Below are 72,089 nucleotides of genomic sequence, written 5' to 3' on the forward strand. Positions count from 1 at the left end.
GGGGTAGCGTCGCCTCTCCAACATCGTGGGTTTTCTCCGCGTCCTCCACTTCCCCCACCCCACTCACCCCCTCTCCCTCACACCACACACACCTCAGCTGTCCAAATGTTTATTTGCAGTTTAGACCAAATTTATGCTTCTTTTAATACCCAAGTAAGTAGCACAGTCAACATTGCTTATTGAGCAGTTATACTATTCAGAATAAGAGTTATTTACTACCTTTCTTTTGCTAGTGAAGAGCAGTGCCTCTGTTTTGTTTTGGTTGAAGTATTTATTTATCTAAGCTTACGTGATCTTCTGATATGTGAATGATAACTTGTGTTTCAAGATGTCTATAAGAGTTTAACCTTACGCCGTCCGTGCACGCGATAGAACAGCAGTCAATGTTACTGTTAACGAATGCACCAATACCTGTGTTTTCTAGTCTATTTAGAAGAGGGTTGATGTAACATTTATAAAGGTCTTTGCTCACAATGTCATCTTGTTTGACGTTCTGGAATACAGGGAAAGGTGTAGATAGATTATCAAGCCATTTAATAACAGTATTAGAGTCTGAATAGATATTTTGTATGGGTGATCAATGTTTGTCATCAACTCCATAACCGCCTCAGTAGGTGTTCATGACTGACGACACCAAATGCTACTTTGGCATCAATAAAACAATATTGCAGTCTTTGCTCATATCTTTGCACTCCCTGGTAACCTCCTCATCAATCAAGACTGCGTGAACACGGTGATGTAAGCTTTTGAATCTCTTTGAGATGGGTTCTGAGTCGAATCTAGAGTTGTAAATACGTTGCTTGAGAATATATTGTATGATCTTTTCGAAAACTGGACTACCTTTGGTTTTGTATATTCGAGATTACAGTCCAGTTTTGCAGGTATTTTGTACTTCTCCTGTATCAAAAACGTTGTTTATAAAATACATTCGAGTAAGTGTTTTTTTTTATATTCAGGACCTGCGTAGTATACATGTACATGTTTGATTTTTCTTTATTGATGCTGTTTAATGCTTCTTCTAACTCGTCTATAGACACTGATTTTACTGGTTTTGGTCCAACAAGTTTTTCCAATGCATTTAACTTCAAATTTTACTGCTGAATGATGAGCCGAATTGTAACGATCATCCATACTTTCTTTTGCTAGATTTTCAAAATGTTTCTTGAAACCTTCCACAATGTTTGTATCTGAGTAAATTTCGGTGTCTACATTTAAGTTGTCTATGAGATTCAGGGGGCGATTTCTTTGCCTATTAACCAGCGAGTAAAATAGTCTCTTATCACCGGAGTGAGCTTGTAGTATTTTCATTTTTTCGTTTAAATCCATTCTAGCATGTTCTTTATGTATTGAGCGTCTAAATAACTTTTTACACTGTTTCCATTGCTGACAGGCAGGATGATTAGAATCATATGGTTTTCCCTGACTGGACCAATGTCTGACTGCAGTGCGAATATTTTTCAGATTCAGAGAGACTTCTGCATGATAGATGCGCTATTTACTGCCTATGTTTTCAGTGTAATTATTTATTGTGAGTTACTTAAGATGCCTTGATACACTATCCGCATACACCTGCTTGCCAGTCTTGTCCCAATTGTTTTTCTCTAAGTATATTTTCTTTTCAATTTTATGTTTCCACTTTCCATCGGTACAGTTAATGTCATTCTTATTGGATGATGGTATGAAGTGTTCTAAGCACACTTTGTCCTTATAGACTAAGTTTTTAGTAATTACAAGAAAAACGTCAATTTCTGTACATTCTTATCTGGCTGGATATATGCAGGTCCTGCCACCTTTTGCATACCGACAGTTAAAACTTCTGACAAACTTCTCCATTGAAGCTGTACGTTTAGTATACTTTACTTTTGTTGAATTTGATGTTGTAGTTGTATCAGACAAATATTCGTTCAGGTCACCTGCTATTATAATGTTGTGAGTTGGATGGTAAGTGATAATACACAGATAACAAGCCTATATTTTCTAATAAATCTTCTGTGGAATCGCTTTTGCCTTTGGAAGGTAAATAGGTAGAAACATTGCATTCTTCATTAGCGTCTGGGAAGTGTTTAACGCAAGCATTGATTTCTTCTTTCCAAATAATGGCGACTTCCCCAAATTCTCTTAATAATTGAGTGGGTTGTAGTGGTTGGTTATGATCTGCACCTTTTGCTGCGTACAGAATATTGTCTGAAAGTTCACCAGTTTTTTTTCTAAGTTAATTTCGAACAGCCATAATGTTTACTAACCATGAGCACCACCCCGTGCAATATATAGCATATGTCTATGACCAGGCTTTACAAATGGTACCCTGTCCTTTTCTGGGGTATACATGTATACCATGCTCTAATGATGAAAGTTTTCAACCTTTTTCTATTGTGAATAATCAGGCTTTTGTCTCTTTCATTTTAAAGAGTTTTATGTTGGAATTTGGAATGCTAGAGGCGCTCTAACCCGTTCTCGGAATTGACAAATTTCAAATGGTATCCTGCCCTTTTCTGGGGTATACATGTTTTCCATGCTCTAATGATGAAAGTTTTCAACCTTTTTACTAGTCTGTTGTGAATAATCAGGCTTTTGTCTCTTTCATTATCATGTATTTTAAAGGGTTTTATGTTGGAATTTGGAATGCTAGAGGCGCTCTAACCCGTTCTCGGAATTGACAAATTTCAATATTTTCTAGAGGCCGGGGGGAGAGACCCCCCCCCCCCAATTCCCGCCCCCCACCCTGTCTTTTGGTACCCTAGCCCTCGCGACGTTCCGGCGCCCCTATCTATGATATTACTTATTGTAAACAAACGTTAATTTGGTTTCACAATAAGTTTAATAAGTTTTTGCACCACATTCGGAAGCGGACGTAAATCCCCATAAAGGAACAATGTTTAAAAATATCATTATTTGCTTGATAAAGATACCTGTATGTGTATCAAAACGTAGCATGTTAATAAATTCAGAAATAATATATCCATATAAGTGCTTTTTATTTGTCTTATAAAAAAGGATTAACATAATAATATAGTACATAGTACGAGTTTATTTTAATTCAGTGCAAAAACTGGACGAAGCTTGTTATTTTAAATTAATAACACCATTGCTACTTTAAATATCCAATATATGGGGGTGGTTTTTTTTCGAAATTGAGAATTAAAGGATTTAAAAAGCAAAAGGTAAGATTAGTATGTGCGATGACAGATACTTTAATCCGATTATACCCAAACACCTCTAACCTCCTTAGATGAAGAAAAACAGGGTTAAAGAAACATAGAAATTATGCTAGTCATTTATTTTAAGTATAACAGATAAGAAACGGCATCCGAATATTCTATATTGGGTGGCTCACCTTTTGCGGTCCAACAATCTGTCTACAATTCTGGTATATGTATGATGTTTTCTGGGTTCTGATTGTCCCGTGGCATTATATTTTCTGTATTCCCATGCTCCCTAATTAAAATGGACAAATATCAGTTCTTGATCGGACATTTCCAGATTGACAAAGTGCAGAGATAGCGACTATCATGGGTACTAACATGTGACATATCTTTAATTCAAAAATTCGTTTAAAAAATTGCCTGCACAGGTATTTAACTGTGTGAGAAAACCACGAAGCTCTATACCCCGAAAAAAACTATGGAGGTATTATTAGATTCAAAATTCCAAATTTGTTAATGTGTTATCGTCTAATTTTAAACATCTATTCATGTAATTTCTAAATTTGTTCAGAGTAAATTTTAATTCTATTCCATCTTATGACTGAGCATCTGATCGGCAAACGACCCGCTCTTCGTCTAGTTGAATAGTTGGACGGAGAGTTAAAATTGGAAACAACACCGAACGTGATATAGTTTTCAAAATACTATTCAAATAAGCTATACAACATTTGTTCATTTGGAGAATTTATTTGATTTTTTTTTTACAGTGTAGCCAATTGATATTTATGTTAAATAAATTCTGTTTAAATCAATTAATATGTATACACTGTTGATCTATATATTCTATTACTGCTTTTTAAAAAATACCACTTTATAATGATACACATTATCTTGAAATTGTTCAAAGATATAACATTTAGAAACCCCAAATATGGGGATGAAACGGCCTCCAAAGGACACTGGGATAATCGGTTCATGTGGATCGCGATTAAGTTTCTATTTCTGATGCCTCCATTATACCTTCCTGACTCAAAGGAAAGTGTTGGTGTTGCCTCCATTATACCTTCCTGACTCAAAGGAAAGTGTTGGTGTTAGAAAAGTTTAGTGGTAGAACTGGTTGAACTCATTCCAAATATAATATTAACACGGATATCATTGCTACGGTGGATGCGTAAAGACGATTTGCTCAAACCAGAAGTGACGCGAACAAAAGGAAAACATTGATAATCCTTATATAGCCTATAATTGACTAAAGTTGAGAGCGATACACGGTCGATTTTCCACTCACTGATAATTCCTTTGAAGACGAAAAGCTGTAAAATTAGACTGTAAAGGATATCTGTTCGAAACTAATAATTCATAAAATTAATTGACTGTCATGGGATTAGATAAAGTCCGTGCATTACCTTGCTTTTATTAATTCTCTACTTACAAATTTTAAGCTATAATTATAGTTTATTCCGACAGCCCTATAGATAAACTAAACTCATATCATTTTTTTACAATGTCTTCTGTCTCCGCCACGCTGATCACAAATCTTGAGAAAAATAGAAAAAGTCCGTGCATTCCCTTGGTTTTATTCATTATCAACTTACATATTTTAAGCGATAATTACAGTTTATTCCGATAGGCCTATAACATACTATTATTACTTTTTTCTTGAAAACTACCATTGTCTTCGCCACATGGTTTACAAATTGCAACATGTCGAACTAGTCCAAAGAGAAAACAGTTTAGGCCTACTGCTTGTTCAGTAATGATTGGCCTATTTACTGATGAAAATTGTGCTACTATAGAAACATATCAATATATTTGTTTAAAACCCGAGACAAGTATGTTCATAACGGTATATTATTATAAAATCATGTGAATTATAATTTTACAGGCTACAGCACATAGATTACAAATAGCAATTTTGCATTCCACCCTTATGAACGCGATATTTATGCATTTGCCATCAACAACAAAAATAATCGCTAACTTATAGCCTTTCCAGATTGTATTCCAGGCCTGATTTGCAAATTTTAAGCTTCTTTGCAACATTCATTTTCGTGAGTGTGGTATTTCAGAGAAATTTTAGTATGCCAGATGACATGTTTGACAAAGTAATTTGAAAACTATATCACGTTCAATGTTATTTTCAATTTTACCATCTCGTCCAACCATTCAACTAGACGAAGAGCGAGTCGTTTATATCACCATAATGTACCCGATCAGGTGCCCAATCTCGAAATTAAGCACGCAGTGGCGACAACAAACGACGTCAAAATTCTAAATTTCTTCCATGTTCATGCTAAACATGTAAAGCGTCAATGACCAAAACTGTCCTGATCTTCACCGATACACCGAGGAAAGGTGCTAATAAGTCACTTACATCACATTTCTAACGAGTATTGTGAATCGAAATGTGAAAAATTGTATTTATTATCGAGTCGTGTCAAGCGAAATGTGGCAAATACTTTCTGCTCTTTCATTTATCCCTTTCTGTGCCTCGCGTTACATTTCATGGTAGAATGATTTCGCAGTGGAGAAACGACCCTGACTGAGTAGTATTTACAGGTGCGTCTTGCTGCGTTACCCTGAACGTAAAACAGTCACGTGTTTTTCTTTAGACTGCACTCCGTATTAAAAGACGAAGTTGTTTTGACGAAGTCGGTGAACATAGAGTCAACCACATCGTCAAAACAACTTGTCCCTGGCGTAGAGGACTGCAATAATATTAAACGTAATGTAAAGGACACTGCACAACGTGGGTCAATCCTGGTGAAATGTGCATCTGTGGACGGTTCGTCCGTTGAAATTTATTTGTAATAAAATTTATGCATTCTAGGCGTTTGTTTTCATCCTGTTTGTATAAAAGTGTGCGTTTGTCGGAAATGAACAGTACTCTTTATGGAAAGCGTACTGCGTACTGTTCATTTCTGATACACGGATACTTTTATGCCCATATTGGGAATAAACAGGACAGTTTTATTAAAGGTTGCCACTGGCAACGAGGTAGAAGTGGGATGTAAGTTAATTTACATGTACAGGAATATAGAATTTCTATTATAACAAATCAATGATAAATGTACATTTATTAATAAGGTTTCAAACATGTTATATAATAAACCGAGACCTCCCGGATATTGGTAACTGATGACTAATTCAAAACAGGAACCAAGAAATGATTATGATTATGTTACACATATTATTTTATACATACCTTTGATTTAAATCACACAATGGTTTACAAATATATATCTTTCTCAGTGGTCATATATGTAATGATCATAATTATAGAAACAGTTTTATATAAGCATTTTTGCTTGTTACTGCATCCTTTTCACATATTTTTTTAAAATGATCAATTGTAAATACTAATCTGCTCTTGAATAAATCAAAAGGTACTGCTGCTGTAAGATACCCCAACAAGTTGAGATATGCTCCTAAACAAAACCGGATGCGCAAAATAAAGTATTGAAATAGGTTGATCTGGTATGTTAGGACAAGATTAATTATATGTAACTTGACAACCTTACACTACGAAATCATTAGATCAAAGACAGTACTGGCAACACTATATATTTTTGTGCCATCACACGATTTTATTTTAAGTTTACATAATAATGCCATGATGCCTTGTATTTTGCATTACTGACAAATGGCAATTCTTCTTGGAAGGTAGTTCTATTTCACTGGCTTCAATCAACATGTCACGTCAATAAGTGACGTGTTTTAAATCCTATACATTAAGAAAAATCCGCTGCAGCACAACATCTGATCAACGTATCGTGAAATAACTACAGTATTTCCGTTTCCATAAGCTCTCTCATACATCCACTAACAGCAACGTTTTATGTCCTAGCTATAAAACGGGGTTTAAAACAATTCCTCCATAGCAATGTACTTAATTTCATGTAATTCTAATCTCGCAATTGACATGTACAGTAAATACAGAAGAAAATTGGATAAAATCTTGTTGATATTTTGTTAGCTCTTTTATCAAACTATTCCCGTGCTTAGCGAATCCACTACAGGTTGTATGTCAATGTCATGGGTGATATGATCTTTTTTTTAATGTGCGGATTTTCAATATGGTGTATTGTCTCGTTTTCTTGTACTGACCATATCGTTTCCTCAAATGTCCTTGACGCCGGTTTCAGCTATCCCTCCCCAATAGAAATTATAGTACAATCTGTAGGAAAATGCCCCAGGAGGATGCTTATATATGTACAATCTCGAATTATTAATATGTGGACATTGAAAATATATGAATTAATCTGTTTTATGAAAATTATACATACATTTAGTTTCAAATGTTTAATATTCAATATTTCTCTCTTTAAAATGTATCGAATTATTTATACCACACAGACAAAGCACTATACATCCCCGGGATAGCCCGTATGTATGGATGTATTCTAAATTATAACCAGAACAAAAGAGTTCATCATCGTCAATTAATAAATACCGCCAAATATCACTATGGAATTACATTGGTAGAATCTTCGAGAGAGAGAGAGATATGGGGTTTAACGTCCACTCGACACAAACTAGGTCATTTCGGGACTAACATATTGTTTAATTTTATTTCAATAATCCGCTTGCGCGTAGGGGTCTTTAGCAGTGGGAGGAAACCGGAGGACCCTAAGAGAACACCCACGAGGTTGGACAGGCGACCCTACTCCTTGTCACGTACAACCGGGGAATCGAAACCCCGCCAGTTGACTCTATGACAGGCCGTATGATACAGCACGCACGTGCTAACCATTCAGCCATCCAACCCCCATCTTCGATAGATGTCTTTAAAAATACACCTATAACTTATTCTTGATTATAACAGTAATACCACTCCAATCTGGATTTATGAATTACAATTCCACAGTTTATCAACTTCTAGATCTATATGATCAAATCTGTAAAACCCTTGATGAAGGCAAAGAAGTGCGATTAGTAAGTATATTACGAATAAGTCCCCTGGCAAGGTCTTCATGCCATCTTCACACTATTGGTATACGTGGGAATTTGTTTAAGGTGCTAGGAAGTTATTTATCAAAGAGACGACGACTTATGTGATCGGCTGAGTATCTTCGCCATGTAGGAGTACCATAATAATATGGGTTAGTTCATGATCCTTTACTCTTCCGTCGCCAATATAAGCATTACTGATTTGTCTTTTTACAAAATTTCATCATAACCCCAAAGCCATGAGTAAATACTTTGCATATGGTATGTCTAGTATTAAGGACGTGCAATTTGCTGGTGCCTGACTGTAACTCGCAAGCTATTAGTCAACAGTCCTTACGTAAGCAGGGGTTCCTGAAACAGTACAGGAACACAGTTAACTGCTATGAAGTATTTAATATCCAGAATAGATGTGATATCGTATTCTCGACAACTGGGGTATATATGCTAGTTTTGGTTACCATGTATATAAACTAATTAATCGAATAGTATAAGGTATGCTTATTTATGAAAAGGATTAACCCAGTCAACACTTCATTGCTAACTGATATCCTAGGGATTAAGTAGTTATAGTTTAGCTAATTGCCAATCCTTTGGAGTCTGCTCTGATCATGAAATGTAAATCAGCCATTGACCACTATAACAGTATTATTATAGGCCTTTAGGCTTCCAATTCCAAGAAATTGGCTATTTTAAACCATTGTACACAATGCACAAGAAGATATTTTTTTTATAGACAAAAGTGCTCTTCTTTCCATAGCATTAGATATAAAGTTAATTATAAATTGTCTGTTAATTATTTGAAAATAGTATAATTTATACGTTAATCATATGCTAATAAACAGTAACTAAACAAAGGGTTTTGTTTACTGGAGTTTTGGGTGTTTGGGACGTCATCTAATTGTGTAAATTGCCTTACAATAAAATAAACGGGTGGACCGTAACTGTATTTCCAATGAAAATAAATTGAATGAGATTTTTGTGAATGATAATATGATAAAATTACGTGACGCGGGCCACCTGCAATAATATTATCATTATTCCATAATAGATTTACATATGTATATTATGTCGCAATAGATCTAACAACGTAACCCTAATCAATATTTGTTAATGTCGTGATTATAAGTTAGGAGAGTGTGACGGCTGTTCTAAGTTAAAATTGATTTTAGTTAAAATGTCCCTAAAATAGTTTTGTGAAACGACACTATTTTAAGTTAATATAAAAATTTTAACTTAAAATATTATTTTAGTGGATTTCATCTAAAATGCTTAAAATCGTTTAGTTTAAGACGATTTTAAGGAGATTTAAGTTTTTGTGAAACAGGGCCCTGACCTATAACCATATTAACCCCTATCTAACGACATTTACCAACTCCGCGATACCTACCTCTTTGGATGCCTTTCATATTCCGTTTTAGGTAATACATGCATATTATGTAAATATTCATCGAATAAATAGTGTTAGAAAAAAGAATGTGAAACGTATGTAGAGCAATAACTGCGATTTATACTAGATCTGATTGTTCCTTATATCCCAGTGAATTTCTAACTCTCCCCTAATTCGATTTCACAGAAACTTTGAAAGAAAACTCTACGATGACTAGGATTTGGATTACCAGATATGAGTGAATTAAAACTAAAAATGTCCAGTTATTAATTAATCCGTTAATTGGGCGTGGGTTTTCATTTTCATATCTAATTCCCGATGCTCCTTTAGAAAAAACCCCCAAATAATAATAATAATAATAACTAGACCTGTTCTCGAAACAGGGTTGATAGTTTTTATACAACCCAATCATACAGTTATAGGTTAATTTCCCGAAATGACCCAGTTTGTGTCGAGTGGACGTTACCCCATCTTTCCCCTCTCTGTCTCTCTCTCACTATTGACAAGAGGAACGCACGAGGAACTCTCTCGGCCAATACCGGTAGCGAAATTCCTGATTAGCGAGGTAGTGCATTACTCACTGAGTTACCGCGGGTATTTTGAAAAATAAAAGTAGGATTAGATTTTCAAACGCGACGAAACCCATTTTGGCCGACCAAAGCTAGAAAAGGCCCTAGTGTTCTAAAGGACACCTACATGCATTATATTTTCAAAGTAGGAGACAAACAAAGCTATTCAAAGAAGACGTCATGTAGACAAAAGATATGTCATATAATTTTGACAAACAATTACTTACTCAACTGACTTCATAAAATTGAGAGAAAAAAATCAATTTTATGACGTTACTTAAAATTTTTTTAGATCAAATATCAAATTCTAAAAGCGGCGATCGATTGCGAATTGTGAATGCTTTTCAAAAAATATGACGATATTGAAAATTGGATAAAAATTGTAGCACGAGTAGGATTGACTTACACTTTATGAGATTACTCTAAAAAGTTGATAGACGACGCGAATTGACAAATATTTTTAAATAAGGCAAAATTAAAGATGTTGAAAAGCTGACTTCATCTTCGGAAATTTTTTTTTTACAATTTTGGCTTAATCCACCCATTTGTAATGTATTCTGAAAGTTTCAAGTCGAAATCTTCAAAAATAAAAAAGTTACACTCAGAATTTTCACTCTTTTCACCATTTAGCTTAAAATTGGACCATACGCATGCGTCGTAGAGGCCACAATGCACCGACATAAAAATTGAGAAATACGAACAGCTACATTGGTGAAAACCGCATTCATATTGGTTGAAAAACAAAAAAAGTTTCTCTTGATGTCTAATATTGGTCTATTTTCATAGATAACGTCACTTCCTGCTATCATTTTTAAAGTTTCAGTTATTCATTCACGATTCCAACTAAATACCTTTCGGGTATTATTGAGTTTAATTCTGTAGAATATGTACTTTTTCGAAAAACGCGAAAAAACCCCCCCAAAAAAAAAAAAAAACCAACATAAATAAATAGATAAATTCATCCATAAGCATGCTCAAAGCGCTTTTAAAAGCAATAAACTATATACATGTCTATTCAATTTAGTCTACATACGATTGTTTGAACAATTGAGTTTTTAATTGGGATTTGAAACTTGTAAGAGTTTTTCTGTCGCGAATTTTTGAAATAAATTGTTCCGCTGTTTAAATTTTGATGATGGAATGCACAAAAAAACTCATAAGAACCAACGGAATTCGATCGATAACGTGATATTTAATCTTCAGTTTACAAAAGTATCACCTATAAGAGCCCGAGACAAATGATATTCATTAAGTCATTTTAATCCAATTAGAACTGAACACAGGTCTACATTTAAAACAAAAATTATTACTTCTAATGTGCATACAATTAAATTACTATGATATTCATTAAGTCATTTTAATCCAATTAGAACTGAACACAGGTCTACATTTAAAACAAAAATTATTACTTCTAATGTGCATACAATTAAATTACTATTCATTTTTATACTAAGTCAATTAAATATATATATTTCTAAAAGTTAAATATGTGTCAGCGCTTTGGAGGGCATGGCTCGTTGGTAATTTTTCTTATTTAATTTGACGTGATTGGACTATAGATTGTATCCAAATTTGAGACAAATCTGTCAATCCTTCGCTCAGATATTTACATTTTAATTGTCAGTTCACAAATCTTTTATTGGTTTCAGTGAGTTTACAGAAGGCTATATGGGCCATTGTTTGGATTTTCGGTAATTATTCGAGTCTTAAAGTTATTTTTATTACAAATCAACATTAATTATATTTATTATCTTACTGAGAGTGATAGTGTGCCTTTAAGAGAAATAACTGAAATAACGTGACACCTAGCCCCCTTCCATGATGCGTACGTAAAGTTATGTTACGTAAAGTTACGGACACATAAGTTCGATAATGTTCGATATAGCTCAATAAAGTTTTGTGATGAGGCCCACGAACGACACAAAATTCTCAACGAAGGTGGAACGGTTCGATGAACTGTTAAATATTTTTCCGCAGCGAATTTCATCGAACTATTCCACCGGCATAGAGTGTTTAGTGGTACGCCATAGAGTAGGTGTCAGCAGAGTTACTGCAACTGTCAAACTTTCACAGATTATTCAGCGAATCATTCGAAGGACCTCTGTCGAAATTCTTAATTATCTATTGATTTTGTTAATTGATCTATTGTTAATTTTCTCGGACCCCGAAAACGTTTAGCGTGTCTTTGAAATAGCTCTGATAGGCATACATTCGTTGAGTGGCAAGCCTATGTTTTGAAATGATACAGAAAAGTATGGTATAAAAGTATCACTTTTGATTTAAATGTTTTATTTCACTATACATTAGAAAAATTGTGGTATCCTGGATTTTGGTGGTCGTCTTAGATTTTGGTCATTAAGACATAAAAGATTATTATACCAACTTTGTCTAATAGCCAGACATAAACCTATTATTGTTTTTTAAACAATCATTATGAGGGAAATTTTGCCCGGGCAGCGGCACTATGGCCTACTCTTATATCGAATTCCGACTAACAGGGGATTTTTTAAGTGCACGCCAATGTATACACGGGGCCTCGGTTTTTCCTCGCATCCGAACGACTAGACAGCTGTCCCTGTCAGGCCCTTCATCCTGAAGTGTCATTCCATGTCAAGTGGACCAAATTCTCGGAAGTTGTAAAGTGACCCCTTCAGAAAATTATGAAAAAAATATGTTATAGTACATACAGACGTATGTAAAACTGCAAAAATGATATGGCTCTTGCATTAATACTGACTGAGATATGACTATTTGAAATTGAATCGGGGTACCCTTTCGCAAGTTTTGAAACTATTATATGACTCGATTTTTGTAATCCAATTTTATTCCTTCTAGTCAGTCTATATTCTTGAAATTGTGGGGTTCGTAAGAGAATTTCATATAGATTAATAATTCACCATCAAATTTTTCAGAACAAGTACTGTCAAATGTATATTTTATAAATATTGACAGACTAGAAGGAATAAAATCAGATCACAAAAATCGAGTCATATTATAGTAGTTTCAAAACTTGCGAAAGAGTACCACTTTTCAAAAGGCTATATCTCAGTCAATATTAATGCTAGAGTAATTTACACAAATTTGCATGAACTATAACATATTTTATTCAATGACCCTGAATCGTTCAGTAATGTGTAGAAATCTCCACTCGGCAAATTCCAGTACCCTACATCTATCCCCGGTTGTATGGCGGTAAGTGATAGTACCTACGCCTATACAATTGCGATGCGGCACCGGTTTACTTATTAGGAAAACTTGCGACTTTTAGAAAAAAGCTCTCACAATTGCGTCGTTCGAAGAGTGTGTAGAATTTTCAGTGCAAACTTGTCATTCTCTAAAGAAAATCTGATAAATTTGAGAGAAAAACAGCTTCCGACTTTAAAATCTTTGTATGATAAAACTTTCTTCAAAGGCGTCGTCATTGGCAACGCTGTTGGTAATCCGAGAACTTGAAAGTAGTTTCAATGGCGGACTTCGTCCTACAGCCGCGGCTAGATGCAGGGTACTGGAATCTACTGAGGTTCGTCGAGTGTAGAAAACTCGTATCTTTACGGAAGAGTGTGTTAAGACCAACTCGGTCGTTTTTATGCCGTCATTTTGTCTCGTGACATTTGGAAAATATAAATCTTATCTTCGAAAGTAAGCGTTGGAAGTTTTCACAAAGATTCTAATTATGTCTAATTTAAGGCTTATCATTACACTTCGATTTCTGAATCACGATTCCCCTATCGATTTGTAAACATGATTGGGAGTATTTTAACTATACATCATAATCTTAATAAAAGGCGAATTCCAACAATAGAATATTTCTGTGTTTTCGATGAAATTACCAACTAATAGTCCTTAAACCAACAATTAACCGAATATATAAAAATACCGCCGCCTCTGTTAACAAATTATTTCATCACAAATAGTAATTTCAAGGAAAACCAGTAAATATATATATTTATACAGAACAAGTTGATTGGTATACATTTAACAGGTAGTAGGAATATATACAGTTTAATATGAATCTCAATTTTTTAGTACTATATCCTAATTTCATCCGGTTGTAAAATTAGTTGCTAGTTTTTAGACAGCTATAAGACTTGTAGTCTGCTACTATAGAACTAACAGATGTTGTCTCCGTTGGGCCGAATATTTGACTCAAAATTCTTTATTTATTAGTGGCGTGGTAATTTCTAAGACAGGATTATATAATTTCTTTATTTGTTCATGCATTATGCCTATTCTTGCTATAGAAATTTAAAAATCGTAGCAACGGTTCTGGACATTCGAGGCCCAGCCATGCTTCTCCATTTTTGAATTAAATCTTTAAATGGGGATGGTATTTTAATCCGTTTCAATCTCAGCTATTCGATGGTCTAAAGCGTTGATTATAGATTTGCTATGTTAATGAATGCCTAAGTAATAGTTTATACAACATTTGGCGCCAAACTAAAGACCTGCGATAGGAAGATTTAGCTCGTACATAATCCATCTCATCAACAAGAAACCGCCCCCCCCCCCTAAAACCTACTCTTCATTGACGCTTTACAGGATTAGAATGAACATCGAACAAATTTAGAATTTAGAGGACTTTTTCATCCCATGTGGACTTCCAAACGGGGCGCTATATTTTGAAAAAAAACTATCATATAGGTCTCATAGAAAATCAGGTATAATAGAAAATCAGGTATAATAGACACACTAAGACAAGTTACAAAAAGGTCCTAAAAATTACAATTGCATGATTGAGTTTGTGAATGTTTAAAGAGGTAGTATTTAAGATTTAGAGAAAGAGCTGTCCATTATTAACAAGAAATAGCGTAAATTGTCTCGCTGATTACCGATTTGCAGTTTATATTCTTGATTGTCAAGTACTATTGCCACATTAATAAACGAGGTCTTGGTCTTCAGTCCTTCGATCGGCGGTCTCTCTAAGAGTCGACTATATTCACCTTTTACGCATATATGGCGCTCATTGTCTAATCCACTCAATATCTAGCCATCCGATGCTGTAGAGAGTTTAATTATGGGCTTTTCATGTTAAAGATACATTAGTTAAGATTTAAATAAAGAGTTGGCCATTCTTGATATAACAGTTCAAAAATAGATGATAATAAAAGAATATATTGAAAATTTCAGTCAAATTACTGTATTCGGAACGAGACCTACGAGGTTGGACAGACGACCCTACTCCTTGTCACGTACAACCGGAGAATCGAAACCATGCCTTGTTTTGAACGAAGTTATCGCTGTTAGAAGTTTGGACTAAAAATAGGGATCAACTGTCTCCGCACCGCCTCCGAGGCGATAACACCGCCCACATATTCTCCATTATCAAGTAACAAATATTATCAGTTCTTTAATCGGCAGTCTCCGGGAGTGACGTCAGTGATTAACGGTAAATGTTGGCCTGGTCAGCCATTTAATGATTTAATTATTAAATGGAAGACTGTTTAAATCCAAGCTGTACCCAAGCCATCCGAGGGGCTACAGAGTTTATTTTGGGCTTGTTATGTAAATAAAGGTCTAATTAATAATTTCTTTAACATTTGAAGCCTATTATAGAAAGATTTGCTATAGGTATATTATGACCGACATAAGTCATATGATTTCTATATAGTAAAAACCAATGTTACTTTTCCCATTTTGATAAACATATCTCTGACAACATTAATATATTTTAAATCTATTTTATTTACCTAATTATTTCTCATTTATAATACGTGTTGAATTAAACAGACACTGGCATGAGTGATATATTGTTCTTATAAAAACACACAGTCAAACTCTTTACAACATCAACTGGCCCCTAGGTTATAGAACCTTATTAAACCATCCACTGGCTATTACGTCAGATATAATTTAGACGAAGCATTAAAGTCTAAACAATGGAGGGATTAAGTATTGGTCATTAACCAAGCTCTCTATAAAACGAACTATTGTTTTAGATTTCAACTTAAAAGCAATATTTTATAGTTTAATTGTCAATATGTCATAATTGCCTATTATATATTTTGTAGAATTGTATTTCAAAAACATAGAGTGAGCTATGGTTTAGAACAGATCGGATATCTCTCTTGTAAATATTTGTTGATTTATCTATGTTTAATAAATTACATAGAGGTTACTTGGACTTAGTCTTCATTTTATAAGACCAGAAACAACGTGGTCACATAAAACACACACAATTAATGTTTTAAAGGAATAGAATAGTTATTGTCCCGAAAGTTTAAATGAATTCAATTTGAAGGCTATTTCACTTTTAAAATGAATAATGCATTATCTTAAATATTCAAGATTTAAATTATAACATATAACTACTATAACCTGCACGGTTATAATATTTAGCTCTTAACTAATGCATCTTTAATAAATTTCTAAATAATAATTTATATAACATTTTACATACTAACTTTAATAGCCCTCGAAATGATACACAAATGAAATGAAATGGGGTTTAACGTCCTACTGTTTTAGATCGACCATTACAATCACTGGCGCACCTATGACAGTTGAGTTAAGATATAAAATGGGCGTCGTTATTAAATGTCGAAAGGTTCCGGTCAAAGTGTGTGTGTGTGTGTGTGTGTGAGAGAGAGATAGAGAGAGCGAGAGAGAGAGAGGAAAACGTCTTTTTGTCTTTTGTTGTATGGATGGCAATATCTACCAAAATATTTAATATATGTGTGTACACTAGTATCCTAATTTGTTTGGTGTAACACGTGATAATTACTCTTGGAGTCCTACGGCATTCAATATCCGGACAATCACAGCGTTCGCCACCCGAATTAATCCGGTTCAATCGACTGCATATTGATTCAAAATACTCACAAGTGTTCTTTTTTTTCAAACTGGCATTTTGATACAACTTAATTATTAGGAAATACACTTAATATAAGTTTGGAACAAAACAAATTATACAAGATAATAAAATGTTAAAATTTAAGTATCAATCATTCGTAAACAAAATGATGGACGTGACCTGTAAAATTGGGGTCATTACCATCATTGCTGGGTATTTTGCTGATGTCTTCTTAAACCACCCATAATTTTGATTTAAAAACGAACCCAAAACTATAAATAATATAGGACTGGTGTCTCGTTCTGTGCCACCACAATGCCTCTTTAATAAAGGTAGAGAAGTATAGCGAAAGATTATTTGTGTGTATGGTCATAAACTCAATATATGTCTTTTATATTGACACACTTTACTTTTAAATTCAATTTATTACAGAAGAAAGGGAAATAATAACCAACGATATATAATCTTGCAAACGTATATATAATTAAATACGGTTAAAATGAATTTCATTGAGAATAACCGTAATGCGTGGGATTGTGCAGTTTTTAAATTATCGTGTTTTCATTTTTTTACCATTTCTCCAGAAGCAGATATCATATGTTTTTATTTCAACACGAATTATTTAGATATTAAATCAAAGCCACCATCTTTAGTTCAGGTCATCAGATAATTATATTTCATTTTACCTTGAAAACCACTTTTTATAATTTAAGGTCAAGGATATCAGCTAGGCAGTTGCCCAGTCGTCTAACGCGTGCAATTAATATCGTGATATAATATGGAAATAAAAAGAATAGATAGCCCTGAAATGACCTGGGTAGTATCGGGTTAATACACCCGTATAAACAAGCATCACCTTGTCTATTACCCAGTATCACCCTATCTCTATTAAACAGCATCTCCCTATATATTAACCTGTATAACCATATCTGTGCAATACATTTAGAATTCTGACTGGTTATGGGCAGATAGAGAGCAATGGGGTAAAACATCCAATAGACATAAACTGTCCTTTGGGACTAAGTGATTCAATTCAAGTTGAATAATTCATTCGCACCAGGAATCTTTAGTAGTAGGAGGACCCAGAGAAAACCCATGTTCAAGTTGGGTGTGGAAACAAACCACTTGACTCAATGACAGACCTTATGATCTAAAGCGCACACGTTGGACCACTCAACTTTTATCCTCACCCACGGGTCAGGAAAATTTGATTATTGGTTGAATGTACTTCCCATTTACTGCCGCAAATAATGAATAATTTTGAAGGTTTTAATGGTTGGTTATATTTTCGTAACTTTGCTCATCAAAATTTGACATTAGAATTGCATCCGTAAATGATGGTAATTTAATGTTAGATTTACGTTATAATGGTCGGTTAGATATCCATCATTTTGCTCATCCTTTTATTGACAATTTAACGTCAGGAAATGACGTTAATCTAGCGTAAAGTTTACGTCATTTTTACATTATATTTACACCATTTTCTGACATAAATCTAACGTAAAGTATACGTCATTTTCTGACGTAAATCTAACGAAAATGACGTAAACTTTACGCAAATTTTACGTTAGATTTACGTCAGAAAATGACGTAAACTTTACGTTAGATTTACGTCAGAAAATGACGTAAATATAACGTAAAAATGGCGTAAAGTTTACATTAGATTAACGTCATTTCCTGACGTAAAATTATCGTTAAAAAGATGAGCAAAATGATGGTAAACTGACTGACCATTTTTACGTAAATGTAACGTAAAATTAACATCATATTGGTTGGGTAATCCCTTGTCGTAACAAAACAGTTCCCGATACACCCACACGTGTTTTTGAATATACCAAACGAACACGTCCCGTTACACAACCAGCTTAATAATATTAAGGAGCTAAACTGTTTTTATCTAGTTGAAAAGTAGGACGTTAAGCCTCATTTTAATTCTTTTATTTAGGTCAAAATGAAGTGCTGGCGTATTATTTCTTTTAAAGAAGAGAAAAGCTCCATACGATTAGTTCGAAAGTCGGCTTGTTTACCATTTTCAGGGTGTGAAATGTGAATATGCCCGTCTTCATTTCTCAAACAGCTGTGGATAAAAACTGTTAATATTTAAATGTGTATTTTGTATTTTATAACATTATATTTTTGTCTTTTAAATAAAGTATATGTATACATACTTGTAGTATATTTTGTCATATAATTCTGCTAGATTTTTAACTTTTCTGTGCAATACATTTAGAATTCTGACTGGTTATGGGTAGATAGAGAGCAATGGGGTAAAACATCCAATAGACATAAACTGTCCTTTGGGACTAAGTGATTCAATTCAAGTTGAATAATTCATCCGCACCAGGAATCTTTAGTGGTAGGAGGACCCAGAGAAAACCCATGTTCAAGTTGGGTGTGGAAACAAACCACTTGACTCAATGACAGACCTTATGATCTAAAGCGCACACGTTGGACCACTCAATTTTTATCCTCACCCACGGGTCAGGAAAATTTGATTATTGGTTGAATGTACTTCCCATTTACTGCCGCAAATAATGAATAATTTTGAAGGTTTTAATGGTTGGTTATATTTTCGTAACTTTGCTCATCAAAATTTGACATTAGAATTGCATCCGTAAATGATGTTAATTTAATGTTAGATTTACGTTATAATGGTCGGTTAGATATCCATCATTTTGCTCATCCTTTTATTGACAATTTAACGTCAGGAAATGACGTTAATCTAGCGTAAAGTTTACGTCATTTTTACGTTATATTTACACCATTTTCTGACATAAATCTAACGTAAAGTTTACGTCATTTTCTGACGTAAATCTAACGAAAATGACGTAAACTTTACGCAAATTTTACGTTAGATTTACGTCAGAAAATGACGTAAACTTTACGTTAGATTTACGTCAGAAAATGACGTAAATATAACGTAAAAATGGCGTAAAGTTTACATTAGATTAACGTCATTTCCTGACGTAAAATTATCGTTAAAAAGATGAGCAAAATGATGGTAAACTGACTGACCATTTTTACGTAAATGTAACGTAAAATTAACATCATATTGGTTGGGTAATCCCTTGTCGTAACAAAACAGTTCCCGATACACCCACACGTGTTTTTGAATATACCAAACGAACACGTCCCGTTACACAACCAGCTTAATAATATTAAGGAGCTAAACTGTTTTTATCTAGTTGAAAAGTAGGACGTTAAGCCTCATTTTAATTCTTTTATTTAGGTCAAAATGAAGTGCTGGCGTATTATTTCTTTTAAAGAAGAGAAAAGCTCCATACGATTAGTTCGAAAGTCGGCTTGTTTACCATTTTCAGTTTCGTTAACACAAAATAAATCATACCTAAATTGGCCTATTAGACAATCTCGGTCATATCTTCGTTTAACGTTAATATGCAAGCCACTGAACTCTCGAGACCATCGAGTGACTTGGCGGGATTAGATATTGTGCCTGACTGCCGATTGGTGAACTGAAAATCAATGTACTAATTTTTCATTGGCCATTATTAAAACCATTATATAGGAATAACGGACAGCTCTTTATCTAAATCTTACATAATGTATCTTTAACATTGGTTTTATTTATGACCTTAAAATTTAGGTCGATAGACACTGTGCAAAACAAATCATCACATCATATTTTTTGTTTTGCTCGAACGTAAGAGGTCTACTCATTTTAAAACCTAATATTTGCTTAACAATTGAGCTTTTATTATTTATTGGTAAATTGATTCCAGATGTAAGTTTAATGTCCAGTGTGTCCAAAAAACATCAATTCATAAAAGAGGATAATACGATTTACGGAAAATGATACTATGGTTTATTGAGATTCGGGTAGTTGTTTTTAAATATTTGTTGTGTTTGAAATTTGATTAGATGTTGGCCTTGAACACATCACAATATCTTTTATTTTTACCAGAAAAAACCCCAGCGATTTGATTTAAGTTTAAGAATTGATTTGTTTTGGAGATGAAAATTTCTCATCGTGAAAACAAAACATTATATATATTAATTTAACGAACAGTCCACTCTTTTGCAGGGCTTAATGAACAAATAATGTCGAATATCTGACACAATTTTTCCCGTGGATGAAAATGACGAATTTTTGACGTTTTGGCAGTTTGGCATAACTACCCCCCTCCCCCCACAATGTAACGTACACGCGCACATAGTAATAATTCTACCTTCCTTTAATTGTGGAACACCGGTGTGGTAGTAGCACCCTGGCTAGAATGTCCCGAGTTTGAATCCCTGCGTTGGCTGAAATTTTGTTTCTCGATTTCTCGAATCCGGTTAAAAATTGTTTCGGTTGGCGCCTGTGGGGTTAATACAGAAAGTGTACCTTGTCGTTCAGATGGTACGAAAAACCGAGGTCCGCCAGTGCAACTCACAAAGGAAACCCTTGGAGTTAGAACTCGAAGAAGTGTATATATCGGAAACACCGCTTTCCAGGCATCAGTCTCCTCATCGCATTGCACATGTAACCAGCAAAATTACCATAATATGTTAGTCTAAAAGTACTGTGTTGACGAGACGTTAATCTCCATTCTATTGTTATTCTATTTATCTCCAAGCATTGTTGTCGATAGGGCTTTGAAATCCATTCTGAATTCAACACAATTACCTTCTATCTTTAACAAAGAAAGTAGAATGAATGGCAAACACCCAGGAGGTTGATTATTCGAATTTTTAATTTTCTGTCATTTTAATATTCATGTATATGGAAATATAAATAAAACAAGATTATTTTTATTTTTGATTTTTTAAATGATAAAATAGACAAATCCTTATTAGTTTCATGTTATCCAACTTAGTTTTTATTTGATCGCAGATTTTAATCTATATGGCATAAGTACTCTAATAAAACGTAGCACGTGTCTCGCGTGACAAGAATCGGAACGTTAACCGATTGACTCAAAGAGGAAGAACAATGTGGTGTATTATCGGAATAAGAGCGTGCGAGGGAGGGATAAGCTGACGGGCGGAGAATATAGGTATGCGTGTTTATGTATAAAAGCTACATTCATAACTTATAAAGTGGACATAAGGAAACTGTCATCTGGGATCCATAACTTAAAACGACTGATTGTTTTTAGATTAAAGAATCAACAAGAACATCTTTGAAATCAGTAGAGAAATTCAGTTTCACAGAGATTACCGATCAGACTTTGAGAAGCGGAATACTGACGGAAATTTAAGAGATTTATTAATTCATATCATTTTGGTATCAATAGAAAGCTCAACAGCTTGGATTCGGCTTGGATCTCTAGTAAATATATCAGAAGTCACAGGAGCAACCCGGAACCCCATAGAACACCAGATAAAACAACACATAGGTAAGTCAGTTTTAAACATCTAATATGTTGCTTTTCGCTATGGGAATTACAGAAATGCGATGAGGATGCAGATATTAAATTGTGTAAAGTATTTGAGCTCGAAAGGTCGATCCAAGTCCACAAAATAAACAGGGCGACAATTAATGGATCGAAACGTCGATCATTGAGCTTTATAACCTTTGTAAGTCTGTTGGCCATATTGGTTGTCAGTTTATTCAAGTTTGAGATTTCCGACGATAGATTTATTTGGTTTAGATTGGTCGATAATATAACAGTACACGGATATTTGATAGCTATCTAAACTTGCCTAACAAATGATAAGTGATATCAGATGTTCTAGAAGAGAGAACAAACAGCCTATTTTTAGGACCAATATTTTTTTAGCAGCTTTAGACGACGATAGCTATAACTTACTTTAGAATTGATCGATTTTAATTATTTTGGATTACTTACTGTGTATGGATAAAAAGTCTATATTTGTCTATTAGTCTGGAGTGTTGAAGTTTTATAAACCTATTGATCCTAAACTACTGGAGCATTAATTGTACTAAATAATTCTAGAATTTAAATTTTCAAACGCAGCCGTATCATGAATTATTTCTTGAGTTTTTAAATAAGAATATTTATTGATCTGCCACGGTGGCTCCGCGATTAAGGTGCTGGCTCACTAACCAGGAGATTCTGGGGTCGATCCTGAGATTTCTAACGTGGTTTCACCCGTGTCAGTGGTACAGGACTGAACACCTGACAATGTTTAATGACTAGTCGTTCGGATAGGACGACAAACTGAGGTCATTGACAGGTGAAATTCAAAACTAAAATAGGTTGTAGACGCTGTCCAGGCAAAATCCCCCTCATAGCACACTGCGTGGCATTAGCCCTGTCGGTGAAATAAAGCAGGAGGTTAAATCACATTTCATTTTATTTTGCATGAAATCTTACACATTTACACATATTAATCTGATATTTCAGTAGGGGGCGGGCATGCTGTGGTGTATCGGGAAATGTGCGAGAGGCCGGGGGGGGGGGGGGGCGTAGCCATAGCGACAACCTATCAATAATGAATATTTATAATGCAGATTAATCAATAGAGAGGTGTTCTTGTGTGTACTATACGACCGAAAACAAAGAATTTCATGGTTTGACTAAAATAATTATGTCGTACACAATAAAATTACGAAGCTGATTAAAACAGATCTTATTTCGTTTCCTGTCTTTATAGTCCAATTTTTATAGTCTAGTGAGGCCGTCGAAAGTATAAAAAACGAAATGAAATATAGATCTGTATTTTAATCATATTGTAAAAAAAAAACCAATTCGATTTTACCAATAGAACATAAATAACTTATTCTGATTAACCGTAATTTCTGTAAATACGACATTATTTATGGTGATGATATCATAATACACGAAGTCAACGAATCAATTGTCTGTAGCGCCCAGACATTAATTGGCTATGTTAAATGAGCTGATCTAAAGAAATGGCGCTAAACATTAAACAATAGTTTTTGATATAGCCCGGGGAATAATACAATTCCTGAAATAGGTTTCTCAGTTGATCAGGGTAGGAGTAGCCAATCGATATTTAAATAAATATAGTTTTATTATAGATAGATACCTATTAATCATAGAACAATTAATATTATAATAAGCATTATTTTTATTTTTGGGGGGTGGATGGGTGGGGGGGGGGGGGTGATCCATGATTATTATTGGAAACTATTACAATAAGTATAGTATTTTTTTCTAGGATGCTGATAACAGGAAAACGTGTGCAATGATAATGACAGAGCTCATAATTTTCCCCGGGCAGTGGTGTTTCAAACTACTTTAATTTGATTTTCAAATTTATACACGTTGGGTCGCCGGTTGATTTGACGGGATTGGACTATGCAGTTCTACCAAGCTTGTTAAAATTAGATCAAGTGCAAAATTAACATGAAAATACCTTAATCAACTCTCGATGACATCCTATGTGTCTGATTTTCACTGGATTTGAATTCGATTTTCTGTTCAACGCTAATTGATGATTTTATCCAAAAATGGATAATTAAAACTAAGTAATGGTGATCGGGGTTAGGTCTAAAATCCAAACGCTAATATCTCGGTTCAGTGTGGAGCAATTTGACTTAAATTTTCAACACATTCGCTTTACATTATCTAGTTTTGTTTTAACTATTATACATGTAATGAGAACTACCAGCTCTTTATCTAATCTTCCATAATCGGTTAAATGTTTTATATGACACTTATTTGGACCCAACTGACGCGAATAACTCACTTACTTGAACTCACTTGTACCGCATTATTTCAAAGCAGTCGATTCCAACCATTCAAAGAATTGAAGCTTAATTTCTTTTTAGCGATTTCTTTTATTTAAAGTGGCATTATCATTCTAAAAACTAAACAGCGCGAAAATCACTAAAATATTTATATATGATTGGTAAAATATCATAGTCTTCAATTGTGCACGGTTTAATTTGAGCATGCCCGATGTACAATGTGGCTGTATCATCTATCAAGTCAAATCGGCATCCCGTACAATGCTAATGTCTCTTTAAAATTTACTAACTGAAGATATAATGACGAATTATCTAAATCGCATCAGATTTTTGTCCCAGACTAAAAAACGCAACCCAAATCTAATGTTTATAGCGAAACGCATATAATAAGCACAATCCCTGTCAACAATAATTAGATTATCAATGAACAATTGCTTTGGGTTTGAACCGAAAAGAAACGAAACTAAAAGAATATTTAGTTAAATTTGACATCGCGATAAATAATTTCTTTTAAAGATACATTCCCGCGTACAAACTTTGTGATTTGATGATATAGTTGGACTAAAAACATATTCAAAGTAACCAATATATCAAAAATTTGCTTCAATTCCCTTTCAAAACTTTGTATTCGCCGGGGATACCTATAGCAATAGGTAAGCTGTTGCTAGACGCAACATCTGTCAACTTAGCTTCATTGTTGGGGGGGGGGGGCATTTTTCATAATGTATTTATAATTAGTTAGTGTAAATTTACCACACATATTGAGGCCTAAGTAAATTCTTAATTATAAGCTGACAGATAACAGTCGGGTTGCCAGTTAGTGATACCCTGACAATTTTGCCAGTGCTTTCCCGATGGGCGTTTTTTGGGTAATCCAGTATTTTTCTAATAAGATTGGGTGTCTATACTTTCATATATACCAAATTTGACATACAGTACTTTTATTGGAAATAACCACCCGATAAATACTTTTCTGGGAAAGTATCTTTAACTGTGCTTGATTTGCGTATCAAATTTATCAATTTGCATAAGGGCAGAATAGATGTATGGAATTTAAATTCCACATATCTTTTAGGGACGGTCTGTCATTGAGTCAACTGGAGGGGTTTCGATTCCCCGGTTGTACGTGACAATGAGTAGGGTCGCCTGTCCAACGTCGTGGGTTTTCTCCGGGTCCTCGGGTTTCCTCCCACTGCTAAAGACCCCTACGCGTAAGCGAATTATTGAAATAAAATTGAACCATGTGTTAGTCCCGAAATGACCTAGTTTGTGCTGAGTGGACGTTAAACCCGATATCTCTCCTGACGTGTTTTGGTAGTGGTGACGCTTGTCTTGTATAAGACAGAGTATACTTACTTATTCTGGAACACCATTCATTTGTTTCATTTAGACATCCCCATATCCTTGTCTTTATAACCCAAGTCGGTTCAGAAAATTAAGAGTTTAAACCCCATTTTATTTTCTTTATTTCACTAATAATGTTTCCTTGGCAGCACGACAGTTATTGTTAGATTTATAAATAATTATATGTATATTACTTATTTTACAATGAATGACATCTGTAGAAATCCCAACAGGGAGTTAAACCTCTTTGTTTAGCTCCAAATAAAATATTGACATGTTATGTTGATCTGATGTGTTATTTCGATTGGTGATAGGGAGAGAGAGAGAGAGAAATGGGGTTTAACGTCCACTCGACACAAACTACGTCATTTCGGGACTAACATATGGTTCAATTTTATTTCCATGATTCGCTTGCGCGTAGGGGTCTTTAGCAGTGGGAGGAAACCGGAGGACCCGGAGAAAACCCACGATGTTGGACAGGCGACCTTACTCCTTGTCACGTACAACCGGGGAATCGAAACCCCGCCAGTTGACTCAATGACAGACCGTATGATACATTCGGCCATCCAACCCCCTCGATTGGTGATAGGATAAGCTCTGTCAAGGAATACAGGTTATCGAAAACTCCGTTCTAAAATTCTTTTTCTTTCTGACATATAAGTTGGACTGGATCGCTGGGCAGAAACCTTTCCTATTGTCACAACCACATTATGGTAAACTGGAAGCCATTTACATAAACAATTAAATAAACTACTAACAAATGATTAGAACCAGTTCAATAAAGCTGCTAATGACTACTTATAATCACTTACAGGAAGCTGTAACAAACAATAAACTAATTTTATGTTGTAAGATTATTCACTATAAATAAATGCCTATGTCAGACTACTACCTCTAATTAACTAAATGTGAAAGTAGATTTTCATCCCACAAAATATTCAAGGGATTCTTTTATGTTTAGGAAAAAATGACAAGAATTGAAATAGGTTCTAATATCTTAATAATCGTCATTTAGAGGCGTGTCCGCCTACATACGAGAATATAGACGGTTTTTCGTTCCATCACAATGACTAAACAGGTTTCCTTGTCAGGCCTGTTGGGATTAGGATATGGTTTAAAATTTGTTTATAAAAATAAAACTGTCACTGGCATACGAGTGCTGACTGAAAAGTTCTAAGTTTATCTGTTAAAGTCCTGTACAAAGTCGATGGGTTGAATTTATTTATCTACAAAGTCCCCTTCGAGGAGTACATACTTTTGCCAATGATTTTGCAAGGCCTGGATGCCGGTCAGAAAGAAATTTTCTTCAGCCACTCTAAAAAATTCGTTCACGGCTGATATGACGGGGCTAAATTTGGTAAGGTGGATATTCAATGAGTTGGAAGTCACAATCATGGATCGCTGACATGACAATCACTGGTTTATGAACAGGAGCATTGTCTTAGTGGAACAGGATGCCATTAGTGAGCATTCCCCGATGCTTAGCCGAGACCGAAGATGTCACCTTTCAAGCAGAAGGAACCGGCTTGGCTATATGGGGGGCTGGCGACTCTGGATGCTTCCATTGTTTAGACTAAAGTTTGGATTCTGGTTGAAAGTGATTAACCCAAGCCTCATCCATAGTTACAAATCTGGCCAAAAAATTATCCGGATCTGCTTCATAACGGCGCAAATTCTCTGATCCGCAGTCAAGAGCTTTGACACTCATCTTGTAGAAACTTGTCATTCCTCATGAGAGATTCCCACAACACTGACAATATGTCGAGTGGACAATCCTCGATCAGCCATCACCATGTTATGCACCCGGGTAATGTTTTCTTGAATGATTTCTGTTGATGGCCTCCCAGGATACGGGTTATCGTCAAGGCTCTCTCTATCGCACATAAATTCCGCAGCCCACTTCTTTACTGTGGAAAAGGAAGGACATCATCCCTGAAAGTGGAGACAATGTCGGCATGTATCTGTGTTGGGGTAGTCCTTTTAGTTGCAGGTACTTGATGACTGCCATATTGTCAGTTTTGTCCATTTATGTTGATTTCAATGGGTTCACAGAATGTCTGGTACGAAGACCATAATAAAATTACAGTTGCAGGCCTTATGTCTATGATCCATTTAATGATTGTACTTCTTAGTAGCAAAAGTTTTTTACAACCCAGCTGATCTATCCCTTTCGGGCTTAGAACGTTTCAGCCAGCCCTCGTATATCAGCTTTGATATTCGGCGACTTTAAAATGTGGGCCAAAGTCTCATATCATCATGAATGGAACTAAAAGTGCGAAAAACACTAAGTTATCGCGAGTTAATCATCATAGGTCTTTAATGAATGTGTGAGCAAGACAAAAGTCATGCCATAAGGACCAATAACTAAAAAGTTTGGGGGTGCTAATATATTCCACACCCCTTTTCTGCGCTGTAGGTATAAAAGCCAGTACAATCAAAGTACTGTAAATGATACTTGAACAAGGATTCGGGTTGTATGTTTATATCTAGGAAAAGAATTTATCTGAAGCTTTTAATTAGAAAAAAAAACTGTAAGTACTTTACTTAGGTTTGTCATTAACATGTATCCGGTGAGACAGCAGTGTTATCTGGTACTCTTCAAAGAATTCCAACGGCAAAGGGTTCTCTGATGTGCACGATTAGGTAAACACGAGTGGACTTCGACTTTTCATACCACCCGGGTGACTAGATGAGAATTGAGCTTAATAAATCCCAAAAATTCTTCGTGGCAAAGTTTAATCCAAAAACAAAACTTGTAACAAACGGACTTTCACTTTTCCCGAAATTAAAATTCATTCAAAAAAAGATTGCTCCATCGCTAATCGATATAATCAAATCAAACAAATTCATACGTATACAGTTTGTCACATTACTAATTGATTAAGCTATTAAATAGCTGGGGTATTACGCACGGGGCAAGTCAAAGCTTACCATTTTTTCTTATTAGTCTACCTCTCGGTTGGTACAGAAAAGTAGGACGTTGTACACATATGTTAAACCTTAAAACACCAGTGATAACAACGTGTGATAAATTCCTTTAGTGTGTCATTATTTCAATCAATCTACAAGGAAGTCTAATTTTGCATTTGTACGCCCTGTTATCACAACACGACATTCATTGGAAATTGACACCACTTCTTGATATCTTGATGATCAAAAACATAAAATGGCGGGGAAATTGATGACGAACATCAACACGTGCTGAGGTGGAAATCAACCCCCAGTCAGCAGTGTATGTGTCCAATCTAATGTAAATTACGATATGAGATGGCATGGCGTTGTTAGCGCAGCAAGCATTAACCTGGCTTGCTCAATAATAGCTAATAATTTATAGCTTGTATTTAACCATGTGATAACTGTCACAATTGGATGTTACGTCATATGTGTTGGCACACTGATCCGCAGTGAATATTTGCTTCGCCGCGTCAATCACTGATAAGGATGACATTGATGCGGCTTAATGAGCTAGAAATATTAACTTTTTTCCTGCGACAAATTAAATTCGAAAACATTTTTTGTATATATTGGAAAAATAAATAAAGGCGTTTGACGTATTTGTAGGTAAAAATTATTTCCGATTTAGTGTAAATGGGTATTAAATTGACTAAAATGCAGCATTCTCTCCGAAGCAGTTATGTCTTATGTAAACAATGCACGCGCCATTCAGCCAATGATTCACACCGCGTGCTGTGACAGCACGTGTTAAGGCAGTCATCTATGACAGATATTATACGAGACTCGTAATTCTCTGTGAAACAGATTGATGTGTTGGGTCAAATTGATGAACAGTTGACATCTCGTTCTATTTTAAGCCATCTTGTCGGGCCAAAAAGCAACGAGTTTAGTTCCAAGTCAAAACTATTTCCCCCAATAGGTAGGATAGGGGAAGTTTAAATGGCAATTTTTTTTATATAGTAATATATTTTCGCAACGCTTTCAGAAATTAACCCGATAGAAAAAAATAAACAAATATAGAATTATGTTTTCATATTACGTCAAATCCAAGGTCGGTTATTCCGGTGGTTGCATGTCCTGTAAGCTTTCAATGGTTGGCATGCTATACTGTCTGGCCAATCAACAGTTAAGACAAAAATATTAGGCTAATGAATGCAAGGGTTTAGCGGAGAGACGAAAAATGCCCAACGTGAACATTTACAATTTGTATGGGTTGCAAGAAAATCAGTCCAATATGTTTTGATGACTGGCAGTGGCAGTTATGTTGCTCCATATATTAGAGCTGCCGGTTATAATCATTATTATATGTTCCTTTTGCATGTCCAAATGTCCACCATTATAGGGCCATTTGCACACTTGTGCCCTCTAGCGGTAATAAAACCTCTTTGATAATGCGACACGCTATCCCTTGTGTATTATACAGTTACAGTGGGCTGCTATCATTTTTTTTATTCGTACACCCGGATTGTCTTTTTGAGATAGCATCTTAATATAATAATTGACTTTTTCATGCTTTGCGGTGTATTCGGTTTCTAAAGTCAAAGGAAAGTCTGTAGATATAAACTAAACACGATAAACTTAATAATGCTAGATATTTCAACATCCGGTACGTTTAAGATAATATCTTATTATCATTCACCTTTTGACCTCTTGCATTGACTTTTCATAAATAGAAATCGAAGTATCGCATATTTCAAAGCATTTTGCAGCTATAAGAAGTTAATTCTGCCACGTTCTACTTTTCCTTTTGATGTAATATTATGGTAAAGTTGCGTTTTCAAATTGTTCAGTTTGACAACCGGTTAGACAGCAGTGCTCGTTTTAATTGAAGGCAGGTCGCTCTACGGATCTGGAATACATGTGCGTTAAAAATATGACCCCGGAAGTAATTAATAATTACTCTTATTCTATTTTCAGAGAAACAAGAACAATGATCAGGCTGTTTTTAGCAACCCTAACTGCGCACGTTCTGGTGACGTCACATGCAATGCCATCTGTGTATGTCCCAACGTCCCTTTTACCTGAAGACTACATTGAACTCGACCGTTTACCTAATCAAAACAGTGACCTCGATCTAAAAGTGAATTTGAATTTATACAAAGCAATGCTTCTAACGAAGCTTTCAAAAGAACTCCCTTTCGAGAATCTAGAAGCTAGTCCGCCTACAGAAGTTTCGGGTGAGCAAAACGAAAAATCTCAAATTGTGTCGATTGGAAAGAGGTCCAACCTATCAATTAATCAGGAATTAAAAACTCTAGCACGCATGCTCGTTTCCAGGAACAACAGACGTCGTAGAGATAGGATGTTTGAAGTACGATCCCGACTCCGATCTTTAGGAAAACGCAGTGTCCGAGATACTAATGATAACGAAACCTGGGAATTTATGACGTCACATCCATAGAGGTAAGTAGTACGTCTTAATTTTCTGCACCAATCGGAATATTAAAGATGAGAATACGCCATGCAATGTTTTATGAGCGAAAGTTTGCAGGGTACGAGCGCTACCGCCTTCTCTTATGTAAATCTTTATGCCAATGGCATACGCGGGACCTCAGCTTTTTGTGCCATCCGAACTAAGAGACGTTTATCCTTGCCATATTCCTCGTCCTGCACTACTGAAAATGAGAAATGTTGCTTGAAAATCACGAGACCTTTCTTGGTCAACACCGGGATGAACCTTCTGGCGAGTAAGTCAGCGCTTTACTCACTGAGCTAACACGATACTCACTGAGCCACCTTGTCTGGCGTCGTATAGCTTCCTAATAGTTTTACTTGCCAAGGGGTCGTTTAAGTGCGCTACCAATTTGTCCACGGGACATCAGTTTTGCGTCCCATTCCAACGGCTAGACTCACTTTGCTTGTCGCCGCCACTCCAGAACAGTAATGATAGGACTGCAAAATTCCGAAGGTTCTTCTCGACCAACTCGAGGATTCCGACTCCGCTGTGTATCTAGTGTACAAACAATACTACTACTGCGACCCCCAGTCTAGAAAATATCTACAGAACAATATTATCCCGGATGTACTTTCACTTTAGCTGTCATTTAATATTTGATTATTTAAAAATATATATATATATATATATTTATAGTTTATTCTCGTTGCCATTTCAGATTGGAGTCATTCTATCGACCAACTGGCCAAGTTATACATTGGAGTAGTTATTATGTGACCCCAGAAGCTGGAAGCAGATTTTGTTTTCGTTTTAAATAGTAGCGGAACTGATACATGCATACCGGAAATTCTAAATCTCACGTGTAATTAGGTTTATTGTGATAACAAAATTGGAAATTTGGGCTATCCCCGTCATTCCACGATATTCAGTGTCCTGTTAAAATGTTGAATTTTAATTATAGTAAATATAAAAGTAAAAATATCATTTTGTCTCCATTTTTTCTAAGACTCATTCTGTCTTTTATTACGCCCCAAACTATATTATATCTGTAAAAAGGGTTCTTCAAACAAAAAAACCCCACCGAGATCACGTACCTTGGGGTGCACGTAAACGAAATGAAATGGGGTTTAACGATCTTCCGTACCATGCTGTGTGCTATGAGGAAAATTTTGACCATACGAGGTCTTTTATCTGTAAATGAAATGAAACGGGGTTTAACGTCCTACTGTTCTGCTCCTATACTGGGCTAATGAAGACGGGCATACGCCATACAATGTGCTATGAGGGAAATTTTTGCCCGGGCAGCGGCACTATCGCCTACTCTTATATCGAATTCCAACTGCCAAGGGATATTTTATGTGCACTCCAATGTATACACGGGACCTCGGTTTTTCTTCTAATCCGAAGGACTAGACAACTGTCCTTGTCAGGCCCTCCGTCCTGCATCACTGACAAGGGGAAACCACATCGGAAAATCGGGATGAACTTTCTCGGCCAATGCAGGGATTGAACACCCGACCTCCAGGCTAGCGAGCCAGCGTCTTACCCACTTAGCCACGTGATCCCCCCTTTTATCTGTATACGGGAACCCGGTTTTGTGTCCCACCTGATCGAGGGAACCTTACCCAGACGAATTCTTCAATTCATAGAAGTGCTCTTACCCGTACACGGGACCTCAGAAATTAAATGCAATGAATTTAATCTCCTACTTTCGGCACCTACCGAGTCATAATGACGACGGGCATGCCAAGGTGAACACGGGGCCTAGGGATTTTGTCCCATCCAAACGACTAGACAATGTTCCTTGTCAGGTCCTCCGTCCTGCATCGAGAATACTCTGATTAGAAGAAATAAGACATACAGTTATCCGCTAGTCTTGTTTTCCATGTATAGATCGAATACATCACAATCCTACGATGTTTAAATTTGAAATACCAGAAGTCAGTATCCGAGGAGTATGGCGTGTTGGATCAAATTAGTTATACATTGACTCTTTCTTTCCACTTTGTCTGTAATGCAAATCACCCCTTTTAAAATATACATTTTGGAAAATCATACATGTGTCGGAATTAAGATGTGCAACTGCGGGTAAAATACCCCTTGTAGCTGTTAGAATTCGAAGGAAAGTTGGCAGAAATACCATTGTTCAGACGGAATTATCCTCCTTGAGTTGTCTACTTAGCCATTCTAATGCCTGGTGAGCAACCCCGCCCACCATCTCACCATTCGACATGTAAAGATATTTAGGCATAACTTACTGTAGTCCACGTCGTACTAACGATATTCTACAAACCATGGTTAAATATCAATGTTCTGGAGTGCACGCAAATACGCTATTACAATTTTTTTTGTCTAGTTATGATAGAAAACATTGCCGTTTTTTCTAAGTGGTGACATTTTCTGTGGGTTCACTTTTACAGTGTATTATGTGAAGCTAGCTAAATTTATTATCGCGAAAAATTTAGTTTTAGTATTTTCGGAGGTGAAGTCATATATTCAGCAGCATATTGGATCGAAATTCCATTTCCGTTTTTTTGTCGTTAGACACACAATTTGGACAGGTGACCCTACTCCTTGTCACGTACAACCGGGGAATGGAAACCCCGCCAGTTGACTCGATGACAGACCGTATAATACAGTGAGCGCGTGCTAACCATTCGGCCATCCAACCCCCTCGATTGGTGATAGGATAAGCTCTGTCAAGGAATACAGGTTATCGAAAACTCTGTTCTAAAATTCTTTTTCTTTCTGACATATAAGTTGGACTGGATCGCTGGGCAGAAACCTTTCCTATTATCACGACCACATTATGGTAAACTGAAAGCCATTTACATAAACAATTAAATAAACTACTAACAAATGATTAGAACCAGTTCAATAAAGCTGCTAATGACTACTTATAATCACTTACAGGAAGCTGTAACAAACAATAAACTAATTTTATGTTGTAAGATTATTCACTATAAATAAATGCCTATGTGAGACTACTACCTCTAAGAAACTAAATGTGAAAGTATATTTTCATCCAACAAAATATTCAAGGGATTCAGCCGGACAGATGAAGACGAATATACGTCATTTAGAGGCGTGTCCGCCTACATACGAGAATATAGACGGTTTTTCGTTCCATCACAATGACTAAACAGGTTTTAGTCAGGCCTGTTGGGATTAGGATTTGGTCTAAAATTTGTTTATAAAAATAAAACTGTCACTGGCATACGAGTGCTGACTGAAAAGTTCTAAGTCTATCTGTTAAAACCCTGTACAAAGTCGATGGTTTGCATTTATTTATCTGCAAAGTCCCATTCGAGGTGTACATACTTTTGCCAATGATTTTGTAAGGCCTGGATGCCGGTCAGAAAGAAATTTTCTTCAGCCACCCTAAAAAATTCGTTCACAGCTGATATGAAGGGGCCAAACTTGGTAAGGTGGATGGTCAATGAGTTGGAAGTCACAATCATGGATCGCTGACATGGCAATCACTGATTTATGAACAGAAGCATTGTCTTAGTGGAACAGGATGCCATTAGTGAGCATTCCCCGATGCCTAGCTTTAATAGCTTCACGCAGCTGTCTCAGTAGGTCAGCATAATATCTTCCATTGATAGTCTGACCTCTTTCAAGATAGTCAATCAGCAGAATACCCTTAGAATCCCAAAAGACCGAAGATGTCACCTTTCCAGCAGAAGGAACCGGCTTGGCTATATGGGGGGCTGGCGACTCTGGATGCTTCCATTGTTTAGACTAAAGTTTGGATTCTGGTTGAAAGTGATTAACCCAAGCCTCATCCATAGTTACAAATTTGGCCAAAAAATTATCCGGATCTGCTTCATAACAGCGCAAATTCTCTGATCCGCAGTCAAGAGCTTTGACACTCATCTTGTAGAAACTTGTCATTCCTCATGAGAGATTCCCACAACACTGACAATATGTCGAGTGGACAATCGTCAATCAGCCATCACCATGTTATGCACCCGGGTAATGTTTTCTTGAATGATTTCTGTTGATGGCCTCCCAGGATACGGGTTATCGTCAAGGCTCTCTCTATCGCACTTAAATTCCGCAGTCCACTTCTTTACTGTGGAAAAGGAAGGACATCATCCCTGAAAGTGGAGACAATGTCGGCATGTATCTGTGTTGGGGTAGTCCTTTTAGTTGCAGGTACTTGATGACTGCCCTATAAGCAGTTTTGTCCATTTATGTTGATTTCAATGGGTTCACGAGATGTCTGGTACGACGACCATAATAAAATTACAGTTGCAAGCCTTATGTCTATGATCCATTTAATGATTGTACTTCTTAGTAGCAAAAGTTTGTTACAACCCAGCTGATCTATCCCTTTCGGGTTTAGAACGTTTCAGCCAGCCCTCGTATATCAGCTTTGATATGTACAAAAATGTAATTTGGATCGATTGACGTCATTCGACGACTTTAAAATGTGGGCCAAAGTCTCATATCGTCATGAATGGAATTAAAAGTGCGAAAAACACTAAGTTATCGCGAGTTAATCGTCATAGGTCCTTTAATGAATGTGTGAGCAAGACAAACATCATGTCATAAGGACCAATAACTAAAAAGTTTGGGGGTGCTAATATATTCCATACCTGTGCTGTAGGTATAAAAGCCAGTACAATCAAAGTACTGTAAATGATACTTGAACAAGGATTCGGGTTGTATGTTTATATCTAGGAAAAGAATTTATCTGAAGCTTTTAATTAGAAAAAAAACTGTAAGTACTTTACTTAGGTTTGTCATTAACATGTATCTGGTGAGACAGCAGTGTTATCTGGTACTCTTCAAAGAATTCCAACGGCAAAGGGTTCTCTGATGTGCACGATTAGGTAAACACGAGTGGACTTCGACTTTTCATACCACCCGGGTGACTAGATGAGAATTGAGCTTAATGAATCCCAAAAATTCTTCGTGGCAAAGTTTAATCCAAAAACAAAACTTGTAACAAACGGACTTTCACTTTTCCCGAAATTAAAATTCATTCAAAAAAAGATTGCTTCATCGCTAATCGATATAATCAAATTAAACAAATTCATACGTACAGTTTGTCACATTACTAATTGATTAAGCTATTAAATAGCTGGGGTGTTACGCACGGGGCAAGTCAAAGCTTACCATTTTTTCTTATTACTCTACCTCTCGATTGGTACAGAAAAGTAGGACGTTGTACACATATGTTAAACCTTAAAACACCAGTGATAACAACGTGTGATAAATTCCTTTAGTGTGTCATTATTTCAATCAATCTACAAGGAAGTCTAATTTTGCATTTGTACGCCCTGTTATCACAACACGACATTCATTGGAAATTGACACCACTTCTTGATATCTTGATGATCAAAAACATAAAATGTCGTGGAAATTGATGACGGACATCAACACGTGCTGAGGTGGAAATCAACCCCCAGTCAGCAGTGTATGTGTCCAATCTAATGTAAATTACGATATGAGATGGCATCGCGTTGGCAATTTTTTTTTATATAGTAATATATTTTCGCTTTCAGAAATTAACCCGATAGAAAAAATAAACAAATATAGAATTATGTTTTCATATTACGTCAAATCCAAGGTCGGTTATTCCGGTGGTTGCATGTCCTGTAAGCTTTCAGTGGTCGACATGCTATACTGTCTGGCCAATCAACAGTTAAGACAAAAATAATAGGCCAATGAATGCAAGGGTTTAACGGAGAGACGAAAAATGCCCAACGTGAACATTTACAATTTGTATGGGTTGCAAGAAAATCAGTCCAATATGTTTTGATGACTGGCAGTTATGTTGCTCCATATATTAGAGCTGCCGGTTATAATCATTATTATATGTTCCTTTTGCATGTCCAAATGTCCACCATTATATGCCCATTTGCACACTTGTGCCCTCTAGCGGTAATAAAACCTCTTTGTTAATGCGACACGCTATCCCTTGTGTATTATACAGTTAGAGTGAGCTGGCCACGATGCTATCATTTTTTTTATTCGTACACCCGGATTGTTTTTTTTTGAGATAGCATCTTAATATAATAATTGACATTTTCATGCTTTGCCGTGTATTCGGTTTCTAATGTCAAAGGAAAGTCTGTAGATATAAATTAAACACGATAGACTTAATAATGCTAGATATTTCAACATCCGGTACGTTTAAGATAATATCTTATTATCATTCACCTTTTGACCTCTTGCATTGACTTTTCATAAATAGAAATCGAAGTATCGCATATTTCAAAGCATTTTGCAGCTATAAGAAGTTAATTCTGCCACGTTCTACTTTTCCTTTTGATGTAATATTATGGTAAAGTTGCGTTTTCAAATTTTTCAGTTTGACAACCGGTTAGACAGCAGTGCTCGTTTTAATTGAAGGCAGGTCGCTCTACGGATCTGGAATACATGTGCGTTAAAAATATGACCCCGGAAGTAATTAATAATTACTCTTATTCTATTTTCAGAGAAACAAGAACAATGATCAGGTTGTTTTTATCAACTCTAACTGCGCACGTTCTGGTGACGTCACATGCAATGCCATCTGTGTATGTCCCAACGTCCCTTTTACCTGAAGACTACATTGAACTCGACCGTTTACCTAATCAAAACAGTGACCTCGATCTAAAAGTGAATTTGAATTTATACAAAGCAATGCTTCTAACGAAGCTTTCAAAAGAACTCCCTTTCGAGAATCTAGAAGCTAGTCCGCCTACAGAAGTTTCGGGTGAGCAAAACGAAAAATCTCAAATTGTGTCGATTGGAAAGAGGTCCAACCTATCAATTAATCAGGAATTAAAAACTCTAGCACGCATGCTAGTTTCCAGGAACAACAGACGTCGTAGAGATAGGATGTTTGAAGTACGATCCCGACTCAGATCTCTAGGAAAACGCAGTGTCCGAGATACTAATGATAACGAAGCTCGGGAATTTATGACGTCACATCCATAGAGGTAAGTAGTACGTCTTATTTTTTCTGCACCAATCGGAACATTAAAGATGAGCATACGCCATGCAATGTTTTATGAGCGAAAGTTTGCAGGGCACGAGCGCTACCGCCTTCTCTTATGTAAATCTTTATGCCAATGGCATACGCGGGACCTCAGCTTTTTGTGCCATCCGAACTAAGAGACGTTTACCCTTCCCATATTCCTCGTCCTGCACTACTGAAAATGAGAAATCTTGCTTGAAAATCACGAGACCTTTCTTGGTCAACACCGGGATGAACCTTCTGGCGAGTAAGTCAGCGCTTTACTCACTGAGCTAACACGATACTCACTGAGCCACCTTGTCTGGCGTCATATAGCTTCCTAATTGTTTTACTTGCCAAGGGGTCGTTTAAGTGCGCTACCAATTTGTCCACGGGACATCAGTTTTGCGTCCCATTCCAACGGCTAGACTCACTTTGCTTGTCGCCGCCACTCCAGAACAGTAATGATAGGACTGCAAAATTCCGAAGGTTCTTCTCGACCAACTCGAGGATTCCGACTCCGCTGTGTATCTAGTGTACAAACAATACTACTACTGCGACCCCCAGTCTAGAAAATATCTACAGAACAATATTATCCCTGATGTACTTTCACTTTAGCTGTCATTTAATATTTGATTATTTAAAAATATATATATATATATATTTATAGTTTATCCTCGTTGCCATTTCAGATTGGAGTCATTCTATCGACCAACTGGCCAAGTTATACATTGGAGTAGTTATAATGTGACCCCAGAAGCTGGAAGCAGATTTTGTTTTCGTTTTAAATAGTAGCCGAACCGATACATGCATACCGGAAATTCTAAATCTCACGTGTAATTAGGTTTATTGTGATAACAAAATTGGAAATTTGGGCTATCCCCCTTCATTCCACGATATTCAGTGTCCTGTTAAAATGTTGAATTTTAATTATAGTAAATATAAAAGTAAAACTATCATTTTGTCTCCATTTTTTCTAAGACTCATTCTGTCTTTTATTACGCCCCAAACTATATTTTATCTGTAAAAAGGGTTCTTCAAACAAAAAAAAACCCACCGAGATCACGTACCTTGGGGAGCACGTAAACGAAATGAAATGGGGTTTAACGATCTACCGTACCATGCAGTGTGCTATGAAGAAAATTTTGACCAGACGAATTTCAATTCATACGAGGTCTTTTATCTTTAAATGAAATGAAACGGGGTTTAACGTCCTACTGTTCTGCTCCTATACTGGGCTAATGAAAACGGGCATACGCCATACAATGTGCTATGAGGGAAATTTTTGCCCGGGCAGCGGCATTTGGCCTACTCTTATATCGAATTCCAACTGCCAAGGGATCTTTTACGTGCATTCCAATGTATACACGGGACCTCGGTTTTTCTTCTAATCCGAAGGACTAGACAACTGTCCTTGCCAGGCCCTCCGTCTTGCATCACTGACAAGGGGAAAACCACATCGGAAAATCGGGATGAACTTTCTCGGCCAATGCAGGGATTGAACACCCGACCTCCAGGCTAGCGAGCCAGCGTCTTACCCACTTAGCCACGTGATCCCCCTTTTATCTGTATCGGTTTTGTGTCCTACCTGATCGAGGGAACCTTACCCAGACGAATTCCAATTCATAGAAGTGCTCTTACCCGTACACGGGACCTCAGAAATTAAATGCAATGAGTTTAATCTCCTACTTTTCGGCACCTACCGAGTCATAATGACGACGGGCATGCCAACGTGAACACAGGGCCTAGGGTTTTTGTCCCATCCAAACGACTAGACAATGTTCCTTGTCAGGTCCTCCGTCCTGCACCGAGAATACTCTGATTAGAAGAAATAAGACATACAGTTATCCGTTAGTCTTGTTTTCCATGTATAGATCGAATACATCACAATCCTACGATGTTTAAATTTGAAATACCAGAAGTCAGTATCCGAGGAGTATGGCGTGTTTGATCAAATTAGTTATACATTGACTCTTTCTTTCCACTTTGTCTGTAATGCAAATCACCCCTTTTAAAATATACATTTTGGAAAATCATTCATGTGTCGGAATTAAGATGTACAACTGCGGGTAAAATACCCCTTGTAGCTGTTAGAATTCGAAGGAAAGTTGGCAGAAATACCATTGTTCAGACGGAATTATCCTCCTTGAGTTGTCTACTTAGCCATTCTAATGCCTGGTTTTAGAGCAACCCCGCCCACCATCTCACCATTCTACATGTAAAGATATTTAGGCATAACTTACTGTAGTCCACGTCGTACTAACGATATTCTACAAACCATGGTTAAATATCAATGTTCTGGAGACATGTTACGATCGTAGCAGTGCACGCAAATACGCTATAACAATTTTTTTTGTCTAGTTATGATAGAAAACATTGCCGTTTTTTCTAAGTGGTGACATTTTCTGTGGGTTCACTTTTACAGTGTATTATGTGAAGCTAGCTAAATTTATTATCGCGAAAAATTTAGTTTTAGTATTTTCGGAGGTGAAGTCATATATTCAGCAGCATATTGGATCGAAATTCCGTTTCCGTTTTTTGTCGTTAGACACACAATTTTCAATTCGCGAAAAATTTAGTTTTAGTATTTTCGGAGGTGAAGTCATATATTCAGCAGCATATTGGATCGAAATTCCGTTTCCGTTTTTTGTCGTTAGACACACAATTTTCAATTCATTTATCGGACGTTCACGTAAAGCTAGCCAAAGCTAGCCAAATTTATTATCGCGAAAAATTCAGTTTTGCTAGTTTCGGAGGTGATACGTCTTATATTCAGCTACATATTGGGTGATTATTTCTTTTCCGTTTCTTTTGTGGTTTATATGTACACTACAGTAAGCTCAAAGAGCATCTTAACGTTGTTTATATTTCCACTATGGTAAGGTCTAAGAACATCTTTACATCGTTTATACTTACATCGTTTACAGGGCCGGTGGAAGTAATTCTTGATTGCAGGTGGGGGGGGGGGCTACCATCCTAGGACTTTAGACGAGGAAAGATTAAAATATAGGTAACATTGCAATAAAATAAAACAACAATATGGTAATTAAACTTGTTAATGTGTCAACTGTCATAAGATTAGTAGCTTAACGTCTAATTAAAAATGAGGGATTAACAAAAGCATAAGATTAGTAGCTTAACGTCTAATAAAAAATGAAGGATTAACAGAAACATAAGAATAACAGAAATGTTTAATCGAATGCATGAATACTTAACGAATAGGAATATTGAAAGAATGAAATAGAAACAGTTATCACCATTATACTTTTTTAAATCCCTTACCATGCAAACACAGTCGATGGTGGTTTCCTGAGATGCTGAACTTGACAAAAATATGCATAATAATACAAAGGTTGTGGACACTCTACAGGTTACAATGTTTATACGATTTTGATGAAGCTGACAATGTATGTTAAGAACTGAAAGATCTCGATATTTGTAGCTTGTGGACCCCCTAGACCCCACAGTTGTCATTTGATTGTCAAAATCGTTCAAATATAGATATCACCGGTTCACCATAATTACACCTGAGTTCAAATTTCATAAAAATCGGACCGAAACTGCCCGACAAAACGGCGACTACCCTTAAAAGCATGTAATACCCAGGTTGTGGGCCATCCAGAGGTTCGAATTTTCATCCGATTTAGATATATCCCAAAGGTCTGGATCTATTTCGATATTGGCGCGTATTGGACGGTAACTTTCTGGATTAAGACCCCTGTTTGTACGAAATATAATCTTTTTAGCTTGTGGACCCTTTAGAGATCACCATTTTTATCTTATTTTCAAAACGGCTCAAATATATCACCGTTACATCATAATTATGACTTGAGTCCGAATTTCCTGAAAACCGGACCGAAACTTTCAGTCAGATGGCCACGCAAATAGTATAAAAGCATGTAATGCCAAGGTTGTGGACCATCTGGAGGTCAGAATTTTTATCCGATTTAGATGAACTTACGAGTATCACTAGCTCTTGGATGAGTTCAAATTTGGTGCACATTGTCCCCCTGCCTATTTCGCAAAATGTTAAATACTAATGAAGTTTGTGGACCTTCCGGGGGCTACAATTTCTGTCCGATTCATGAGATGAAACATAAACTATGTGTTAAGGATCAACAGTTCTTGGGTGAGTTCGACTTTGGTACCTATTAGACCTATAGCCCATGCTTTTTTCGCAAAATGTGAAATATGTATAAAGTTTTAGATCCTCCAGAGGGGGCTACAATGGTTGTTCCTTTCTGATGAAACTGAACAAATATGTTAAGGATCAAGAGGTCTTGAATGAAAGGATGAGTCCTATTTATTTTACCCCTTCCTCGTACATTTCTTGGAAAATGTGGGCGTATTTTGCATGGCAACCGCTTGTTTTAACTATAATAATTGTAACACTATAGGGTCTATATACCGTAGAGATTACATAAGTTCTGTAAAAGATGCTCTGAATAATGTATTGAAGTCGTTAGTTAGTATCCGATCTGGTAGATTAAAATCGGGCAATGACATCATAGTCTGCTGATCCAAATATGACAACCCTATGTGTTAGAAACGTGGTTAGCCGCCCCCCTGGGTGCTCATATAAGTACAGTGTGTTGAAATCCAGGTGCAGCTGACCAATCGAATAAAGAAAGTACCCATGGTCAATTTCCCTGGGCTCAATACATGACTTATGCACGTGTGGGGTTAACTTTCCCTTCAGACATAGATGTTGTAGTTTCCTGTATTGAAGGTGTGAGAAAACTCTATCACGTCGTTTTTTTTTTAATTACCTAATCTGTCATAGATACAGCGGAAGTGAGATGGGGTTGAAATAATGATCAACTGTTCAGTTAACTAATCGTGACCTTTCCAACTGGGAGTCTCTTTAACCATGGATCAGTATAGAGCATGACAGTGTTTTCTGCTGAAAGTCTACTTTCTAGAAGTTTCACTTCTATGTAAAATCATACCTTGTTTATCAAACGGCATAATTACTTGCGTGCAACAACCTGGAGAAAAGAGTACTTGCGGTCAGATTATTGGGCGCGGGGGGGGGGGGGGTGCTAAAGTTCCCCCTCCCCCCTTACTCCGCCTGGCCTAGTTTATATGTACACCTAACAACATCTTTACTTAGTCTATATTTACATTGGGATATGGTTTAGAGAGAGAGAGAAATGGGGTTTAACGTCCACTCGACACAAACTAGGTCATTTCGGGACTAACATATGGTTTAATTTTATTTCAATAATTCGCTTGCGCGTAGGGGTCTTTAGCAGTGGGAGGAAACCGGAGGACCCGGAGAAAACCCACGAGGTTGGACAGGGGATATGGTTTAACAACAACATATGTACATAGTTTATATTTACACTTTAGTAAGGTCTAACAACACCTTTACATCGTTTATATTTACACTATAGTACGGTCTAACAACATATTAACGTCGTCTATATTTACATTACGGTAAGGTCTAACGACATCTTTACATCGTTTATATTTACACTATAGTACAGTCTAAAAACATCTTTACGTCGTTTATATTTACACTATAGTACGGTCTAACAACATATTAACGTCGTTTATATTTACATTACGGTAAGGTCTAACGACATCTTTACATCGTTTATATTTACACTATAGTAAGGTCTAACAACATCTTTACATCGTTTATGTTTACAGTAATGTCGAACAACATTTTACGAAGTTTATCTTCAGTTGACTTGACCTGGCCCCCCATTTAGCCAAAACTGCAATATGTAAAGAAGTGATTAGATCTTATGTAGAGTGGAAGATCGAAATACAGATCAGAACGAAATACAGATCACATTCTAATTAAATTGTCCGAAGTTAGAATTATTGGAAATGAAATGGGTTTTAATACCTAATTTGCAGCAACAACGGGGATAATACAGACGAGAGAATTACTGGAAGAAAAATGTCTGTGTTCAATAACACTTAAAAACATATTACAAATGCATCACAGTTTTACTATTTTACACAATTTAGACAATTTTGGCCTTTCAAAATATTCTGGCTTGGCTCCAGAAGGCCAGGTTAAGGCTAAAACAATACCTGATCAAAGATACCTTTGATATTAAAGATACCTTCACGTCTACAAACTGGGTGATTTGATGATATATTTTGACTAAAAACATATTCAAACTAATTAATCTATCAAAATTTTGATTCAAATCTTTCCCAAAACATTGTTTTCGAGAGAGTATACCCCTGCTATAAAAAAAATCTATTAAAAGAAGTCATGTTTGTGTCACGTGACTTGGCTGGCGCGCTACCTAGCAACGGATGCGAAGCTGGAGGAGAATTCATTGAATATACAAGACAATGTTCTCTTTAATCGTTGTCCATTTATCATAAATATCGAAGCTTAATTAAATTCTTGGATTATCCACTGTCCACGTCTTTTCTGTGGTTTTCATCTCAGAAAGTGTTGTACGTTTAAGCTCTTCATTCAGTTTATCAAAATATACATCAAGCGCTCACTAACGCTGAGCGATCAGATAATCTTCGCGTGGAACCTTTGACGTCACACGAGCAGATATCCTTAATCGTCGAGCTGCCAGTTAGGAAAACCCTTTACATTTTAGCCCTGTATGCGTTCCATAGGCCTAAATACTTTTCTAGGGAAGTATCTTTAATCTTTTCAGTTAGAAATTATCCAAATCGACCATTTATGATACAAGTAACACTAACCTAAGACTAACAGTCATTTTAAATTTAGGAGTGGGGGGGCGATTGGTTTAACCCGTGGGTTTTAGATCATAAAGCGTGTTACTGACTAAAGGTTACTGACTAAAGTGGCGTAGTTTCGATTCCCTAGGTTATAAACATAGCTGAGGTCATGAAATTAACATACAGTACTAGAAAGTTTACGCGCTTTAGGATTAATCTATTTTAATAATTCTCGGACACTTTTGGAGAAAAGAAACCCCACATTTATTCTTAAATAATGCGCCTTTAAATGTTTAACATAAAACTTTTGAGTGAATCTGTCTTTTCTAATTTAACACATGATTGCAGTCTTACCTACACATCCGCCATTTTGATTTCACGCCTAGCAACCACACAGGAAACGTTACTCTCTATGACATCCTGTGTAGGAAGCGACACCTATTGATCACGTTGAGATAACTGTCATCGGGTAATCGGATAGATCATTATAATTTAATTAGAAACGACAACCGAATTTCCTGTTTTTGTTATCAGGTATGCGCGCGAGAACTCGTTAACAATTTACGCTACGTTGTGTTGGCCTACGTGTACCGGTACTTGATGTCTAAGGCAAGTCACAATGGTGTGTAATTTGAGTACAGTAGGCCTATAAGGCCTAAATTAAGTATGCTTTACTCAAGGATACGAGTGGTCCGTTCTTTTCTTTTACCTCTCCAATATATAATGTTGTATTATACAGATTAAAATGCCCTGTTAACTTAGCGTTATCAATTGTTGAATAAAACAAATAAAATGATAAAATTCAGAATATAACACTATAACAAATTACAGACTTTAGAGTAAAACACTATAAAAACACTATAAAAAAATACAGACTTTAGAGTAAAACACTAAAATAAATTATAAACTTTAGAAAAACACTATAAAAAATTATTGACTTTAGAGTAAAACTCACAGGTAAAGGCGTGTATTAAGCGTCCGAGTATTATGTAGCTAATATTTGTGTATAAGACAGGCAGTGTTTATAATCTGTCACATGACAATAATTCTAGGATATAAGTAGCTATAAACCCCCGTTATCCCCACAATAAAACATCCATTAGTTAGTTTTACCGTGAATGAAGTGACTGGTATTTATGACTAAACACAGTGCTTCTACACTCGATTTTATCTATCATGGCTAAAACCCCACGTCATTATTATTACTGTATGTAATCGCTTTCACACAATTGTTCTGTAATGCCTTGTTCTTCTTAAACTGTCTTTCCGGCGTCAAAATGTCCCCTGTTAATTTTCAACATGACTAGCCATTAGTAAAATGTCCTCGGATATCTAACCAAAGTAATTCATTGTGGTCAAAATTGACGTCTTTGGTAAAGAAAACCCAACAACAAAAAACATGATGCGCTTTTATTCTCTCATCAACATTTCTCTTGTACTGACTGCTCAAAAATGTCTTGTATGGCTCTGGCCAAAATGCTTTTTGGGTTCGAAATGTTCTCTGTTGTTCCGGCCAAAATGTTTTCTTAGGTCAAAATGTCCCCTGTTATTCTGTCCAAAAAATCCCCTCCGCTGAAGAGGTTCTCGAATATTCTGGCCAAAAATTTTCTTCCCGGTCAAGTTATCCCCTCTCATAAATAAAATAGTATCATCGATTTGAATTCAAAGTAATCAAAGTACACAAATACAAAATGGTAAACCATTACAATAGTATGTGGGTTGTAACATGTCAAGTCCAGGAACATCTCCGATGAAAATGTTCTCTATACGGTGGCTGATAAGGGACATGAAAAATAATATAATTTCTTTTTAATTTTCACCCAGGTCAATTTTAATATAATTTGTTTTTTTGTAATTTTCACCCAAGATTTTCCACCCAGCGCGTGACGTCATCTCAGAATCAAATCAAATTATATGAAAATTAAAAATGACTTTGGTGAAAATTAAAATTGACTTGGGTGAGAATTATAAAAAAACAAATTATATTATTTTTCATGTCCCTTATCAGCCACCGTATCTCTACCAAATTCGGTCAAAAAGTCCTTAATTCACGTGCGTGCTGTGATATTAGGACAAGTGTATGATATATCAACTTTGGATAGGTATTTCATTCTAGTTTTAATTATGGTTGACTTGCACACCATTGAGATCTAGCTATTGGTTTATTAATTCTCGGTGATCTTTGAAGTCTAAACGTAGCCACTGTGATTGGTTATAATTGGTCAGGTCGGCCAATAAACTTTTTCATTGCTTGAATAGAAAACAAACAAAAATAAAGACTTAAAAGTATTACTTAAAATAGTAAAACAAGCGATATAAGCTTAGTAATGCCTTGACCTCGCGGTTAGTGGACTGGAATGATGCCAATCCATGTTCAAATGAAATAAAATATTGTTTACAAAAAAACCCAAACAACTTAAAAGTATTACTTAAAATATTAAAACAAGCGATATAAGTTTAGTAATGCCTCGGCCTCGAGGTTAGTGGACTGGAATGATGCTTGTTGAATAGATCCGATTGTCATAAAGTCGGAGCGAGTAGGCCAAAATGAGTGACCCAGTAATACAGAGATCCTTATTTCGATCCGGGTGATTTTCAAGCCTGTTTCCAAATGTCCAGAGGGAGAGATTACAAGGAAAAGGGCTTCTAGACATTCGGATGGGACTGAAAAAACCGACGTCCACCAGTGTATTTGTTGGCGTGCACGTATATAAACCAAAACAATGGCAGTTTAAATTCGATGAAGAGTAGACGGAAACGCCGGTGTCCTGGCAATATTTCACTCGTAGCACACTACACGAGTAGGTCCGTCTTTATTAGCCCCATTTTCATTTCATTTTATTTTCATTCATAAATCGAATGTCACACTAGATGAAGCCAATTCAACACTCTTTTGATAAGAGGATACTTGTCGAAACGTCGTGCTTTTAGAATAAACTAGTGATTGTACTACATAAAAACTATGTTCTGTTGTTGAGGATTAACTCCTTTGAAAACCAGTACGAACATAAGATTTAATTGAATTAATGAAACGTAAAGTGGGGCCTTGCAATATTTGCACATGTCGACATAATCTAAGTAAAGTTTCGCATTATTTTTTATTTTGTACTTCATTAACACCAGACAAATTTTCTTTGTAAATAATAATAATAATAATAATAATAGTAAAAATAATAATAATAATAATTAATTTGTACAGCGCTGAGTGTTCCAGTTAATAAGCTGCTCCAGGACGCTCTTTACAATTAAAATAAATATAACCTAAAACAATAAAAAATTAAAATGCCAACATGTTCACAGTTTAAAAACACGTTGAAAGAGTTCAGTTTTATGATTCTGTTTAAAACAGCAACATTAGTATAGATTTTTTATATGACCAGGTAACTCATTCCACAATAATTAACCAGAGGCGTTTTACTGTAGGATCATGAAGTAAGTTTTTATCAGCAGGGCGCAGGTTCCTACATGGTTTATACGGGGTTAAAAGTTCATCAAGATACTGTGGGGAGCAGTTATTATTTAGACAATTAAAAGTTAAAACGTCAATCTTAAAATTATTTCATTGATAAACTGGTGACCTGGTTGTCACAATTGCTATGTTAGGGTGACTAACCACGAATAAAAATCTCCAAATATCTCGACAATTACGCCACAATATTTATATATATGCCAAGCCTCAAATCAGTTTCACACAATTATAGTCACTAAATAAACGATTATGTTGTACTTAATAAGCTATGACCATTAATTATCTATAAATAATAGACTGAAAACTGGTTCCAAGTGTCGTCCATAACATCCAGACACTTTTGAGTAAAAGATAGGTTACGTGCCCTTGTTTTGAAATTAGTCTCGCTTAACCAGTCTATCGACCATTCTACGTCTGATTGACAGGTCGGGATAATCAAGACTACTTTTTTACGAAACATAACAGAAAGCTAGAACAAGGAAATTGAATAAGCACTTTAGACAACTCAACAATTGTTTTAAGAAACTTGTAAAAGTAAAATGAAACTACTGCTAGTATCATGTTCCTGCTAAAGAAAGTGATTCAGAGATAGTATTTGTACTAAACCAAAAGAAGCCGCTCTTAACGGTACAGTTAATGATAAAGCAATTTAAAAAATAAAACAAACGTAATTTCTAAAGCTGCTGTAATAACCAAGACGCTAAATTTTACTGCTATTCAAAATCGTCAACAATAGATTTTTTACGGCTGTAATAGTTGATATATTTGTAGAGAATTGCACGTGCGGTGGCTATTTATCGACTCAAAGAGAGTGCGGGGTAGTCAGAAATCAGTTCGAGACACGCAACTGAAGCGTGCACATTTAGCCGTGTCGAGACCAACTTTCTCTAGAGTGCACGGGTCACCCTAGCTATGTTTATTTGTTATGAATTGTGACATGGTTGATTTCGGTGATTTAGGGTGGGTATGTTTTAACAAGTTAGGTAATGAGGGTGTAAAGTAATGAATGAGTCTCGGTTGTGATGCATGTGCATGTGGTGCATGGTTTTGATTGGATGTTTGAGCCATTAAAACTTTCTTGGTGGATTAATTTGAAAGTTTGTCAGAGAGGTTTGAGATAAGTTACAGGTTAGGCACGGTCGTCTCTCTACATTGATCAGAGAGAATTTAAAGGACCAGACATGACTGTTTTCCAATATCTATACAGTAACACCAATGACTGGTTTTAGATGATTAAAACCTGGTAAATAAATAATATATATTTAAATGTGATGAATCCGACATTTTAACCCAATATAAAAATCATGACATTTTAACCCGACAATACTACATTTTCATCCGACACTACATTAAAAATGTCGTGATGTCGGGTTGTCGGCCGTATTCCTCTTAATACTATGATTATATATACACCGATCCTGGTGTTGGTCAAGAATTTGCAGCGTGGTTTCTCCCTGTCGGTAGTGCAGGACAAAGAGCCTGGCAAAGTACAGTGTCTAGTTGTGTAGATGGGACAAAAACAAGCACATGTGTACACATTGGCGTGCACATAAAAGAATCCCTCACAGTTGAAGAATTTCGATGAAGAAACGCCACGGTCCATTGAAAATTTCCGACTGGGCTAATGCGAAGACAGGTTAAAGCGGGGGACACACGAGCCTAATGATTCAGCCGAATCGGCTAGTGTATGCACTGTCATTCGGCCAAATTATTATATTCGCCTAGAGTTTGCTTCGCCGATGCATTCGCCCGATTGTAGAATTCATTAGCCAAGCACCACTCATCTTCATCCATATCGAGAAGTCACATGATTGTTTAAAGACATGGTCGCCGCCATGTTTAATGATGTGACGTGAAAGGTGATGCAATCGTCTGGTGAATCGGTCAAAGGATTCGCCTTGTGTGTCCACTCATTCTGCCGAATAAAATTCGGCGCCGATTGATTCAGCCGAACGATTCGGCCGAATAAATTGGCTAATGTGTCCACCGCTTTATGCCATACAATGTGTTATGAGGGACATTTTGTCTGGACAGCGGCGCTATGGCCTACTCTTAAATCGAATTCCAACTGCCAAAGGATCTTTTACGTGCACACCAATGTATATACGGGGCCTCAATTTTTTTTATCCCATCCGAACGACTAGACAGCTGCCCTTGTCAGGCCCTCCTTCCTGCATCCCTGACAAGGGAAAACCACGCCGCAAAATCTCGATGAACTTTCTCGGCCAACTCCGGGAACGAACCTACGAGCTCCAGGCTCGCGAGCCAGCGTCTTACTCACTTAGCCACCGTGACTCCAGGAGCAGAAAAGGTTAACCCACCTTTCGAGGTTGTTTGTGTCTGGCTAAGTCAACCCGGGAAGCAACCCATTTGGTGTTAGAATATATGTTTGACGAAAAAACATACAGAACGAACGTTGCCCCGAGTTGGCCAATTACTTATATTCAGATAAAATAAGTAAGTAATTTCCATATTATATAGAGCCGCTAATCATGTTTTATCATTTAATGTGTTCGGCCAAGTCTCTCAATTGGTGATTACAATACCTGTGAAGTTGTTCACACACCGCCCCGGTAGCACTATTTACTCCAAACCACTATTATTTTAACTCGTATGATAACAATTTATACTTATATTTGATAATATACTGGGGTTTTTTAATGCCAAATTGGCATTTTACTTTAAAATCGCAACATTTTTGTTTCAAAAATGAACCCTTATTTATACTCATTTCGATATCAGGAGCCCATACGTTCACGTTATGGCGACGCCATTACTGATTGAATTAGATCTGTACTAATATTTAATTCTAATTCGTGTTTTTGATGTTGAATATTATGAATATCATTACCCGCATCCTTGGCTGAAAAAGCCGGATCTTCGAAAATGTGATGATAATATTGGTAAATGATTGAAGACATATCTTACTTTAATTTCCAAACTTTCTATTGTTAGCGTAAGTACATTGTTGTTTTCACTTCAGGTGATGTGGAGCAACATGATTCCGAAATGTATAGAAGTACCTGTAACTAAATCTGGCAGGCCTAATGTTAATGAGCTACATCACCAAACCAATTGCCGAGGGTAATAGACTACCTGTAATGATAGCCATGGCAGTACTTGTAGTCAGTTTCGGTTTTCTAAATATGACGCCCAACATGCTACACATTTTTGGACTGAATCAGAAGTGAAATGCTTATTGTCTTTAAGGTTACCAATGGAAAATTATTTGTTAAAGGGGAAAAAATCATATTCTTTGGCAGCAGGTTCAAGGAGAGATGAAAATAAAAGGTTTTACTTGCTCGTTAACTGTGAATCAAATCGTAAATCAATGGAACTCGTTAAAAAGGGTTAAAGATAATAGTGCTAAAACTGGAAATGAAAAAATGGATTTCAAGTAATTTCAGTTTACTTACTGTGAATCAAATCGTAAATAAAGGTAACTCGTTAAAAAAGGTTAAAAATAATAGTGCCAAAACTGGAAATTTCTAGTTACAAATGTGATACATTCGCAGTTAAGCACGATGATGCTTCTTCGGGCAGTGCGTGCACATCTGCATCGACTTCAAATGACAGTAATAATAATTGTTACCTGTCTATATCAGATGATGATGATATATCACACCATTAAAGAAAAAACTGAATCAAATACTAAAAAAGATTATGAAGATGATAATGATGATGATATGATGATATGATTACACCATTAAAGAAAAGGGGGGGGGGGGTCTTAGATGGCCGAATAGTTAACTTGTGCGGGCTGCATCACAAGGTGTGTCATTGAATCAACTGGTGTGGTTGTACGTGACAAGGAGTAGGGTCGCCTAATCCTAACAATTTGTTGTGTTAGAAATTGATTTTTGTATAGGTGCAACAAGTACATGTATGTATGGGCTACATTTGTTTTCTACTATTTCCTGTATCTGTCGGATAGACAGTTTAATGGTTTATTATTTGCTAATTTTATGCTTTAAATGAGTAAAACTTTACAGAAAACAAAATAACTGTTTTTTACTATTAAATGTATCTGTGGAATAGACAGTTTAATCTATTTGCTAATGCTATGTTTTAAATCGGTAAACTTACAAGAAACAAAATAATTGGTTTGATACACCCACAATTTCACAAGGATGTACACGTATTGTCATTGTCCCAGTCTGTCTGCCCTTTCAGATTTTGTTTGTCGACACTCTTCCATACTCCTAGCAGTGTTTCGTTTGATTAGACCTATGCCGTAATGAAAGCACATTTCTGTTCCAAATTATGACTAGTCCATAGTCCGATTAACAACCAATACATAACTGTGTAACAATATCATTCGGGTTTAAACAGAGCTCCAATATGTTTACATAACGTTACGTCATGACTCACGAAATTCATTACGCCCAATTAACCAGCGCATAGCAGAATATTGCAGAAAAACTAATTGCGGACAAACGAGGCTATCAAACAGCTACAATGTAAACAATACTGTTGGAGACGAAAAATACTTTCACCGCTTTTAATACCTTAAACCACTGTCCAAAGTTTTAGGGATGACCCCAGATTAAAGGAAGGGCTCCAATATGTTTACATAACGTTACGTCATGACTCACGAAATTCATTACGCCCAATTAACCAGTGCATAGCAGAATATTGCAGAAAAACTAATTGCGTGACAAACGATGTTATCAAAACAACTACAATGTAAACAATACTGCTGGAGACGAAAAATACTTTCACCGTTTTTAATACCTTAAATCACTGTCCAAAGTTTTAGGGATGATACCAGATTAAACGAAGGGCTGTCATGTTGCTGTACATAGGAGAGATTTAATTGAAGGAGAAGAATAGGATTGTCAACAGATCTGGGTTCCTTTCGATATTGGTATGTATCGGAGCCTGGATTATGGATTATGGACCCTGATTGTCTGACAAAAATTCGTTTTTAGCTTGTTCTCTGTCCATCTCTCGCAAAATGTGGGCATATCTTCATTGGCTACCGCTTGTTTAGTATTAAGTGTATCTCTCGGGGAGTTAATTAATGCTTTTTAATTGCTAATGTTCTGTTTTAAATCTACGAAGGCCCATTATTGCGAAACAAAAAAAAATATTAATCCGTTTGAACGAATTAGTTTCTCGTTTGAACGAATTAATTATCTCTTTTGAACGAATTAATCTCGTTTGAACGAATTAATTATCTCGTTTGAACGAATTAATCATCTCGTTTGAACGAATTAGTATCTCGTTTGAACGAATTAATTATCTCGTTAAAACGAGTTAGTATCTCGTTTAAACAAGTTAGTATCTCGTTTAAACGAGTTAGTATCTCGTTTAAACGAGTTAGTATTTCGATTGTACAGAAGCGTGGAAGGGACATGCAGAAATTGTGATCCTAACGGGTGTATTACGTAAAGATAATGTCATTAAATACATAAGTTCTTTACTATTTTTAGCGTTACGATTTAAAATCCGAATATGTTTAATGTTAGCCTGAATTAGCCACAACATCGTAGTGAAGTCATTGTTTTATGACAGGCATTATGCAAGAGCAAGAGCTAAATATGCCTATTACAGGTCTTTCTTTAGGTCTTAAATGTAGTTCGGCCATATAATGATTTAATTGAAAATTGTAAAGCGGGGCTAAGCCTCGATCAACCAGTACGATAGTTACATTCCGCGCACACATCTTGTCAAACCTCCAAAGGCTAATATCGTCGCCCAGAATAAGTGATTTAATGAAAGTTTCAATATATTCAGTTTGCATTATTTTTTTGGGGAACTATTATTGCAAGAACGACCAGCTCTTTATCTAAATCTTACATAATGTATCTTTAATATTGTAAGGACGTAGATTCGAAACGTACTAAATTAAGAAATAATTATGCCTTAGCTGAATTTTCGCTAGCTTAGTGAACAGAACTACAGTTATTCGATTGCTTGTCAACCTGATTTACATATTAATTGAACTTTGCAGTAAAGGATTATTCCAGAGTAAATGTATTCCTAGTGTTGATTGTGTTGCAATACAACGGATGGAAGGGGATTTGGGTGAGTTTCTAAGATAGAGGGGGATAGAAGAAACACCTACTTTGCGACGTCTACATTAATAGCGCGAGTCTTGTTAGAAAAGTCTGTAGTGCAGTAGCAGTATGCAAAACGAAACACGCGTAGTAATTGCGCCAAAACATTGCCCACATTGCACGTTTTATCCCTCCCACTAGGGTCCCGTGTGGCAAAACGACGCTGCTGTTGGTCGACTTGCTCGAGAGAACAGGGGGCGTGAAACCGAGAGCCGCAGAGGGGAACGATGGCTCAAGGTGTACCAAGAGGGAAAGGCCGCCGTGGCGGCTTTCACCGGTAATCAAGCATAGGGCGGCCAGAACAGCCGTTCCTCGCTTGAGCCAGTGTCCCCCTCTGCAATCCGGGGATCACGTGGCTAAGTGGGTAAGACGCTAGCTCGCTAGCCTGGAGGTCGGGTGTTCGATCCCTGCATTGGCCGAGAAAGTTCATCCAGATTTTCCGGCGTGGTTCTCCCTTGTCAGTGATGCAGGACGGAGGGACTGACAAGGAAAGCTGTCTAGTCGTTCGATATAAGAGTAGGCCGTAGTGCCGCTGTCCGGGCAAAATTTCCCTCATAGCACACTGTATGGCGTATGCCCGTCTTCATTAGCCCAGGTTAGGATCAGAACAGTAGGACGTTAAACTCCATTTCATTTCATTTCATTTCCTCTGCAATCCTCGGCTTCAAGTCCTCTGTCCTATCGAGGAAGTCGGCCAACGGCAGCGTCGCTTCTCCGCAAGGTTCCCTAGTGGGAGGGATGCGACGTGCAATGCGATAAATTTTGCGGCACTACTACTCCTACTTCGTTTTGCATGCTGCATGCACAAATCAGTTATTTCTTTTAACACTCCCACCCCACCCCTCTATCTTAGAAACTCATCCAAATCCTCTTCGAATGCAATCAACACTGGAAATAAGTTCATCTGGCAACAATAACATTAATCCTTAATATGAAAAAATCGCTGACAAGCAATCGTATACCTGTAGTTCTGTTCACTGAGCTAGTGAAAATTGAGCTACGGCACAATCTACCATTTTATTTCTTAATTGGGTGCATTTCAAATCCACGTCCTTAATATATCATACATATATCTGTCGTAATGTCTGTTTAAGCATATACATATAAACAATGACTTCGCTACAATGTTGTGGCTAACCCAGGCTACCATTAAACAAATTGGATAATTTCCACGGTGTTCTATACTAATTCCCCTTTTCACAAGTGTAGTTCCTTCTACTGACGCTACGCGTATTAAATCATATTATCTTTACTTGAAACATACTTTCTGCATGTCCCTTCCATGTTTCTGTATAATCGAAATATTAATTCGTTCAAACGAGATAATTAATTCGTTCAAACGAGATAGTAACTCGTTCAAACGAGATACAAATTCGTTCAAACGAGATAATTAATTCGTTCAAACGAGATAATATATTCGTTCAAACGAGATAATTAATTCGTTCAAACGAGATAATTAATTCGTTCAAACGAGATAGTAACTCGTTCAAACGAGATAATTAATTCGTTCAAACGAGATATAGATTCGTTCAAACGAGATATAGATTCGTTCAAACGAGATACTGATTCGTTCCTCTTGTTGTTGAGGTTATTCAGTGTGCAGACTTAATTAAAATCGTCGGTGTCATATTTTGGTACAGTTTTTTTCAGCAAGCGTTCCGGGAACTGGTCTACAAAGAAAATTGATTTGGTCATTTCAAGGTTTTGAGAAAGCAAACTTTTGATATTGTCAATTAACAGGTTTTGAACCACCCCATTGAAAAGCTCAATGGCGTCCATTTTGATGAATATGGTCGAACTAGCTTCCGTTCGGGCTAGTGAACTATACTTCGTCAAATAGTCGTGACCATACAGGAGCACCCGAAAGCGACCCAGAATATATAAACGAAACGAAATTGTGCATTGTTATTTATAAGATACCTTTCCCACAATCTTCATTCGAGTTAAGGGTGGCGTTGTGGCTCAGCGAATAAGACGTTGGTTCACTAACCAGGTTGTCCCGTGTTCAATCCCGGTGTTGGTCGAGAAAGTTCATCGAGATTTTTCGGCGTGGTTCCCCTTGTCAATGGTGCAGATAACCCCAACCTCAACGGTACAAGTCAACAAATCATCCGTGTTCGAGACTATTGCTGACGAGTTCGGACCCGAGTTGGAGTTAGATGTTAGATATACTACAACGCCCGGTGATTTAAATACAAAATTACATCACATATTTGTTAGCTTTAGGAACTTTTCTCAAATGAAAAGTACCAGCTATTCTAGAAATGGTAAGCATACCTTACCGCGTACACGAGACTCTTAACAGCTTCTCGTACGTGTTATTACCATATTTATGTATTTTTCATGTTAATAGATGACTGTGTTTTTCAGCTACGAAATAACCATGGTTGAGTTGACGTAGTATTAATTACTTTGTTGACGTTTAAGACAATCCCTGACATACGAGTGGCCTAGCAGTATGCCCATTAGCGTCAAGTCTCTAATTATCAGAAGTCCCTCTTCCATTAGTAACAAGCTGAGACAAAGTAAAGATATCCATACAGCCAACATACTTAAAACTGTGGTGTAGGAAATGATGTGGTAGTTTCGTGTCATTCTCAAGAAACGGAACAAAAGGTGAATAAGTTTATTGGTGGATTCGATATCTGTGTGGTTTAATGATAAAATCAAACAAATTTTAATTAAATTCCGTGTCAGTTTCGGCCGATTCTTATCCAGTCCATAAACCAGCGGCCACAGCAAAAATTAGAAATTAACTAAACAAATACTGAAGGTAAATCTTTAAAATTAATCAATTGCTGTACGTCAAATAGTATTTCTGGTTCCTTAGTTGACCATCAGTCGTGCACGTTTTGTAATTCAGAACATTTTTCTCTCAACATACAGGGACAGCATAATTGTTATTAATTTTAAACTCCTGAAATTCCACTAAAATGTTTCGGAAATAGAGATTTAAGATGTCTGTATTGCATAAATGGCTTGACAGACTTGCCTCAAATTTTGCATGCAATCTAATTTGAATATTTCCGATGTAACTGTACACTGTTAAAATTATATGTATATTTACAGTTATAAGTATAGTAAAAACACAGTGCAGGATTTGTCAAATCACATGGTTTGTTAAATTACATTTAAAACGATGTCGATGAATATGAAGGCTTATGTAAAATTACATCAAATTTAATGTAGTAATACAAACATATGTTAGTTAACATTATATGACCTGTATATTAACAGAAATGTCGTTTGAAGTATTATTTTTACAGAAAATTGTAAATTTACTGTCAAATAGTGGTCACATCGGTTATTCCCCCTTTGACCACATATCGAATTTTGTGAAAAATATTGACTTTAGTCCATTTTAGAGAAATAGGTTATTCAAAATCTGAATGCACCGAACTGACTAATAAATGCATATGCCATACATTGAGTTGTGTGGGACATTTTGCTTGGACGGTGTCATGCCACCTACTCTTCCATTGTAAGGAGCAGAACAGTAGCACATTAAACCCCATTTCATTTAATTTCTTGATGTTAGTTAGTTGTATTTTACGTCCGCTATCACCTCGGTGGAAGCGGACGTAAAATACAACTAACTAACAACAACAACAATTTCTTTATATTGTCTACGATATCACCCCGGTGGAAGCGGACGTAAAATACAACTAACTCACACAATTTCTTTACATTATCGAATGTTGTGTTACGTGCTCGGCTGAAAGTTCCCCAAAGCTTTTTGTTTTCGCCAGGATAGAACCTAGGACTAATTATCCAAGCTGGGACAAACACATTCGTTTTAGTAATGTTACCTTGGCAAATTACATAATATATAATTCTACAATAGTTATGAGGTATTAATACATAAACTCTGTCAAAATACACAATATTTTTTTGTATTAAATGCTATTGTACAAATTTATGTAAATTAACGTCATGATAATTTTACATGTACTCCATTTACAGATATGTAATTTTACCTTGGATGTATAATAGCTAGAGGTAAAGATACATTATAGACTGTGAAATAACATGCAATGTTAAAATACAGTTATAACGATGGCAATACTTCTGCCAGTTAGAAAAGGGTAAAAATACATAATAATATATAATAATTTTAACAATGTATATATTATTCAGAAAGTTATTTTTACAAACCGACCTGGACCTCCAATGTGCCAATAAAATATTATGGGATTTTAAAGTCTGGTAAAGTCCAGACACTAAGCTTTCTTCTTATTTTTGACAGTCAAGGGTTCTATTTGCGTGTACATCAAAGTTTTACCCACCACCAGCCTCGCAGCCATCCAGTCAATGTCAACATTCGAAACTGATGCATTCTAGTCGAGATGCCAGTGCCCCTGCCCGCTTAACTATAATACCCCCACCCGCTAATATTCAAATTTAGAACAAACGCATCTTTCAATAGAATTTATGACACCATATTTTGGTAGCCTACTTGGTTGACAGAGTATGTCGATGGGAAGATATTAATATTACGTCCAATTACATATTTCACCTAGAGAGCTAGCAACCAGTAATTTAAATTTCAGTAAAGATCGAGTCGAGTCCGAAGACCAGGCATTATCGTTCTCGATTCAAACATTATAAACGTTTGTCGTCCGTACAACTGGTTTTCTAGGAGTTACACGAATGCCTGGATTTTTGTTTATTAGAAAAGACTATTGTTATTTGGAAATTATATTATACAAAATTACTTGTTTTTTTTATCTTGGCGAGAGTGATAAAGCCCATATAAAATCCCATATCTATTCATATTACGATCCAGAATTTATAAAACATGTAGAAATCGATAAAATAAACCATCAAAGTCTAAATGTATGCAAAGAAAAATAACAACAATATATATCTTAAATAATGTCATTAGTTCGGCTATTCAACGAACGCGTAAACAACTGACTAATAATTATATCGTTCAATCGCACTAAAATGTCAAGCGAATAGTCAGTGCAGTGGATCTTTCATAGAGCCCGTATACAATCAAAAACCAAAATATAATAAACAAAAAGACATTTTCTAGCAGTATAAGTGCTATTCTTAAAGACATAATGCGACTGATAAAAGTATTGTTTCTGACCAGTAAACCAAATACCTTGCTTAGATACCATCCTTATTATTAATTATTATAAAACATTTATATAGCCCTGTGGTCACTTAAGTACTTCGTGAAAAGGGTGTAACCAATTTAGCTAGGGTGTCATGATTGTAAATTTATGATTTATGTTATTATCGTTGAATATATCTATATAACGCTTTCACAACTTTTTCTTAATTTGTAAATTTATATGCTTGATAGTGACCAGTAAAATCTTGTCGAAACGCTGTGTGTATATAATATAGTGATTGTTATCCATAGAACTTTGTGGTGTCATAGAGAACTATTTACTTCGACAATGACCGCAATATCCATAAATTAGTATTTTTCTAATGCGTTTCTACTTCGTTTCACGTCTGTCTTACATGAAATAAACATTTTCACAAAACACATAAAATACAGTATAGTAGGAAGTAAATGATTAAATTGATTTTCAATTTATTAATAATAAAAAGAAGCTAGGATTTTGATACTGCGAAAATTGTAAGGTTATTCCATAGGTTTGGATCCGTTGCCGTGCGATTTTTAAATACTACTGTGAAAGCAGACTTTATACCACCAAGGCACTACCACTACATTATGTCTCGCATATCACGGTTTTGATAAAGGGCAATCAGAAGAGGATCTGAGACTTCTATTAGGGGAATGGGAATTTAAATGAGCAGTTAATAATTAGACATTTATTCACATAATCAACCCCCTAAACCCTCGCATGGTCGGGATTGTTTGAAACATGATCGCCATTTAATCATTTTATGTAGAAATGGATAATCGAGACTTTGTTTTTTTTTATCAAAACTTCCAATAATTATAACTGCGCTCAGAGTAAAGTACTTTGAAATTTTCATTATATTCATTTTTTCATTATCTGTTTTTAAACTATTTAAAGTATTATAGTGAGAACCTTCAGCTCGCTATCTAAATCGTACATAGTGCATCGTTGAGGATTAAACGAAGTATCTTAAAAAATATACGAAAACGTAGTAAGCAGTGCAATTTTAGTAAATGTACGAGGGCTGGCTGAAAAGTTCCAAGCCCATCTGTAAAAGACCTGGACAAAGTCGATGGTTTCCAATTATTTTTTCTGAATAGTCCCATTCGAGGTGTACACACTCTTGTTAACGATTTTGCATGGCCTGGATGGCGATCAGGAAGGAATTTTCTTTAAACACTCTTCACGGCTGACATGACGTCATCACTACTAGGAAATTGACTACCTGGTAGTTCCTTTTTCATTTTTGGAAACAGGTCTGATCCATGTTTATAAATTTGGCAAAACAAATATCAGGATCTGCTTCAAAACAGCGCAGATTGTCACGGAACGTCAGAAATCAGACACGTTTCTGATCCGCAGTCAAGCGCTTTGACACCCATATGGCAGAAATTTTCGTCATTCTTAACTCATTGGCGATAATGTGCTCAACCCTCTCATGAGAGATGCCTATTACACTGGCAATATGTTGACTGGTCAATCGTCGATCAGCCGGGTAATGTTTTCTTAGCGGTTGCTATTGATGGCCTTCCATGACGCGGGTCATCGTCAAGGCTCTCTCTGCCACGCTTAAATTCCACAGCCCACATCTTTACTGTGGAAAAGGACATCATCCCCGAAAGTGGAGACCATGTCGGCATGTATCTGTGTTGGGGTTAGTCCTTTCAGTTGCCCTATATGATGACTGCCCTATAGCCAGTATTGTCAATTTCTGGTGATTTCAATGGGTAGGTTGACAAGATGGTCTGGTACGAAGACAATAATAACTATACAGTTGCAGTTCTTATGTCTATGATTCATTCAATGATTTTCCAGGCTTAGAACTTTTCATCCAGCCCTCGTGTCTGAATTTAATACTCCCTGTAGTTTGTATGCTTAAAAGCACTATGTCACACCAGCAATTAAGGAATTACAATTATCAAGGCGTGAAGTTACTCTAGAATATGTACTATTAGACAACTATTATTAAAGTAGCAGTCATTGCTACATACAATGGTTATGTGAGATTCTATATCTAAATAGTTGTCGAACATTACACCAGTATTACGATCAAAATTTATGGCGGAAACACAAGTTAACCAATGCATTATATTTAAAAGAAAGTCCCGTGTACACGTTGGTGTGCACGAAAGAGAACCCTTGACAGTTGGAACAGAGTAGGGCGTCTATAGCACCTCGGTCCTGGAAAAATCTCGCTCCCATTGTCCCCTTTAATGCGTATGTCCGTTTACATTAGCCCTTGCCGTGCAGAAAAGTAGTACGTTAAACCTCATTTCATTTAACTTCGAATTAAATATTATGTATTGCAAAAACTGAAATTCCAACGATACGTTCGCATCGATATCATGATAGAGATAGCAATCTACTAAAATCTCTTAAATATTTCATAGAGTTATCGAACTATAAACTTCAACACACTGACGCATAAAATGGAATCCTCAAATCAGATTGCGAGGCTTAAAGAACAGTTGTGGATCTAGAAACTGAATAGGGGAGGAGGTGGGGAGACGGTCCAAATCTAGGGCACCACCCACAATCCTACCTCACAATGAATGTCAACCAAATACGTAATAAAATGCATAAAATAACAATCAGCGCTCCGGTAGAACATAGATAGTATTGCCTATATATGTGTTCGCCGATCGTTATCTCGCCGGCCGGAAAGCACTTTTATTCAAGTTGATATAAAGTTCAAGTCATATTATGATTGTTATTGATTTTGTTATTGGGTTTCCTCCGACTGTTATACACCCCTACGCGCGAGCGAATTATTAAAATAAAATTGAACCATGTTAGTCTAGGAATAACCTTGTTTGTTTAGTGGCGACGTTACCCCCCCCCCTCTTTCTTCTCTCTGTGTATAATTGTTTAGATTGAGATTTAAAGATGCATTATGTAAGATTTGGATAAACGACCGTTCTTGCTATAATATTTTAAAAATAGATAATGAAAAGTGGATATATTAAAAATATATATTAAAAACGGTACTTGACAATTGAGAATAAATCTACTTAAAATCGAAGCCATCTGACGGCCCGGAGCGTTGAAAATGGGCTTTTCATGTTAATAAATGTTTATATAATAATTTATATGCAATTGGAAGATTTAGCTCTTACATAATGCATCTTTAATCTAATTTGAGTCTATAATATGATTTTTCTAGTCATGGCGAATATAATACTTTCAGATAAAATGAATTCAGTGAGTCGAACAGATCAAGTACAAGCCGGTTGGTTAATTTATGCTGTAAATCTCTCCATATCCCATCACGGCTAGGCTTTAAGTTCGGACAAACATACTGTCAACACATATTTCATTGTAAGCTATAAATCAATATAATATGCTATTGGTAATTTGATTAAAGTATCGATGCGCCAATGGCATTTGTCTTTCAAATGTAAAATTTCTCACCGAGACCCCACAATAATATGTACTGATTATTTTACATGTAATTAAGAAAAAACAATTGAAGATACCATCACCAGATAATGTACTGGCTCGGATTTAATCGGATTTCAAACAGGCCGATTATTACATTTTCGTGGAAAAAAATGGCGACGGGCTTATTGCTCAGTGATCAGCACAGATTAATGAAATTTCAATACCACATATCTTTGTAAGTACTGAATGGATCTGTACTATTATTGGACTGATATCTTTATTAGATATTTATCTTTGACAATATTGCAGCTTGCAAACAATTCATATTGCTTATAATTTCACATTAAGACCTTAATTATATGTTTTGATAACCAGTAAATACTTAGGATTTTAAAAGTATGGGGTGCGTTACTACTGGATTGGCTGGTTGTACGGGTAACGCAATAAGAATTGCCGTGAATAATCCGAGGCATAGAAAGCGGATGACCCAAGTATTGCAATTAAAGGACGTAAAACTCCATTCCATTTAATAACTTTCCTTCAATGGCTTTAATCAAATTATAAACCTGGCGGAACTTTGTGTTAAATATAATTAAAATCGCCATTTATTTTCATTTCAGGTTAATTAAAAAAAAAATCCCGTCTTGTAGTCCGTGGATTTTAACTATTTATGAGTGTATTTTAAAATAGAAACGTTAGGGCTTAATTGGGTTACCTTTTCTACCCTTTAAACATGTTTAAAGAGTGTGATATTTGTTGATTCGAGTTACATAGTAATCCCGAAATAAATTAAATATATCAATTAATAATATAAGTGAAATGAAATGGATTTTACTATCCCACTGTTCTGCTCCTACTGGGCTAATGAAGGCGGGCATACACCATACAGTGTGCATGAGGGACATTTTTTCGGACCGCGGCGCTACGGCCTACTCTTATATCAAATTCCTGCCAATGTGTGCACGGGTCCTTGGTTTTTCGTTCCATCCGAACGACTATACATTGGCCCTTGCCAGGCCCCCTGTCCGGCATAACTGAAAAACCCGAATAACATTCGCCGGGATCGAACAAGGGACCTCCAAGTTAGCGAACCAAAGTCCTACTCACCGAGCTTCTGCGGCTCCGCAATACAAAGCGTCAACAAGTGTTCCGGCGTTTTTTTCGCATTTTTTTCACACTAACCCAATGTCTGTTCCAGTGAGAATGTCTCTTTATCTTCCGAAACCACATTTTACTCGTCTTGAGCTTGCCCCATTACTATTCGAAATATCACATATTATGATGTATCCAATTCAACGAAAGCAAAATTGTCCAGACTAAAACCCCCCAATTAATTCGGGAATTTAACCACAGTAATATTATGGGTTGTGATCATTCTCGATTCTCCATGCGCCAAATTGTGTTATATTTATTCAAAAACAAATTAATGAACAAATGTGTTCTTTAGAAGATTAAATGAAAAAAGGTCTTGGTTAGATGTATGTCTTGATTTCGATGTCCGTGGATTCCATAGCGAACTTAAAATGATGTCAACAGAAAGTAATCGGAATTATGTTAGCATTGGCCGTTTTGAATTTTATTAGGAACAATATGCTTTATGACAAGATTAAGAAGCTTTTAATTAAGCTTTTTGGACAAGACTTATTTTATTGTATATGGAAAGTCTATAGGTCTATATCCGCCTTCCAGTCTAGATCAGATGTATTCGTAACAGAACACGGGTCCTAGATTAGCAAGTAATTATTACAAATTATTACGAAAAGTTGATGGCTGGTGCATCACCGACATATTTTATTTTGGCCCATGATACCTGCAAGTACTTTCTTTCATCATCACATATATTCTATTACTGTTAATATGAAGGGATTAACAACTGATTTTTTTTTAATATATAGCCGAATACGGATTGAAAGCTGGTTAAGGAATGTATTACTAAGACAGGACAGTATAAGACATTTATTTCATTCGGTCTTATTTTCTTCAATCGGTATAAAAATGGTGCCACTTTATTTTACCCTTACGTTCCTACAAATTAGTAGAAAAATCCGTTTAATGTAATAAATGGACCAGTAAGAAATTTCTTGGAAAACAAGTGTACCTGATAACGGCCATCTACCTGCCTTTAGAAGTTCGAGGAAAATTAAAAATACATTCCAAAGAAAACTGGTATATATGGTTAGTAGAGAAACCCAATGTTACTAAAACAAATACTGGATTCCCTGAAAAACACCAATTGGGCAAGTACCGGGCAAAAATGTCAGGGTATCACTAGCTGTCAGCCCGACAGTTGAAAAGTAAATTTATTGCCTTAAAAATTCATCAAATCAATTTACAAAAATACATGTGTAGACAATAGTACAATGCAAATAAATGACAGACTTAAATGATATAATATACACCGTACCGTGGTTGAATAGCAAATGAATACATGTTTATAGCGGTATGATCAGGGAATCAGAGTTACGATAAATTAAATTAGGATTTGAGGATACATGTATTTCAAGTTCAACCTCGTTTCTTATGTAAGCCATATAATGTTCGTTAGACGGTGTTTTACCTATACATTTTAATTTGAAAATTAAATATTTTGTTAGAAAAGTTACATAGTTTATGAGTTCTAACTGGGGTTTGTTTTCAGATTTGTTAATATCATCATGTAAATTTTAATATCCAAAATGTATGACAAGAAGGGATAGATCACTGTATGTTTTATGTTTTAATCAAGATGTCATTAAAAGCATTCCACAGGCTTTGAGAATACTGGCACCGAAGAAATAGGTGCTCTTCAGTTTCAGGCGTACTGTGGCAGAAATCACATGGACCCTAACACTTTTCCGAATTTAAATAACCAATTATTTGTGTATATTATTTAAATTGGAAAATTCGGACTTTTGTATGTGTACAAATATTATGACTTAAATTAAATATTGATTTTAGAGTTTTTTCATCTGTTTGTCTACCTAAATATTCTTCCTATTTTAATATAGCGGTTGGTTTAATTCTTTTAAAATAAATATCCCTTGATATTTTAAAGTGTCTGAATGAATATTATAGAATAGATTCAAATTATTTATTATATCAATATATATTCTTACTTTATAATCATCTTTACTCGCAAACGAAATATCTTGTATTTCGTTTTCAATATTTAGTTTGTAATCTTTGCATAATTTATTTATTGCAAGTTGGACTTAGGTGCCTTGGTTGGATAGTTAAGGAAGTCTTGTGTAATTTGAGATTTGGGATTATTATGTAGCTTTTTGAAATTTGTTTTACTTGGTTGTTCTGGAAATTATGGTCCAAAGCGATAGAGGCTTTTAAGATTTTTATCTTCAACAATATCGAAATTTCCTGTGAGTATATTATGGTCACGAAACTTGTCTTTAAAAGCAGAGTTGGCGCTTTGACATGGTGTATTATCGTAATTGACAATAAATTCTCGTACGCTCAGATTTTCAATAGTTTCATGGTAGTTAAATATTTTATTACGAATTGAGGAAAATTCGTATATGACTGTTGGCGAAATTTTATTTAGGAATAGTATCTGGTATAGATTTAATTACTGATCGGTCTCTAAAGATTCTGTTCAATACATCACACATCAGGGCCCTGTTTCTCGAATTTTTTACTAAAGATAAAATCCAATTTTAGTAGATACTTCAATTTTGAGTGCCTAAACACTAAAATCAATCTAATATTATCCAATCAAATTACTAAAATTGGGATTTTATCTTAGTTAAAATTTCGTGAAACAGGCCCCAGGGTTTTATTTTTCCTACTTTATGTGGCTGTATAGGCGAAAACTTACTATTTATTAAATCGATTATAATGTCGTAATATTGAGGAAGAACACGTTCTTTTAGTTGATTATAATAGATGATATCCTGTATGAGGACACCAAGTTTTTTCGCTGATTGGTTTAGAGTTTGGAACACACTAACGTTATTTTTAACTGAAGTAGAATGTTCAAACTTGGCGTAGGCGTTTATTGGGTGAATGCTTTGACAGTGTTCGAGGATGCGTGTTTTCTACTAAGCCGAGATAAACAATTTGATTGGTTGAGATTTTGAAACATTATAACCTTAGTTCTAATTGGGTGAGAGTGGTGAAACTCAGAGTACAGATTCATTATATCAATACCTTGACTAAGTTCGATGATGAAAATTTTCGGCTTAGGCTAAGTTGCGATAAAGAATTTTATTAGTCAAAACTTTGGAACATAATAACTTTGATTTTAATTCAGGTAGAATGTTTAAATTTTGTGTAGATGTTCATTAGGTGGATGTCTTGACTACGTTTAATGATCAACATTTACCACTAAAGCTAAGCAGTTTCATTGGCCGATGCATAGGGATAAGATAACTTTGATTCTAACTGATGGAGATTGATGACACTTAGTGTATAGTTTCACTACCAGGTACTTCCAAACCTTGACTGAGTTCGGTCGAGAACATTTTCTGCTTAGACTGAGTATAGATAATCAGTTTGATGGCTTGGTACTTTTCAATACGATAAATTTGCTATTAATTAGTATGTGTCATTTATTTATTTGGGATTTCGGCGGTAGACATCAGCCTCACTGTTGGGTTGTTTTATTTAAAAAGTGGTACGTACCAATAGTATCATAGATATCGTATTTTATAACCATTAACACCACATTGTCGTTTGATTTATTTTATAAGTGTTACACTATAATGTTTATCATTTGTTTTGTTTTTTATATGATTACATTAATTATCACTGAAATGTTTATTAAATCTGAATTTCCTTTCGTTTATTTCGTTTCTATAACTTTCATACTGTATGCAACCCATTGAGTGAGGGAAAGTGCTATATTACTATCAGCCAGACACTTTTCGATTGACCATAATCGCTAAAACAATCCGTGTCATAATTCTACGATTCGCAGCCATAACGTATAGCAACATAACAAATTTGTTTGTTTAGACAGTCGTTATTCTCTCCCACCACCATCCTACGCTTTGTAGTGTGCGGTTAAGCCAATTGAATTTAACAAATTGTTTACTGGATTGATCTAGACGGATGCTAACAAATTTAGAAGCAATTCATTGGTTTGTCAATAATTAGTCTCACGTGTTGACATTCGTCAGACTCAAAATCGACGTGAGAAACATAAATACTTAAAACTTAGAAAATGAAAGAACGACCCGAGTGTCGGTAGACAACATGTCTAGTAAACAATTTAATAATTGTCAGTTAATTAAAATATTGTTTCCCGCCGATGTAACAATATTTACTGAAGGAATCCGGGCAAGAGTGTGTATTTAAAGGACAATATTGGTGTCAGTCATAATTACATATGTGATAGAACTGGTTAAATACATTCCAAATATAATTTTAACACAAAGGTCATTGCCACGGGAGATGTGTAACAAGCACGTGAAGAAACGGGAAGTGACGCCAAACATGACAAACACGAGTTATCCTTCTATGTATCTGACTGATGTAACAAACGATCGAATTTCATTTCACTGATAATTCAGTTGAAGTTGAAAAGTTATTATATGGGACGGTGAGAGGGTATCTCACAATTCAAAAATAGAATTGGCTGTCACTAGATAAGGGAAAACGAGAAAAATAGAAAAATCCCGTGCATTCCCCCGTTTTATTCATTCTGTTCTTAATAAAAACATGGTAATGCACGGACTTTTTCTAATTTGTTCGTTATCTTTTATCTAATGACAGCCAATTCTTTTTTTGAATTGTCAGATATCCTCTCACCGTCTCATATAATAGTTTTTCATCTTCAACTGAATTATCAGTGAAATGAAATTCGATCGCGTGTCTGTTATCTCTCGTTGCTTCAATAAGCTATATAGTAGGATAACTCGTGATTGTCATGTTTGTCGTCACTTCCCGTTTCTTCACGTGCTTGTTACACATCTCCCGTAGCAATGATCCCTGTGTTAAACTTATATTTGGGATGTATTTAACCAGTTCTATCACATATTTTATAATGACTGACACCAATATTGTCCTTTAAAGAGTCTAACCTGGGCGTAGTCGAGTTTGAATGGTCGAGGGATGGATTATAAGGCATGTTATCTATGAAAATCGTGGATTCGACCCCAGTCTTGACAGATGTCAGTCTAGTACAGCACCATCAAAATGGGACGAATATAAGACTGTTTTACAGAGCACAGTTGTGTAATTACTGTTTATTACTGAATGCCGTTTCGATCAGGCTTCTGTAGTCTTTTTCATGCAACAATAAAATGTAAAATGTAACGAGACAATATATACGTGTAAAAAACAATACTTGGTTAATGTTGACCAGTGCATTGACCATTGCTTGATAAAGACCAAAGAAACTTAGTAGAAGCGTCGCTCAGTAATAAACAATAATTGTACTACATAGGATTGTGACCTGTTTATTTCCAGTTTAATTGCAAAATGTCACGGAGGGAGCCGCGTCGATTCAGTTAGTAAGGGCTCACTAACCTGGAGGTTACAGGTGCGCTTCCGGTGTTGATCGAGAAAACTTCTCGGTATTTTCCTGCATGGTTTCCCAGTTGTACACGAGGCAAGTGAAGTAAAGGCGCGACCCGATTTTTTTTTACAACTACCCAAGACGCTGAGTGCTGTCGGCTTGTGTGTAGTCGTAGCGGTATGGGCCGGGCTTAATGCTGGATTCCCACTATCACGATTCGCGCTACGATTGAAATCGTGGTTTTAATAGTGAGTAATCGGGGTGGTCCTATCAGGTCTCATCATATATTGAGGCCAGTAAATTGTAGCAATCGTGTTGATCGTATTGTGATCGAGTAAAATATAACATACAACAATAATTGTGAAACATTATAGAAGATGGCCTCGATAATCAGATCCTCCAATGAGGCGGTCCTGCCTGTTATTATTAAATATGAATGATGTAAGAGCTAAATCTGGGTATTGCAGCTTATTCTTTTGGACTAAAATGTTATATAAATCATTAGTTTAAGACATTTATTTACATGGCAAGTCCATAATGAACTCCCTAGACCATGAAATGGTTGTGATTTTGAAAGGGTTGAAACACGATCGCCATTTAATAATTTAAATCAAGAAAATCTAGACTACGCTATTCTTCGCACATTCACAACTCCGCTCAGAATGAAGTACTTTGACTGAAACTTTGAATATATTCCCTTTTCATTATCTAATCAAGGACGATGTGGGTAGGCATTATTTGAAGTCAATTTATAACTTATTAAATATAACAAGATCATTTATTTAGTGAAATTAATGAAAAGGCTTGTATTGATATATAATCGACAATTTATATTTACGTAGTGGGTTATTTATCTTAAGTAGTCCAGACAGGCATATCTATAACTCCTATTTCATTCCAGTCATCGACACCCTTTAGTTATAATTTGTTTTTCAGGCTTTTTGTTTTGTGGGTTTTTTTTTTATCAATGCTCTATTCTGTTATGTAATAATTAAATTGCATTTTTATTTCGATTCGGTTTTAATTGAAACTTTCATGTTTACATAAAATAAATTCTATCCTGATTGTTGTTTTTATATACAACCGAGCTATCTTCATTTTCAATTACTTTTAAGGTCAAATATCAAAGAAAACATGACATGGATCCATGGAATTTCTGTAAACAATTTTTTTTAGTGATCAAATTGACTGTCATGATAGTTGAGGAATTTAATCATCTTTATGAACTTTACATTTTCGAATTCTAACGTGAAATGAAATCACACATTATTCCGTGAAACTAATTTTAAAACCACCTGTACATATTTCATTCAGAATAAACATAGAATATTGGATGTTAAAGAAGCAGTATCTGTGGCAGCCACAATGTACAGTCGCCATTAATCAACCTTCAGCCAGCACTAAATGTTAAAGGAGCTAAATCGCTAATATTTGGGACGTAGAAATTGACACAAATGGGTCGCAACGCATATAATAATGTAGTATAAATGTATATAAACTGATTTATATTCAATCGTTTCTGTTTTTACTATAATTTCTAATCAGTGATGTTCGGCGAAATACGTCAGAAGTCTAAATCGAATGGCAATCTATAGCGTCTGGTTATTCCAGTCTACACCGATATTATTTATTGCGCATGCTCTCCAGATAAGAATATGGCGTCATCGTTTGACATGACTTGTGGAATATGCCTAGCATCGTTCTTCGAGTCCCTGTCGCAAATGGTGCTGAAACGCATTATGGTACACGATTCATGTACCAATGGTAAAATGTTTATTCTGTCTTAAATATTGGATATCAGAAGCCCATCTTTTCCCGGTAAGATCACAACATCAATATTGATTTAAATTGACATATACTTCGTGTTTTCAATGTCGAAGAGTTTGGATGATATTGAGTTAGAGACTTAGCTACTTTAAATATATCCATTAATTTAAATTGATTAGACTTCTTTGACTTTGCTCGATGTCCGTTTGTAAATGTTCCAACTGTAAAGGCGGTCACGCAGCGAACTCTCCTGAATGCCCGAAAATCCAGAACACCAAGGAAACTCTAAAGATCCAGGTAAAAGAGAAAGTAAGTTTCAATGAAGCCTCATTGATGCTGAAAAAGAAGGAAGGGAGGATAAAAGATGCCAGGAATAGGACTCCGGTTGCAAAACCAATTCCGGGGTCGATTCCATCGACATCCCAAACAACGCCGAAAAAACCCACCACGGCACCCAACCAAAAAGACAAACCAACACCAAAGAATAAGACCAAATCCAAGAAGGATGAGAAACCGAAAACGAATGTTCATGAATCACACTTCATTCCTAAATTTAAAAGGAAAGTGGCTTCATGAAATGGTTGTGATTTTGAAAGGGTTGAAACACGATCGCCATTTAATAATTTAAATCAAGAAAATCTAGACTACGCTATTCTTCGCACATTCACAACTCCGCTCAGAATGAAGTACTTTGACTGAAACTTTGAATATATTCCCTTTTCATTATCTAATCAAGGACGATGTGGGTAGGCATTATTTGAAGTCAATTTATAACTTATTAAATATAACAAGATCATTTATTTAGTGAAATTAATGAAAAGGCTTGTATTGATATATAATCGACAATTTATATTTACGTAGTGGGTTATTTATCTTAAGTAGTCCAGACAGGCATATCTATAACTCCTATTTCATTCCAGTCATCGACACCCTTTAGTTATAATTTGTTTTTCAGGCTTTTTGTTTTGTGGTTTTTTTTTTATCAATGCTCTATTCTGTTATGTAATAATTAAATTGCATTTTTATTTCGATTCGGTTTTAATTGAAACTTTCATGTTTACATAAAATAAATTCTATCC

The 72,089-nt window shown here is 35.9% G+C and overlaps 1 long non-coding RNA gene across 1 annotated transcript; it reads left to right on the plus strand.

The window, feature by feature from the left end:
- Window positions 1-21,895: 21,895 nt before the first annotated feature.
- Window positions 21,896-32,048, plus strand: LOC126820606 (uncharacterized). Its single transcript, XR_007680023.2, has 3 exons — window positions 21,896-22,178; window positions 30,677-31,162; window positions 31,873-32,048. It is a non-coding gene; the product is annotated as an uncharacterized LOC126820606 (long non-coding RNA).
- Window positions 32,049-72,089: the final 40,041 nt, after the last annotated feature.

This window comes from Patella vulgata, chromosome 1 (genome assembly GCF_932274485.2).
Source record: "Patella vulgata chromosome 1, xgPatVulg1.2, whole genome shotgun sequence".
NCBI lineage: Eukaryota > Metazoa > Mollusca > Gastropoda > Patellidae > Patella > Patella vulgata.